A 72,089-nucleotide genomic window follows, 5' to 3' on the forward strand; every position below is an offset into this window, starting at 1 on the left:
TTTTAAAGTTGTTACTTTCACTAAGCGAAGAGTTATTTCCAAGTAGATCAGCATAAATTCAACTTCAGTTACGCTAAAATAGTATTATCAAATGTAAGCTAGAACAATTTTTTAAAATAAGGAACTAAAATGTTCCTGGTCAAAAGGTCAATGCCACCATAATATTATTTACGTTTAAATCTTTAAAAACTAGCTTATATCGATTTTAAATTACAGTTTAAAATTCTTTTAATTTGGTTTCAGATAATCCAATCACACCACCTCTTTTAACTAACGTCTAAAAACTGGAAACATCATTGTGTTAAGAATAATCTGAATTTGACAAAAATGCAGCACAATGACTAGATTGATACATAAATGATGACCGCGATTGTGGTTAATGTGATCTTCTAGTTTCCTACTCTATTTCAGGCGGGTTCGGATCTCTGAAATCCGGGTCATTAACGAGCCCGAAGAGGTCATCTGTGCAAGCCATTACAAAACAAAAATGGCTCCCAATCTTCGGAGCAATGGATGTGCCCTTCGTCAGAAAAAAATGACTGCTGAAGCCATTTTGTCTTTTGAGGTACTCCCGAAGCTTACTCCTAAGTGAGGCCAAGTCTTCTACTATAAAGACTGACTTCGACTTATTGCTACCCTTACAGTTCTCAATGTTCAGCAGAGTCCTCTTATACAAACAAAAGAACTATCGCCACAGAATGCACTTTGATAAATCTGATGGGCCTTGTGTCAATTGCACCGCTGGTAGGATTCCGTTATTTTATATGTTTTACTTAGAAGGAAAAGGAGTATCAAAACGTGAAATTATTTTGTTATGCCATTTACCAATTAACAAAACCAATACATATTTAATCTGCTTCTAGGTCTAAAATCAATTGATTTAAAAAAAAGGAATTATTTCGCATGATTCATGGTGCGACACATTAGGAGTCTAATGTTACAAATACGCATACAAATTTACTTTAATCGTTATAAAAGTAGACATTGCCAAATAGTCATGTTGATATCCATTTAGCTAATTTATTGTACAGCGTATGTTCAGGCTTTGAATGGTTACAAAGGGACAAGATAACAATAGGCATTATCATAATGCATTCAACGCATATTTGCTGTATTTAGATATAAAGGCACTTGCCTAAGCATAATAGGATCTGTAATTGATATATCCCCCAGGCATAGCAGTGACTAAATTTTTCAATTGTATTTAGCATTCTACTTCTATTTGAAAGATAATGATTTAAGACAAATTAATTAACAAAGTATGAGGTTATCTGTGGAGGAGCATTGGCTTTGTGTCCATTGAACCTGAAAAGGGGTAATTAGCATGTGCTAAACTAATTTAATACATTCAAATCTCCTACAGATTGCTTGATAAGGGTGGCTATTGACTGAATGAAGAGATCAGTGAATAGCCATTGTGAATATTAGTTTTGTTGACATCTAGTTGTCACTTTAGTATCCAAGTGTATAATAAACAATGACGTTTTGTTTACATGAAACGGGTAAATTGCCCATGGATGAAAGTTAATTTGAGTTTATTTTACTTTTGTGGACAGACAACACTTTTAGTTTGGAAAGGTAGGCTCAAAAGATTAGAAAAAAGTGACGACCGTTTGTGTAGGAACTCATGTTTCTCCAAAATAATATACACACCAAAATCATCATTATGTATGTGTTGATGCATTTCCAGTTTCCAGTACCAAAAATATTCCTGTATGTTTGTGTGTTTAATTAAAGTACCATCGACAAGAATGGTTTGATATAGTTCATGTTTTCAATCTATACACTGTCATTTTAAGATCGTGACAAAAGTTCGTATTCAAGTCAATATCTCAGCAGGTATTTCATGTATTGCATTGACAATTGTTTTTAAAAAGCTCTTAGCCATATAACCTACGATAATAGTCAAGTTAGCCTATGTTTTGCATATGATGTACATTGTGACCCTTTATGATTTGACTTTGAAATTCTTATTAAGGTTTTGCATATTAGCGTTTGTAAGTCAATACTTCAGCAACTACGTGATATATTGCATTGACCCTTTGTACAAGGGTTCCCAACCATCCAACTTACTTAACTTATCAAGTCCGATAACTATCTAGCATATAATGCAAATTTTTGCCCTTTATTCTACGACTTAGACATTCTGGTTAATTGAAAAACAAAATATTGTTACAGGTCTTATAAAAAAAAATCAAATTTAAAGCTTCATATTGAACAAACGTTCAGCATTTACGTTTTTAAAGTGCATATTTTAAATTATGGTCTTTCTTCAATATAAGTAAAATCAAACTATGTGCACAAGCACTAATTATATATATCCCACCAACTACTCAATGTGTTTAATAGAAAACAAGGCTCCACTTACCACACATACTCTAAATGAGAAAAGATGGTAACTTTTGCATAACATGTACACAAATTATAATGTATTGCATGCTACTTCCATTAAGTCTGTATTTCACTTATTACCAAATGTTTTGGATTGTAATTTTATACAAATATCCGCAGACATAATTCTAATCTAACTTTACAGTTATACATGCATGTTTCACAAAATAACAACAACAACAACAACAACTTTTAATGCATTCAGTCAATAATGCCTATAACATACAAACAGTTTACGAACAAACAGGTAAAATTTAGCGAAAAGCATAAAAATAAAATGTGAACATAAAGATAAATGATTGTTAGTCAGTAGTAGTGAATTATTTTGCAATTAAAGGTAAATCTAGAATGCTTATATAAAATATTTTGTTATTAACAATTTGATAGAACAAAAATTTAAACAAGTAATTCACCAAAGTCCGAGTGTTTGTGTCACAGAAGTTAAATGGAGTAGTATTTATCCAGTCGTGAAAATCTTTGCATTCTTTAACCACAAAAGCGGCGGAATAGTCGAGCGCGTTGTTTCCGTAACAGCTGTTGTTAGAAGATACAGTTTACTTAGTTTAAAAATATTATATTATAGCACACATTATTGCGCAAAAAACGATATAATACGATTCGAATGTTTGGAGCGTTTTGACGCAGCTTATAATACGATGCATACCATTTCTGAAGTCAACGGATTAAATATTCATTGTTAAGATATGTTTCAATTTGCTGCTCGTCGAGAACTAGTGTTTTATAAGTTACTATTTATAGATAAAATAGCCATATCATACTGTAGTAAGGGTATTTGTACATGCAATAAACACACGTATGAATTGACAATATTTACACTTGTTAAGAGTTTTTTCTCTATAAAAGTAGCAGGCAACCAGACTATTTCGTTTCTTAACCTAAGTGTGGTTTATGTAAAGACAAAAGGCGCACAGGGTGATCACACAATTCGATACATAAGCTTTTGAGGTTGTACTAATGTTTGAAGCACAGCTCACTTTAAAGGAAAAATTAAAACATGCCTGACGTGGTAATATTATCATCCGAATAGGAAAAATTGTTAAACATCTGCAACAATGTTCACGTGAAAGAAAATGGAATAGTAGATGATCAATTCAATGTAAGTGTTAACAAATTACTTATAATTTGCATTAATATGTAAAATTATGCAACCTTGCTTTTTTAAGTTTTAATTGAAAACTTGTCGATTGTGTTTGAACTTTTGAAATACTAAATTTTTAACTTTTTTCAATCTTGGGCCAAGCACGGGTAAAATTGAAAGGTTGACGCAGTCATTTCCTCACAAAGTATTTCGAAATAGTACTTGAAACGTTATGTACTTTCTGAAGGTAGCATAGCCTACAACTGGAAGTTGCGTGTTCTTAGTCTCGTTGTCCTACTTCATATATCCTGTCTCGTTGTCCTTCGAGTGTGTGTCTTGTTTTCCTTTCTTGATTGCGTGTACCAAGTTCCGTTATCCTACATGTTGGTAACAAGTCTCATTGTCCTTGTTACGTGTACCATTTATATGTGGGTCAAGTGTTTGTAGCAAGTCTCGTTATCATACGCGTGTAACGTCTCGTTGACCTTCTTGCGAGTATAAAGTCACGCTGTCGTGATAGCGGGTACCATGTCCTTACTTAATTTATTTATGTACGTCCTAAGTGTTCTAAGTGTGTGTATACCTTAATTTCACGTACCATGTTATGCTTATCCTTATGCTTTCACCATGTTTCGATGTCCATTGTGTGTTAACCATGTACATATACAACGTATCGTTCTCCTTAGTGCTTGTACCACGTATAGTTGTCTTAGAGACAAATGGCACATCTCGTTGTCCTAATTGCGTGTACCTCGTCTCATTGTCCTTAGGTCATGTACCACGTCTCGGCGTCTTTAAGGCATGTGCCACTTTTCCTTGTCCATAGTGCACGTACAACGTCTCGTTGTCCTTAGTGCATTTGCCGCGTCTCCTTGCTCTTGGAGCATGTACCACGTCCTTTTGTCCTTAGTGCGTGTACCAAGTATCCTTGTCCTTAGGGCATGTACCACGTCTCGTTGTCCTTAGTGCATTTGCTATGTCTCCTTGTCCATAGTGCATGTACAACGTCTCATTGTCCTTAGGGCGTGTACCACGTCCCATTCTCCGTAGGGCATATAACATGTAACGTCTTGTTCTCCTAAGTGCATTTTCCACGTCATCTTGTCCTTAGTGCATTTACGACGTTTCATTATCATTAGGGCATATGCAAAATCTCGTTGTCCTTCGTGCATGTAACACGTCTCACTGTCCTTAGTGCGTGTACCACGTCTCATTCTCCCTGGGGCATATGTCACGTCTCGTTGTCCTTGGGGCATGTACCACTTTTCGTTGTCCATAGTGCATGTACCACTTTTGTTCGTTCTTACTGCATTCGCCTCGTCTCACTGCCCTTAGTGCATATACCACGTATCATTGTCCTAAGAGCATATGCAACATCTCATTGTCCTTAGTCCGTGTCCCATGCCACGTTGTCCTTAGGGCATGTGTCACGTCTCATTGTTCTTAGGGCATATGTCACGTCTCATTGTCCTTAGTGCATGTGTCACGTCTCATTGTCCTTATGGTATGTGTCACATCTTATTGTCCTTTGTGCATGTGTCACGTCTCATTGTCCTTAGTGCATGTGTCACGTCTCATTGTTCTTAGTGCATAATCAACATCTTGTTGTCCTTAGTGCGTATACCACGTCTTATTGTCCTTAGTGTGTGTACCACGTATCGTTGTCATCAGTGCGGGTACCACGTCTCGTTGTCCTCAGTGTATGAACCACGTCTTGATGTCCTCAGTGCGTTTACCACGTCTCGTTGTCAAATTGGCCTATACGACGTCTCATTGTCTTTAGGGAATATGTCACGTTTCATTGTCCTTAGTAAGTGTACCACGTCTCGTTGTCGTATTTGCGTAAACCACGTATCAATGTCCGTAGGGCTTATGTCACGTATCGTTGTCCTAAGAGCGTGTACCACGTTTCCTTGGTCCTATTGTCGTAAACCAAGTCTCATTTTCCTTAGGGCATATGGCACTTCTCGTTGTCCTTATTGCTTGTACCACGTCTCGTTGTTCTCAGTGCGTCTCGTCTCGTTGTCTTTAGGGCATATGTCACCCCTCATTGGCTTTAGGGCATATGACACGTGCCATTTTCTTAGGACACATACTATGTTGCATTGTCCTTGGGTCATATGCCACGTCTTATTGTCCATAATGCATGTACAACGTCTCATTGTCCATAGTGCATGTACAACGTATCGTTGTCCTTAGTGCATGTTCCACGTTTCATTGTCCTTAGGGCATATGTCATGTCTTATTTTCCTTACTGCGTGTACCACGTCTCGGAAGCTTTAGTTCGTGCACCACGTCTCATTGTACTAAGGGCATTTAACACGTCTCATTTCTCTTAGGGCATTTGTCACGTCTCATTTTCCTTAAAGCATGTAGAAGATCTCAATGTCCTTTTCCTAAGGGCATATGCCACACGCCATTGTCCTTCGGGCATATGCCACGTCTGATTGTACTAAGGGCATTTGCCACGCCTTATTGTCCTTTGAGCATCTACTACGTCTCGTTGTCCTAAGGGCATATGTCACGTCTTATTGTCCTTAGGACATGTACCACGTATCGTTGTCTTTAGGGCATATGTCACCTCTCATTGTCCTTAGGACACATACCATGTTGCATTGTCCTTGGGTCATATGCCATGTCTTATTGTCCATAATGCATGTACAACGTCTCATTGTCCATAGTGCATTTGTCAGATCTCATTGTCCTTCGGGCATATTCCACGTCTCGTTGTCCTAAGTGCGTGTACCATGTCTCGTTTTCCTAAGTATCATTGTCTTAAGGGCGTGTACCACGTATCATTGTCCTATGTGCATTAACTAAGTATCATTGTCCTAAGGGCGTGTACCATGTCTCGTTGTCCTTAGTGCATGTACCACGTCTCTTTGTCCTTAGGGCATATGCCACCAATTATTGTCCTTAGGGCATTTACAACGTCTCTTTGTCCTTAGGGCATATGCCACCAATTATTGTCCTTAGTGCATGTACCACGTCTCTTTGTCCTTAGTGCATATGCCACCAATTATTGTCCTTAGGGCATGTACAATGTCTGTTTGTTCTTTTGGCAATTGTCATGTCTTATTGTCATTGGGGCATATGCCACGTCTAATTGTCCTTAGGGCAAATGTCACGTCTTGTTGTCCAAAGTTCGTGTACCACGTCTCGTTGACGTCAGTGCGTGTATCACATCTCCTAGCCTAAGTGCCTATACCACGTCTTATTGTCTTTTTAGCATGTACTACGTCTCGTTGTCCTAAGGGTATTTGTCACGTCTTATTAGCCTTGGGGCATGTACCATGTCTCGTTGTCCTGAGGACATATGTCACCTCTCATTGTCCTTAGGGCATATGGCACGTGCCATTGTCCTTAGAACGCATACCATGTTGCATTTTTCTTGGAGCATATGCCACGTCTTTTTGTCCATAATGCAAGTACCACATCTTATTGTCCATAGTGCATGTACAACGTATCGTTGTCCTTAGTGCATGTTCCACGTCTTGTTGTCCTTAGGGCATATGTCACATCGTATTGTCCTAAGTGCATATGTCACGTCTCATTGTCCTTGGGGCATACGCCACGACTCATTGTCCATAGTGCATGTACCATGTCTCCTTGTCTTAAGGGCATATGTCACGTCTCTTTGTCCTGAGTGCATATGTCACATCTCTTTGTCCTGAGTGCATATGTCACGTCGTATTGTCATTGGTGAATAAGCCACGTCTCATTGTCCAAAGCGCATGTACACCGTCTTATTGGGCACAGGCCCCGTCTTGTTGTCCACAGTGCGTGTACCATGTCTAGTTGACGTCAGTGCATGTATCACATCTCCTAGCCTAAGTGCGTGTACCTAGTCTTATTGTCCTTAGGGAATATGCCACGTCACGTTGTCCTTCCTGTGTGTACTACATCTCGTTGTCTTTAGTGCATGTACCACGTCTGATTGTCCTTAGTGCATAAACCACGTCTCATTGTCCTAAGTACATTAACCACGTATCATTGTCCTATGTGCATTATCTAAGTATCATTGTCCTAAGGGCGTATACCACGTCTCATTGCTCTAAGTGCATTAACTAAGTATCATTGTCCGAAGTGCGTGTACCACGTATCGTTGTCCTATGTGCGTGTACCACGTCTCGTTAGCCTTAGGGCGTATACCACGCCTCATTGTCGTTAGGCCGTGAACCACGTCTCATTGACTAGGGCGTGTACCACGTCTCAGTGTCCTTAGGGCGTATACCACGTCTCATTGTCGTTAGGCCGTGTACCACGTCTCGTTGTCGTCAGGGCGTAAACCACGTCTCGTTGTCGTTAGGCCGTATACCACGTCTCATTGTCCTTAGGGCGTGTACCACGTCTCAGTGTCCTTAGGGCGTAAACCACGTCTCATTGTCGTTAGGGCGTATATCACGTCTCATTGTCCTTAGGGCGTATACCCCGTCTCATTGTCCTTGTGGCGTATACCACGTCTCATTGTCCTTAGGGCGTGTACCACGTCTCATTGATCTTAGGGCGTATACCTCGTCTCATTGTCCTTAGGGCATGTACCACGTCTCAGTGTCCTTAGGGCATGTACCACGTCTCAGTGTCCTTAGGGCGTATACCAAGTCTCATTGTCCTTAGGGTTTCAACCACGTCTCATTGACCTTAGGGCGTATACCACGTCTCATTGTCCTAAGGGCGTATACCACGTCTCATTTTCCTTAGGGCATATGTCACGTCTCATTGTCCTTAGTGCATGTGCCACGTCTCGTTTTCCTTAGTGCCTGTACCACGTCACCTTGGCCTTAGAGCGTGAATCATTTCCTTGTCCTAAGTGCATATGCCAAGTATCGTTGTCCTTAGTGCATATACCACGTATCTTTGTACTTAGTACTTGAACCACGTCTCATTGTCCTTAATGCATACACCATTTATCGCCTGTTCCTTGGGCGTATACCACTTAACGTTGTACCTAGGGTGAGTACCACATCTTCTTTTCCTTAAAGAGCATCCCTATGGCGTATACCATGTCTCGTTGATTTTGGTGTTCATGATTTTGTCTTTTACTGGACTGTTGAAAAGATCAAGAGGCACATAGTTTCTGTGAGTCAGCTTCCCTATCCTGCCAACGTTTGAGCCAGTCCGGCCTCTATCAAGGCATAACAAAAAACAGGAAATGACGTCGATGTCAAAAACAAATAAACAGACGTCAGCAAGGTTAATATTTGACATGAAAAAGGGTCATAGTCTTTACTAGCAGTAAAATATATGATATCTAATATAAGGACAATATTTATTTTCAAAAGGACGGAGCATGATCACATTTCAAAAATAAATGTCTGAGCGTTTCTCGATCATTGCCACACACTACATGTGCCGTTTGAAAAACAACCTTAGTTTAGTTTATGTTCACAAAAACGATTTGGTGCAAATACTTGAAATAAAGGTGTTGCCCTTTCCGACAAGCCAGCGATTTGTTTTCACATAACTTAGTGTTTAAGATTTCATTTTGCTGTATATCCTAAACTTTAAAGCTCGCATATTTCGTTTATTAACCACATGTTTTGAGAAAGTTTAAATGTGATAGATTAGCCGCCATTAAACCGTTCGCTATTTTATCTAAGGTTGTTTTAATAATACATTTCTTGCTGCCGATTTACTAATAGACCATCTTTAAATCCAGTTGTTTTTATAAGCTTGTGTTTTTAAATATTTCTGCTTCGCTTATATCGTTTGTACGATTCGCATCCCATATATTGTTTAACCTTTGTGTGAAAGAGGGAAGAAAAATTGGTTCACGCCGCGTTGTAATTGAATGATTTCCAAAGGTGCAAATGTTTTTACGAGGTTATGTTGGTATATTTATTGAATACAAATTCATTAATGACATTCTTATAAACAATGACGTCACATAATTAGTCATGTAATTCCGGCTATTGGAGGGCAGCGACATACAAAGAAATGATAACTAAAATTATGATCCATCGACTAGATGAGGGACTTTAAATGGACTTATTTGAATGTCATTTCTGATTTTTGATGATTTACACTTTGGGATACGTCCGGGAGATCGATTCCTCTTGATCATGCGCGTTCATATTTAATGTATATGTACAAATGGTGCATACCTTATAGTTCTTATAGTTACATTTGTATTATCGCATGTATCTGTGTATGTTAAACGATTATCCGTGTTCATTTAAACAAGATAATCACAACAAAGCTTTGATGCGCTCATGGCTTTCAAACCTCTCCATTAAGGCCAAACAGGTTGATATCCATTCGGGCTATCCTTCCATTTGATTATCCCCCAAAGGTATAACCTAAAATGACTGACATTGACCGGATTTTACGCGTCACAGTTGAACAACAAGAGCGTTGTTAAATAACTCAGTAAAATGTACTTCTTTAACTCTGCAATGTTTGTAATATTATGATTTATCCGATAAATATTATGGGAAAAAAGCGAAATGGCATATGAAGCTTCTTTCAAGTGTGTCATTTATGGAAGATTAGATTCAGAAAATGAATTTCCGTGAATGAACATGAAACTTTGAAACAATTTAATATTATCAGTGTAGTGTGTCAAGACACCTTATCAAAATGTAAATGTATTCAATAACCAAGAGGTCAATAAACATTTATTGGTAATCTGGCTTGTTTTACAAATAGTTGATCTCGATTCTATGAGACTTTGGTAGTATATGGCCCGTATCACAAATGCATGAACTACTATTTGTAAATCATAACCTTGAAGACAATTGCAAACAACACCAATCATAATAACACTTGTAGGGTCTATACATCTCAAGGATTTAATTGTAACTTCATACAAAACTGCTTTATTTTTTACATTAGATATGACATACCAGTATGTCAGAGGTTAATCAATCAGCTACCGACCAACCCTTTCAATTAATATGAAAAAGAACAAATTAAAACAAGCATTTCTTTTAAAAAAAGATAAACAAATTATTAAAGACTAAAGCTTGCTTATAACAAATACTGTTTTATAGCTGAGTAAGGCTGATACAAGATGGCGTCGAAAATGGCGTTCGACAGCACAGAATCCCAAAACTGGCTGAGGCAATGGAAGGCCGTTTTCGTCACGAGGAGAGCTCTACTGCCATATGTCAAGTCAAAAGCTAGCCATGTGCATAATGATATTCTACAGAAAGCATCGAATGAGCAGACTTGTTCATTAGACCATGGTGATATATATGACCGGCAACCAATACCTTGTAAATTCCATGAAAAACTTCGAAATGAAATCAAGGTCATACACACAAGACAGAAACCTTCCTGGAAGAACGCTTCGACTGACACTTGGCGAGACTCTTCGTTTGCTGTCGCCAAGTTATTCATGCAACCAGCAGGGTATGATGATAAATCTTCATTTGATGAGATTGACTTCAACGGACTGGCAGTCTTTATATATAACTGTGGGAAAAACACGCTAAAAACAACTGTAAAACCACTATCTGACGAGGTAATGATATGATCTCTACATCACTTCCATTTCTATTAGACAATAGAATATGAACGGCTTTGATTAAAATTATTACGAAAGATAATTTCCCCATGAAACTAAACTTTATCATTCGCTTTATTTGATGTTATTAACTAATGCATCTTCGGAAAACGTATCACACAAATACACTATGCAGCAATAAGTACAAGCTTTCAACGAGGATTCACCTCGCATTGAAAACAAACGCATGCGAAAAAAAAAATATATGTTCAAACGAACTCATGGTAAGATGAGAGTAAGAATTCGGGATAATGTGTATTTATCAAACCAAATTTAACCCTCAGGCTCGGAAGTACGTCAACAAGATCCGGCATATGCCCGACTTATGTTCAAGTGCTCTGACAGACCAGGCCACCACTGAGTGTATAGACAGCATGATTGCGTTGCTAAACGATCCAGATTTCCACGGCGATCCAGAGATACCAGGAACAACAAGACAGCTGGATAAGGTAAAGGAAAATAAAATAAGGCGGTATAGGAAGTTAACGTAGAGATAAAAGGATGATATATGGACAAATAGCGTCCAATAGATGAACGATAGACACAAGGGTAAATTGACCAGAGATATAATTAAATATACGATGGTTAGAGACCCCAAAAAAGCGACATAGGGATAGCGACACGAAACTATGATAAACAAACGGGCAGGAAAGTGCCATAGATATGTTAGGAAGTGACAGTGTAATATATAATAGACAAATTTAGAATAAAGCGACAGAGAGAAAAAGACAACCAAACCGATTGAATAGTTTCAGAGATACTCTAATATAGACAAATAAGTAAATAAATACAGATATACGATATTGTGTGACAGACATAATTAAGATAAACAGATCGCAAAATCTATCGACAGAAAGAAATAAGTTAGACGGACGGACTGAAATGTTAAATTATATATACGGATGAAATAGCGACCGCGGTACATATTACGTTAGAGAGGTGGAGACAATAGCGACAGCAGAAGTAAGGTAGATAGCCGATGGAATAGCATCTAAAATACATATAAATATAGACAGACGGATATAAGAGAGATAGACGGAGACGGAATAGCGAATGAAATCCATATTAAGACGGACAGGCAAGTGACAGATAGGAATATAACAAACAGATTAAAGAAGAAAATATGGTAAAAGCAACGAAGGAAAAATATGTTCGGACGGTAGAAATCGCGATAAGTTTACTTTAATATAATAAATATTCGTTAATTATTAGACACTCAGGTACGCTAACTAGAATCGATTTTCTAAATCTTTAAAATATATAGACTTTTCAATACATCAGGGACATGTATACATCTATATATATATTTTTTTTGGGAATATACAAGGCAATGAACCAGCGTTTGTTTGAGTGCAGAAAAACGCGGATGTTTCTTAACAATCATATCTATTTTATCACATTTAATTAGCATATTTCAAACTTATTGAGTATAAATCAGCATTTCAGTATCTTACTGAGAATTAATACTTGTTACGAAAAATGCATATAAAAGGTTTTGAAAAAATGTTTGATCTTTAGCTTTGTCTGAAAACAAGTTAGAAAGAGAGACGTATGGACAGATAGACAGACTGACAAAAGATTGACCTACAAAGGCTGGCAAATAAAACTGGATATATCTTGTCCTAGACGCTTTCTTTTTGTTAATAATTGCCTTGCCTTATTAACATGTAACAATTAGGGTTCAATATTGGTGAGATTCATTCACATCCCGAGTTACTAATGATACTGTAACTCTACGATGTTTTAATAAAGTCTCATCGACATTTACAAATCATCTTGATTCATAACTTCTTAAACAATACTTCCATTGGCATTTCTGGAGATGTTTTTAAAGATAAATTAAAAACGTATTTTGTGTATGTTCGAACATAGATGGGACCCCTGGAAAAGTTTTTTTTTCAACTATTGTTTGCAACGACATGGACATTTGTTGATTTCGTTTGTTCGTCCTTTCGTTCGTTGGATCGATAGTTCATTCATTCGAGCGCTCGATCGATCGTTCGTTCTCATCGACTGTTCGTCTGATCGTTCGTTCGTTCATTCGTAAGTGCGTTCATTCATTCATTAATACAATATTTCATTAGTTCATTAATTCATTAATTAACTCATTCATTCATTCATTCATTCATTCGTTCGTTCGTTCGTTCGTTCGTCCGTCCGTCCGTCCGTCCGTTCGTTCGTTCGTTCGTTCGTTCGCTCGTTCGTTCGTTCAATTTTCTTAAAATTGAATTAAGATTTTTATTTTACTTAAAGTACTATGAACATTTGCGTTAAAAGTTTTTAACTTAAAACGAACAGAGCCAAATTTGGACGGATACTATGAAAAAAGGACATCAGAATGACTACCTAGGTAACAAAGAAACATGTGTTACAGTAGGGAGAAGAAAACCTGTGTCAGAGTAAACTGAAGAAAGAGGTGCTGCAGTAGGCTGAAGAAACATGTGTTACAGTAGGCCGAAATAACATGTGTAACAGTAGGCCAAAAAACATGTGTTACAGCAGACAGACGAAACATGTGTTACAGTAGGCAGAAGAAACATGTGTTACAGTAGGCCAAAAAAAGGTGTGTTACAATAGGCCGAAAAAGTGTTTTACAGTAGGCCGTAAAAAGGTGTGTTACAGTAGGCTGAAATAACGCGTGTCACAGTAAGCTGGAGAAACATGTGTTACAGTAGGCTGAAGAAACTTGTGTTACAGTAGGCTGAAATAACGCGTGTTACAGTAAGCTGGAGAAACATGTGTTACAGTAGGCTGAAGAAACATGTGTTACAGTAGGCTGAAGAAACATGTGTAACAGAAGGCTGTAGAAACATGTGTTACAGTAGGCAGAAAAAAAACATGTGTTACAGTAGGCTGAAGAAACATGTGTAACAGAAGGCCGAAGAAACATGTGTTACTGTAGGCTGAAATAACGCGTGTTACAGTAAGCTGGAGAAACATGTGTTACAGTAGGCTGAAGAAACATGTGTAACAGAAGGCTGTAGAAACATGTGTTACAGTAGGCAGAAAAAAACATGTGTTACAGTAGGCTGAAGAAACATGTGTTACAGTAGGCTGAAGAAACATGTGTTACAGTAGGCAAAAGAAACATGTGTTACAGTAGGCCGAAGAAACGTGTGTTACAGTAGGCCAAACGAACATGTGTTACAGTAGGCCGAACAAACATGTGTTACAGTAGGCCGAAGAAACATGTGTTACAGTAGGCTGAAGGAACGTGTGTTACCGTAGGCTGAACGAACATGTGTTACAGTAGGCTGAAGAAACATGTGTTACAGTAGGCTGAAGAAACATGTGTTACAGTTGGCCGAAGAAACGTGAGTTACAGTAGGCTGAAGAAACAAGTGTTACAGTAGGCAAAAGAAACATGTGTTACAGTAGGCCGAACAAATAAGTGTTACAGAAGGCTAAAGAATCATGTCTTACAGTAGGCTGAAGAAACATGTGTTACAGTAGTGCGAAGAAACGTGTGTTACTGTTTGCGGAAGAAACATGTGTTACTGCAGGCTGAAGAAACATGCGTTACAGTAGGGAGAAGAAACATGTGTTACAGTAGGCTGAAGAAACATGAGTCACAGTAGGTGGAAGAAACGTATGTTACGGCAGGCTGAAGAAACATGTGTTACAGTAGGGAGAAGAAAGATGAGTTACAGTAGGCTGAAGAAACATGAGTTACAGTAGGGAGAAGAAACATGAGCTACATTATGCTTAAGAAACATGTGTTTCAGTAGGCTAAAGAAACATGTGTTACAGTAGGCTGATGAAGCATGTATTACAGTATGCTGAAGAACCATCTGTACCAGGTGGCCGAAGAACCATATGTTATACTAGGCTAAAGAAACGAGTGTGACGGTAGGCTAAAGAAACATGAGTTTCAGTTTGCAGAAGAAACATGAGTTACAGTATGCTGAAGAAACATGTGTTACAGTAGGCAAAAGAAACGTGTGTTACTGTAGACTGAAGAAACATGTGTTACAGTGGGCTGAAAAAAACATGTGTTACAGTAGGCTGAAGAAACATGTGTTGCAGTAGGCTGAAGAAACATAAAGTACAGTAGGCTGAACAAACATGTGTTACAGTAGGTTGAAGAAACATGTGTTACAGTAGGTTGAAGAAACATATTTTACCGTAGGCTGAAGAAACATGTGTTACAGTAGGCTGAAGAAACATCTGTTACAGTAGGCTGAAGAAACATTTGTAACAGTAGGCTGAAGAACCATGAGTTACAGTAGGCAGAAGAAACAAGTGTTACAGTAGGAGAAAGAAACTTGTGTTACTGTAGGCTGAAGAAACATGTTGTACAGTAGGCTGAAGAAACATGTTTTACAGTAGGCCGAAGAAACATGTGTTACAGTAGGCTGAGAATACATGTGTTACAGTAGGCTGAAGAATCTTGTGTTACAGTTGGCCAAAGAACCATATATTACACTAGGCTGAAGAAACATGAGTAACAGTATGCTGAAGAACCATATGTTACACTAGGCTGAAGAAACATGAGTTACAGTATGCTGAAGAAACATGTGTTACAGTAGGCAAAAGAAACGTGTGTAACTGTAGGCTGAAGAAACATGTGTTACAGAAGGTTGAAGAAACATGTGTTACTGTAGGCTGAAGAAACATGTGTTACAGTAGGCTGAAGAAACATGTTTTACCTTAGGCCGATGAAACCTGTGTTACAGTAGGCCGAAGAAACATGTGTTACTGTAGGCTGAAGAACCATCTGTACCAGCTGGCCGAAGAACCATATGTTACACTAGGCTGATGAAACATGTGTGACGGTAGGCTGAAAAAACATGAGTTACAGTTGGCAGAAGAAACATGTGTTACAGTAGACTGAAGAAACATGTGTTACTGCTGGCTGAAGAAACATGAGTTACAGTAGGGAGAAGAAACATGTGTTACAGTAGGCTGAAGTAACATGAGTTACAGTAGGCTGAAGAAACATGTGTTACAGTAGGCAGATAGAAGATGAGTTACAGAAGGCAGAAGAAACATGTGTTATAGTAGGCTGACGAAACATGTGGTACAGTAGGCCGAAAATACATGTGTAACATTATGCTTAAGAAACATGAGTTGCAGTAGGCAGAAGAAACATGTGTTACAGTAGGCAGAAGAAACATGAGTTACAGAAGGCAGATAGAAGATGAGTTACAGAAGGCAGAAGAAACACATGTCTTACAGTAGGCTTAAGAAACATGTGATACAGTAGGCCGAAAAAACATGTGTTACAGTAGGCTGAAGAAACATGTTTTAGAGTAGGCTGAAGAAATATGAGGTACAGTAGGCTGAAGAAACATGTGTTACAGTTGGTTGAAGAAACATGTCTTACAGTAGGCTGAAGAAACATGTTTTAGAGTAGGCTGAAGAAATATGAGGTACAGTAGGCTGAAGAAACATGTGTTACAGTAGGTTGAAGAAACATGTGTTACAGTAGGTTGAAGAAACATGTGTTACTGTAGGCTGAAGAATCATGAGTTACAGTAGGCTGAAGAAACGTGTGTTACAGTAGGCCGAAGAAACATGTTTTACAGTTGGCTGAAGTAACATGAGTTACATTATGCTGAAGAAACATGTGTTACTGTAGGCTGAAGAAACATGAGTTACAGTAGGCTGAAGAAACGTGTGTTACAGTTGGCCGAAGAAACATGTGTTACAGTAGGCAGAAGAACCATGTGTCACAGTTGGCCGAAGAACCATATGTTACAATAGGGAGGAGAAACATGTGTTACAGTAGGCTGAAGAAACATGAGTTACCGTAGGCCGAAGAAACATGAGTTACAGTATGCTAAAAAACATGTGTTACAGTAGGCTGACGAAACTTGTGTTACTGTAGGCAAAAGAAACATGAGTTACAGTAGGCTGAAGAAACATGTGTAACAGTAAGCTGAAGAAACATGAGTAACAGTAGGCTGGAGAATTATGTGTTACAGTAGGCCGACGAAACATGTGTTACAGTAGGCTGAACAAACATGTGTTACTGAAGGGAGAAGAAACATGAGTTACAGTAGGGAGAAGAAACATGAGGTACAGTAGGCCGACGAAACGTGTGTTACAGTAGGCTAAAGAAACATGTGTTACAGTAGGCAGAAGAAACATGTGTTACAGTAGGCTGAAGAAACATGGGTTACAGTAGGGAGAAGAAACATAAGATACAGAAGGCTGAAGAAACATGTGTTACAGTAGGCTGCAGAAACATGTGTTACAGTAGGGAAAAGAAACTTAAGTTACAGTAGGCTGAAGAAACATGTTTTACAGTAGGAAGAAGAAACATGGGCTTCAATTGGACAAAGAAACATATTCTACAGTAGGCTGAAGAAACATGTGTTACAGTAGGCCGAAGAAACATGTTTTACAGTAGGCCGAAGAAACATGAGGTACAGTTGGACAAATAAACATGTTTTACAGCATTCGAAGAAGCATATGTTACATTAGGCTGAAGAAACATGTGTTACAGTAGGCTGAAGAAACATGTGTTACAGTATGCAGAAGAAACGTGTGTTAAAGTAGGCCAAGAAACATGTGTTACAGTAGGGAGAAGGAACATGAATTACAGTAGGCAATAGAAACTAATGTTACAGTAGGCCGAAGAAACATGTGTTACAGTAGGCAAAAGAAACATGTGTTACAGTAGGCCGAAGAAACATGTGTTACAGTAGTCCGAAAAAATGTGACTTACAGTGGGCCTAAGAAACATAAGTTACAGTAGGCTGGAGAAAAATGAGTTACAGTAGGCAGAAGAAACATGTGTTACAGTAGGCTGAAGAAACTTGTGTTACTGTAGGGAGAAAAAACATATGGTACAGTAGGCTAATGAACCATATTGTACAGTAAGCAGAAGAAACATGTGCTACAATTGGACAAAGAAACATGTTTTACAGTAGGCCGAAGAAACTTGTGGTACAGTAAAGAGAAGGAAAATGAGTTTCAGAAGGCTAAAGAAACATATGTTATAGTAGGCCGACGAAACACGTGTTACAGAACGCAGAAGAAACGTGTATTACAGTAGGCCTAAGAAACATGTGTTACAGAAGGGAGAAGGAACATAAGTTACAGTAGGCTAAAGAAACATATGTTACAGTAGGCCGAAGAATCATGTGTTACAGTAGGAGGAGAAACATGTGTTACAGTCGGCCGAAGAAACATGTGTAACAGTAGGATGAAGAAACATCTGTTACAGAAGGCCAAAGAAACATGTGTTACACTAGGCCAAAGAAACATGTGTTACACTAGGCTGAAGAATCATGTGTTAAAGTAGGCCGAAGAAACATGTGTAACAGTAGGCTGAAGAAACATTTGTTACAGTAGGCCGGGGAAACATGTATTACAGTAGGCAGAAGGAACATGTGTTACAGAATGCCGAAAAAACGTGTGTTACAGTAGGCAGCAGAAACATGTGTTACAGAAGGCCGAAGAAACATGTGTCACAATAGGTCGAAGAAACATGGGTTACAGTAGGCAGAAGAAAGATGGGTTACAGTAGGCAGAAGTAACAAGTGTTACAAAAGGCCGAAGAAACATGTGTTACAATAGGCAGAAGATCCATGTGTTACAATAAGCAGAAGAAACATGTGTTACAGTAGGCAGAAGAAACATGTGTTACAGAAGGCCGAAGAAACATGTGTTACAGAAGGCCGAAGAAACATGTGTTACAGTAGGCAGAAGAAACATGTGTTACAGAAGGCCGAAGAAACATGTGTTACAATAGGCAGAAGAAACATGGGTTACAGTAGGTAGAAGAAACGTGTGTTACTGTAGGCTGAAGAAACATGTGTTACAATAGGCAGAAGATTCATGTGTTACAATAGGCTGAAGAAACATGTGTTACAGTAGGCATAAGAAACGTGTGTTACAGAAGGCCGAAGAAACATGTGTTACAATAGGCAGAAGATACATGTGTTACAATAGGCAGAATAAACATGTGTTACAGTAGGCAGAAGAAACGTGTGTTACAGAAGGCCGAAGAAACATGTGTTACAATAGGCAGAAGAAACATGTGTTACAGTAGGCAGAAGAAACGTGTGTTACTGTAGGCTGAAGAAACATGTGTTACAGTAGGCAGAAGAAACATGTGTTACAGAAGGAGAAGAATAATGTGTTACAGTTGGCCGAAGAAACGTGTGTATATTAGGCCGAAATAACATGTGTTACAGAATGCATAAGATACGTCCTCGTTTTATATAACATCGATTCGTATTTTCAATCGTTTTTCACAAAATTTTACAGAGTTAATGTTACAAATGTGGCCCGTTATGCGATAATTATCTTTCATTCAATGTTAACTTAAAAAAATTAGGCTTTCGATATTCGTACTTTAAACGTGTCGATTTGCTTTAAATATGTACTGTGCATTGTGTGTGTAATTCAATGACTAGTTGTTCATTATTCCTTACATAACATTATTTAACTTTCAGTTTAAGACACAATTTGAAGAGCCCAGCTCGGAATTGTTGAAATATATTATCGAAAATACTGTGATTAGAGGCATCCAAGATATTACGGAACTTACTTCTGCTAAAGAAGGCGAATGGAGTGAAAAAGCTAATGCGATAAAGGGTGACTTTGAGAGGCTCGGTGATGTTTTAACGTCAAGTTTACAGGAACACGGAAAGAGCGCCAATGACGATATTAAGAACTCGTTTGAAAATGCTCGTGCAAAGTTGGATTCATGTATAGAAAATGCTAAGCAAATTCTCATTCAGGCAACCAAAGAGGAAAGAATCAAACTAGAAGACGCTGCTAAGTCCGGGAAACTTGAACTCGAACAAACACTTAATGATTCAGCGGTGGCGGGACGGGATGAACTACTTGAAACGACAAAGGACGGAAAATGGGAACTAATTAAAACCGTTAAAAGCGGAACAAGACAACTGGAGGAGGCAACTGCGGATGGAGGAAAAGAACTACTTGTAACGACAATGGACGGAAAACTTAAACTCATGAAAACCTCTGAGAACATAACAAGACAACTTGAAGATACAAGTGCAGATGGAAAAAACGAACTATTAGAAACGACAATAAGCGGGAAAGGGGAGCTGAAAGATGCGATTGAAAGCGGAAAAACCGAGCTGAAAGGCATTATCGAACGAAAAAAACTGACGAGCACGAATGACGGAGAAGAACAAAGACTGTACAAATTAACCACCAAAGCAAAGTCAGGTAAGACTCTTGAAACCAGCATCTTCTTATCATTGTATCAAGCTTATTATGGTCATTACACCATGTATGTCACTTGTACACGTTTGTGATGTTTGAAGGGTTATTTTTCTGCATGTTGTGTCTTTCTTTCAGTGTATTTCGGTATTTTAGGCCATTCCCTTATACCTCTTAACAGAAACGTATATACTTTCTTTTGCATGATGCATAGTCAGTAAAACATTTATTCTATACCTAATTTATACGTCCAATCGTAGACGCTCTTTTAAACCACATGACCGTAGAACATATTTCCGCATTGGGACGCACTAGCTAACAAAAATCCTATATTTATTCCGTATTGAACAGTTCACAGGTCCCATGTCAAACCTATGATAAAGACGAAACCCGCGAAAAGGTTCCGATTGAAGCTCCAAATCAAAAGTCGCTCTAGAAAGAGCGTTTTGATAAAGTCTTTGTTATTAGCGGTCCAATATTGTAGTTTGTAAACAAAAAATTAAAAGTTCTTTGGCTTGAATGATTGTAAAATATATCAGTTTATACATTGGATACCTGTACCATATTCTGTACAATACGGAAATTGTTTGGACGAAAAGGTAAAGGTATCTAACGAAAAGGTAATTTAACAATTTCTGTACAATACAGAGTATATTTGGGATTATATTTATTGGTAAAAAATAAAAAGGTCATTTAACATTGTTCATATTACCAATATGACTTTTCAAGCTGTGTACTCGTCCAAATATATATCCGTAGTGTACAGAACAATCTGAAATAACCTATAACTATTATTGAAAATATGCAAATATAACTTCAAATTGTTCAAATACAATTAATATTGTGTATATAAGGGACGTTTCTGATTGTCACTTTCATATATTGGCCGTACTTGAAACCATAAAAAAAATATAATCAGTAGCACATTTTCAATCAAGTTGGGCGATAGGCAACAAGTTATCAATGCACAGACAATTTTCAAACACGACCAAAATGCAATATATAAACTCTTATAACTACCATAAATTCACGCTCACCTACAAACGGTCTATCGCGCGTGACAGACTGGATATAATTAACTTGTGAAGTTAAATAATATAAGATAAAGCTTATAAATTTGCATTTGCAGGAGTTGCATCCCTTCTTTATAGATAGGATTTAAATGAGGGTAAAGTTCATTGAATAAATTATTTCTGTGGATACAATTATGTAACAAAGGAGATATTTCAACAACAATATAATGTGTAGCAAAAGATGCTCACCATACATGAGTGGGCAGTTGATACAAACATTTATGAAACAAGCTAAGGGAAAGTTATAGAGCCAGTCTTTGGTGAGCTTTAAAACTTTCCCGTTACTAGTTTCATTTCACATTATATTTTGATAAATTAAATGGCAACGAATTTAATATTATGTTAAGCGCTTGACACATAAGTCGCCATAATGAAAAGGTTATACATTTCGGTAAAAAGCTTGACGCTAAATTAGTAATGTAAAATGACGTCAATATCAAGTTTAACTACACTGGTATACCATTAGAAAATACGTTATGGTAGCATTACACTCGATACAAACCACTTCATATGATAAACGGTTCATCTGTTATGGGTGAAATAAGCGGATAGTTATGGAGTTATTAATAGCTTTTCATTAAGTAGAGGAATGGGCTTTTTTTTAAAATGAGAAAACAAATAATTGTTTTACCCTTAAGCATATGATTTTGATAACACCGTCGAATTCCCATCAAATACATAGAAGATATTATAGAAGTTTTCAAACATTCTGTATCACTTTTCATTCGGTGTGAAACCCAAAACATGTTTATAAACCGAACACGATATACTACTGGTCTTCAGAAAATTCTGTGTTTTGATATACTAGTAGTAGTAAATTCCAAAACATGTATATACCATGTCTGAATTAGTATTGTATATTGAGTCAGTACGATTTAAAACTAACGAAACAGAAACATTACGACGAATCGCAGGCTTGCCAACTGCAATTAATCAAATAAAAATAAAATGTATGTGACAAGGAATTTTAATTAGACTTACACTCTGAAAGTCAGCGACAGGGTAACAGTCCATTTTGATTGTACTTTTTGATTGTGAAAATAAGCACATAGTATATATCTAACACAAAGTCGTTTAAAACCAACGTCCATAACATCACGCCAGTTGTATATCATTAAAATTTGACGCGTGACATTTATCTTTTTAATGCCCTGAAAGCATTACCTAGTCATACTGCCCGTCGGTCCTGTGTCCATCTGTTACTATCATATCTTAGCTATAAATGAACTGAATTGTATTCGATTGAAAAAACAACAACAAATAAATGCACCGCAGCTTTGGAGTTTGTCATTTAAAGTCTAGCCTAAATGTCAAGGTCACAAGTTCAATCAGCAATTACACCAACTTGGCCAAATCGGAGCCATTGGTCACGTTCTTAAGACAGTTTGCTTTTATATTCAAAAGCTTTAAAATAGTTTGCTGTATGCAAGCACTGCCTATTTAAACGCGTCATGAAAACCTCGTCGCAACCATAATGTCTTAGCCCATTTAACATTATCAGCATGGCAGTTTAGTCAGATAAGCTTGAATAAGTCGTTCTGAACGTTGAATGATACTCATATCCAATACGAAACTGTAAGTGTAACTGAGCAGCTGATTTGAAATACACATGCACTAACATGCGTTTATGACTTATCTTTGTCCTGCTCTTATGCACATTATGAAAATCACAGCAATGCGTTGTGTCATAACCTTTTAAGCTTTTAATAAGAATGAATTTAAAACTTCTATGCATAGTTGTTAGCTGCATCGTTATATGTATGGTATATAAATTTCGTGCTCTAACTTAGAAAGGCCGAAGTCAGACGATTTTATAACAAACGTTAATATCACAGTAATAACTAATTAAATCAATACTCACATAATTATCCATTTGGAGAGTGTGGTGCTCATGACGTTTGTGCTGCTATCGCTTTTTTAAAACATATATTAAATTGTAATGAAATCATTTGTTCAACATGTCAGCAATAGTTTGCCCTAAACTAATGGCTGTAAGTCCGTCCGGCAAGGCCTTATCGGCGTCATTTGTTTCTAACCCTGTTTAAAGACATTTTAATTAATTAACACCTTGTTAATTATATCGTTTTCTGTGTAATGCAAATGGATCAGAATCAGAATCAGATCATAACACAATCTACATAATATTTAACATCCCATTCAAACAATGATATGCCAAAATATGTACTAAAGTTATTGTTTTAATATATACTCAATTATCAACTTTTTCCTCTGACAAGTAGGCATGTTGTCATAAATTTAAGGATTTGTTTTACTTTTAATTACTTACTAACATCATCCTATACCAACAACATTGTCGTTTGTTACTTCTTAAATCTATTTTCATTTAGAAACACCTTAAATATAATATAATCATTTTCCAGATTTACAGAAACAGTTGCTTATCCATTACCAAGCATCTCCTGCTGTCAGAATGAACGTCCGATTGGACATTGATGCAGCTGTAGCAGACATTTATGAAAAACCAAAACTTAAATTGAAGAACAAGAAAGACAAAGATGGAATCATAAAAGATGAAAATATATCAGATATGAATAAGATGTTTCTGGGCGAAAATGACACGATGGCCAAAACGGTATTCGTAGAGGGCGAACCGGGCACAGGTAAATCGTCTCTTTGTAAAAAGATTGTCCATGACTGGTGCAGCTTAAAACAATATGGAAAGAAAAAGACGAAACAAAACAACCTGTTGTGTCAGTTCGGATTTTTATTCTACATAAGGCTTCGCGAAGCTTATGATCAATGCAAAATCAAAGATATGATATTACAGTCTTTGATTGAACGGATTAATTCAGACGATAAAGAGTCAAAAGAATTGCTAGCACAGATTTTAAAATCAGAATGTTGCCTTATTCTACTTGATGGCTTAGACGAGTGGAAACATTGTAGCGAATGTAAGCGTGATGAACGAATTCCTCATGTAGAAACAAGTTGGATTAACTGTACAATATTGATAACAACACGACCATACAAACTAGCGGAGATGAAAGTGAACCGCTCAAAGCTCGAAAACCATGTGCAGTTGGAGGGCGTTCAGTCACCAGAAGAACTTGTTCGAAGATTAATTGAGGAGTTGAACAAACATCAAGTAGTTAAACGTCCAAATGACGTAAAACATCCAAGAACCTGCATTGAAGACCTCAAAACGAAAGGTCTGTGGCATTTCAGGGATATTCCAATCGTGCATGTTCAAATTGTTTGGCTCTGGTACAAGGATCAGCTAAAGGCAAACATGATTCTGTCTGAAGTTTACAAGAAAATAATGGAAGAAAGGTGGTGTGAAATGAACGACAAGAAAAACATAGAGTACAGCAATTCCCCAAAGGAATTTCTTGATTCTTTGAGTAAACTAGCTTTCAATAAGCTGTTTTCAGAAAATGAGGAGGATTCCATTGTTTTCGGCATTACAGATGGTCAGTTTGAGAAAAAGTACCAAATTGAGTCTCTTGAATCTGGCATCATGTCCTGCAGTAGAAACCTAGGTGAAAGATCAGCGTCTTATCAATTTTTGCACAAAACGCTTCAAGAGTACTTGTCAGCATTATATTTAGCGAATAGCAGCATCTCAGATTTGCAAAAACATTGTCAACACGTTCAGGAAGTGTATAGACATTACAGAAGAGAAGATGTGTTGAGCATGCGTCAGATGTTTCTGTTTCTATGCGGCATGAATCCATCTGCTTCTGAAATGCTTTCAAAGTCAATGAATGAACTATTTACTGAATACTTTGAAAGAGACGGCTATTCGATGCACAGAGCAAATGCTCTCCAGAGCATGATGGTGGACGGGTTTGAGGAAGCGATGAGAAGCGGACACACCGGAGCCGAGGTCTGCCTGCAGCATGTCGTCCTCGGTGGTGATATGGGCACTCTTGATCAATTACCAAACAACAAGCCAATGATGAAGCAATTCTTAGATACAAGAAAATCCACTTTTGTGTCATTATGTATAATGGAGGAAAGTGACCTTTCTTATGTGCTGCAGAACAAGAAAGATCCAAATGTACTTGATTTAGAGACTTGCAAGAATCTAAATTATGTTGTTTTAAAAGAGGTTCAATATGATGACATCAACTTGCTGAATTTGAACAAATTAGTAGAGTGCAGCGTACAATTCAGGCACAACAAACCAACAAATACACTGGTTTCTTCACTTCTGTCGTCAGATTTAACGTGTTTGAAAAAACTTGAATTGACTAACGTAGGATGGGAATGTAAAGGTGAAGAAATCATCTCAAAACTTTACCAAATTCAACACCTAGACGTCCGATGGAGCAACAGTCCGGCAAATGAGTGTCAACTCGACTTTGGGCACCTTCGAAATCTCAACAAACTCTACTTAATGGGACTTGCTTCCTCTGACGTTGTTAATCTACATATGCTCAGTCTTCGAACGTTAGGGGTCAGCTTTCAAACACAGACAAGAGCACGACGGTTGATGGCGGCATTTCCAACACAAAGCGACGACACAGTCAGTTCAAACCTGGTAAGTTCTACAACGGAGTTTTAAATAATTTCAAAACTCTACGATACATAAAACGTACACAAGTAGAATAAAAGTGTAATAACAAACCATTTTATTCAGTTATCTTATGTTAGAAAATACGAAATACAAGCAAATTATTCGGAATGTATACCAGACCAGGAACAATATTTTCAGTGACTAAGCTAGCATGGATATATCGGCCTGACAACAAGTAGATGTTGCCATAAAAATCCTTTAAATGTCAGTTCGCCTTTATTTTGCAACACGGGTCTTACATCGGTTCAACATCGGTTAACAATATCAACCCGACACCAAAATGAAGTTGTCTGTGGTTTTCATTGTATTGTTGGGCCCAAATACTTCCAATTTTACGCAGATTAAAAATACTAGCGATAATTTAATGCATGTTTTACATGAAATTTGTGGTCACGTAGCTATACAGTCCCTTTAATAAGTTATGTCAGTCTTAATTGAACTTGTGTATTGAAATGCGCGTTATTGGTTTATGGCCCCTCCATATGTGTCATTTCTGCGGGACAAATTATGTAACATTGGTAAATCGTTTATGACATACGATAGGACATTGAGAGGAATAGACTTATGATTAGCACATTTATTGTTTGTAACAATTTTAGGGATTTTGCTTTTTTGTTTAAAATTTGGCGATTATCCCGTTATTTACTTTTTCATATCAAATATGTTTTTGATAAAATGGAGCTTGATTTGGATATTTCAAATATTGAAATATTTTTTTGATTAAATGAGTGTGAAGAATTAATTTCGTCAACGTCAATATATCATCCTCCTCAGTTCCATCCCTCTAAGAACACTCGCAAAAGATTGTTTCCCCGGCCCCTACCCAAGTATAGTCCTGATAAAACTTAAATCATATTGACCATAAAACTATTTGAATTATAAAACATACCACTGTCAATTATGTACATGACTCAGAGGTGAGATTTATCATTATCAAACCTCTGATGAATGAGAATGTCCCAGAATACGCTGTAAAAGAACACATAAATGTAGGCAATACTATTCGGTTAGGCTTACCTATGTTTTAGTCTATACGGACCAGTGTTTATATCGCTATTTGTGAAAAGATATTTGTTCGAAACTGTTGTTTGGCAGAATTTGGTCAAAAATGACTTTGATACCTCAGTCATCAACCTGGACCTAACAATGAACCATGTTCCTATTAAGTTTAAGCTGTCTCCTTCAGCATCGACGTCAAATTATGGTCATGTGTATCATATTTTGAATCAAATAATATTTAATTGAGTCATTGTTCATCATTCCGATTTCCATCAGAAAAGCATTAATAACGCAATAGTATAGCTACCAGTATCAAATACACATGTTATATTGCATAATTAGTGATTCAATTGATGATCCTTTAGTGCATGCAACGATGAAAAATGACTTCCAGCATGGTCACAACACATTTATTGTCAAAAATAAGATTAAATTGTCCACTTTCCAAAATTCGAGCTACAGTGTTTATACCGGAAGCCGCCATTTTAATTGAATTTCTTGAAACCAATGCTTAACCATTCGGTACTCCTCGGCCACTTTCTCGAAACAAACTCGGATGTGTATGAACGGTTTACATACTCAAAAATCGGTAATTTTAAGTCCGCTCAAGACGTCATGTAGTAATTTAATTGAGCAGTTAATTTTAATGACTCAACACTTGGGAATCTCAATTATGTTTGCAATAATACACTTCATTGGCAATCAATTTAAACTTAGATCAATAAATACAAGACAAAACACTACATGTAATTAATGATATAATTCAAACATTTACGAACTACTTCTACTGACGTACCGGCATATATCCGAGGTTATTTTCGATAAAAATGCCCGAGGATATTCGAATGATGCTTAACCGATCCATACCAGTATACAGTATAAAACGCCACGCATCGGTTATTTCCCTGAGCTGACTCTCAGATCTTAACCTAGCAGACTGCCTTAACTCGGTCCGTAGACCTGAAGATTTAAACACAATTACATTCTCTCAGATTTTAAGTACTTTGCAGAATATAACACACACTCTTAACCAGAGACAGATTCAGACTCTGACTCTAAACTTCTTTACTACCTATTAAGCTCCGGATTTATTGATTTTTTTCTGAAAAGAGCACTAAAATGTCTGCGAATGTAACGTGATTTGGAAATGAAGTCGTTGGACTTGTGTCCAAGCTCAGTGCGAGCTGACGCTTGATTTGGAAGTGATATCAATATCAATCTGTTATTTAAATATTTTGAACAGTGAATTACCATTTTAACTTATGTCACTGAGTATGTTCTATAACCCAACGGAAAGTGTATATTAGATAAGTGTATATCTTATTATATAAAAAGCATGTATTTGTATTTTTGACATTTGATATAAAAATGGGTTTATCGTTTTAAAATAGGTTTGCTCTTTATATCCTCTTTCAGAGATACATATAAATAATATTATGTCAAAATAAAAAAACCTGTGCAAATAATTGTGTTTAAAAATAATAATCTTACCAATTATCGAATTGTAAACTGTAAAGGGGTGTCAATGATATGTATTAACAAAATATGAGTAAATAAATCATCATAGCGAAGATATTTAATGCCTTTGTATGGGATATTCAATTTTTATCGTTCTAGCAATCATACGATTCATTAATGCGTAAATGCCGTATAAATAGTGTGTGCAGATGACTCGTGTAACTTTGAAACAGCTTAACAATTGTATTCAACACGTATTGCTATTCTCAAGAAAGGTTTGTGCAGTTTCTTATATAATCAAGCATGGTGTTTTTTCCTACTCAAACCAACAAACTTAGTCATTTTGCACTGTTTGTTCCTTGAACATTTACATACTTTGTTAATATGGCATTTCAGGGTGGGACGCTTTCTATCCTTACGTATGTTACATTGGATAACATTATCATATCAGCAACATCGTTCAGACGTTTCGTTAGTATGATGATACAGTCGCGACATTCTGTGAAATGTAAGTTATCGGAGTGTAAAATAGAGCCTGAGGAGGACGTGACGCAGCTGCAGGTCGAGATGGAGAACCAGGCCACTCTTCAGAGGATGGATCCACGGCCCGTCTCAACTGTCTATGCAATATACATTACATTATCCTGTATAACCATGACCGATGCAGTGTTCAGACGTTTCGTTAGTATGATGATACAGTCGCGACATTCTGTGAAATGTAAGTTATCGGAGTGTAAAATAGAGCCTGAGGAGGACCTGACGCAGCTGCAGGTGGAGATGGAGAACCAGGCCACTCTTCAGAGGATGGATCCACAGCCCGTCTCAACCGACTATACAATAGACATTACATTATACCATACAACCATGTCAGCGGCAGTGTTCAGACGTTTCGTTAGTTTGGTGATACAGTCGCGACATTCTGTGAATTGGAACTTATCGGAGTGTAAAATAGAGCCTGAGGAGGACCTGACGCAGCTGCAGGTGGAGATGGAGAACCAGGCCACTCTTCAGAGGATGGATCCACGGCCCGTCTCAATTGACTATACAATAGACATTACATTATACCATACAACCATGTCAGCGGCAGTGTTCAGACATGTCGTTAGTATGGTGATACAGTCGCGACATTCTGTGAGATGTGAGGTATCGCTATGTAAAATAGAGCCTGAGGAGGACGTGACGCAGCTGCAGGTGGAGATGGAGAACAAGGCCGCTCTTCAGATGATGGATCCACGGCCCGTCTCAACCGACTATACAATAGACATTCACTTAGAGTGGATGACCATGTCAGCGGCATCGTTCAGACATTCCGTTAGTATGGTGCTACAGTCGCGACATTCTGTGAGATGTGAGGTATTGGTGTATGAAATAGAGCCTGAGGAGGACGTGACCCTGCGGCATGTGAAGAGGGAAAAATACATCATTTATCCGAGTTTAATGCCACGGCCCGTCTCAACTGACTATACAATAGACATTTTCTTCAGAAGTGTGACCATGTCAGCGGCATCGTTCGGGCATTTCGTTAGTATGGTGCTAAAGTCGCGACTTTCTGTGGAATTCAAGTTATTGGAGTGTAAAATAGGGCCTGAGGAGGACGTGACGCAGCTGCAGGTCGAGATGGAGAACCAAGCCACTCTTCAGAGGATGGATCCACGGCCCGTCTCAACTGACTATACAATATATTTTGACTTAGAATGCGTGGACATGTCAGCGGCAGCGTTCAGACGTTTCGTTAGTTTGGTGATACAGTCGGGACGTTCTGTGAATTGTCGGTTATTTCATTGTACAATAAAGCCTAAGAAGGACGTGAGAAACCTGATAGTGGAGATGGAGAACCAGGCTGCTCTCACCATGACGCATTTCGTGAAGCATCCATACAAAGATTGGGACATTACGTTCCTCATAAACGTAAAAGGTAGGTTCCATACACACAATCCCTTTGAATATATATTTAATGAACACATTTAAACTATAATTGCTTGAGATCACTTAATATGTCTGCTTACATTAAGAGTTTCTTTTTCAATACAGTTTATGACGATCTGCAAATAATTTCAATTAGCATTTATCAGGGTAGATAAACATTAAATTACATTCTAGTTCAAAATTGTAGTAATACATTTAAGATGTTTTTTTCTTACTAAACAACTGTATAACTGTGCCTTAACTTGATTTTTTCTATGATTTACTGATGATTTACATATTTTCAAGCTCTTTAAATACGAAATTCGACAAATGCTGCCACTGTAAATAAACGTATATTAAATATCTATGTTAGGCTTTCATTTGCAACACATGTTTTCTTTATAATAACTACAAGTTAAAGTGCATATATCATAGATAAATTACATGTAAGTTACGCTTACTTCGACCACTACCAGTAATACACGAGCGCGAAGTACGAAATATGTATAGTTTAAGATACGGGGGTCGTGTGTGCGGTAACTGTTTGCATGATCTGGTCTGAGCAACTGTACAATAAGTCACCTGTTTATATTGGCTTTCAGAATTAAAACAAAATCATGGTCGGGTTACTCAAATCGGCCATTTTTTTATGTTTTTCTTTAATTTCTGAACTGAATACCGTCTTGAAAGTTTGCTTGAACAATCTTTGGTACAACAGTCATGTCAAGGTAGAAAACATGAAAAAAGAATTACCTCGATTTCCAGGCCGTTGAATTGCTAGATCGACTTTTTTGTAAAATGCTGCTAATCGGTAAAGGATATTAAATTGTTCATTTAAAAAATATATTATTGTTTCCGAAGAAAACGCATCAAAAAAACTTTGAAATGGAAAATAATTTTAGGCCACTAGACCGCTAACTTTACGCTGCGATGGCTGCCAAGGCAGCTGAGCAGCTAGATCGACTTTTTGGAAAAATGCTGATAATCGCTACAGGATGTAAATTTGTGCATACAACCGTTAATAATAATAATAAAAAGCCTACCTACCCTACCTATTTTTGTAAAGGATGTAACCCTAACCAAACCATTGTCTTGGGGACTTAAGCAAATTGTAGTTGGCTGTTAGCGGCAAGCGTATGGCGTTATAGCATATACACGGTGATAATGCATAGCGATTTTTTCCGTCTTTGATACATAAACTAGAGTTAGACAACCAGGGACAGGGTTGAGGCTTAGAGAATATGCAAAATCACATATGTATTAGGTTAGAATACAGATAGATGATTCCTGTAGAAGAATAAAAGAAGATATAATAAGATTGCAACAAAAAGACAGGGTTATAAAATTCTCCACAGCCCGATGGGATTTTTGAAAATGCATTAAATAAAACTAAATAAAGAAGAGTATCAAAATACGCCCAAAATGTACTATTTCGGACTTGAAATTGTTAAGATTTTTTGGGGGGGAATACCCGACCCTCATCCCCTGAGAACACGTTCAACTTAATACATTTCGATTCTGAGGGATAGGCGCTAGTAAAAAGGTTTACGCGCATAACCCTGGATCCACCCTCTGCCATTCCATAGCTAATGCCTATAATGCTATAATGTTATTATACTTTTAATCGTCTTTGAAAAGTGAAATATTACAGTAGATGTGTTATGAATGCTCAGTATGTACACGTGAATGCAAATAGGCAGCATGATGATAATGATGATGATGATGATGATGATTATGGTGGTGGTGGTGGTGCTGGTGGTGGTGGTGATGATGATGATGATGATGATGATGATGATGATGATGATGATGTTTGAATTTAGATATCTTTGTTCCAGATAAGATGACGCGTTTTCAGAGAGTACGAAGGTTTTTTGGATTCATGAAAACAAAGTGAAATAAAGTTCTAAGGAACTTGTATACCAACATGTTCTTCAAACGTTCAGCATTGACGGCCCACTGCTTTTATCAGAGAAAATGACCGACAAATATGTGGTTCTTATAGCTTCGTAGAAGCGTATTGTCCGAAATAAAACCCGCTATCAAATAGAAGTTCTTAAACGGCGATTCATTTTGATGATTAATGACCAAATATGTTAATGAAACTGTTTACATTTTTTTCAATTCTTTCAGTGGCTTAAAAATGAGTCTAAAGTGTGTTGTTGTTGTATATAGAGTTTGATCTGTTTGTATATGCCTTGCAAATAATAGTGATTTCAGAGTGGATTATTACTGTGAATAGAGTTCTATTTCTTAGCATAATCATAATGATTCTAATGTGTGTTGTTGTTGTATATAGTGTTTGATCTGTTTGTATATGCCTTACAAGCTCTATTATGATTTCAGAGTGCATTGATATTGTAAATAGAGTTTTATTTATTAACACGCAAATGAATGTTTTGTACGATAGAAAAAGATTTTAAAGGACTCGTTCATATTTTATAGGGTAAGACATCAGACAGCAATAGTTCTTGTGAAATGTGAACAAAATGCTGGTAACAAAGATTAAATAATCAGAAAAGAGCTCTCTTGCTAATAATTATTTTCAGCTAGGATTCAGAAAAGAGCTCTCTTGCTAATAATTATTTTCAGCTATGATTCACAAAAGAGCTCTCTTGCTAATAACTATTTTCAGCTAGGAATCACAAAAGAGCTCTCTTGCTAATAACTATTTTCAGCTGGGATTCACAAAAGACCTCTCTTGCTAATAATTGTTTTCAGCTAGGATTCACAAAAGAGCTCTCTTGCTAATATTTATTTTCATCTGGATTCACAAATTTCTGCTCAAATGAGTATCTTTTAGTTGTAGGTTGTTTGCTTTTGTTCAACAAGTTAATAGCTGAATTTCAAGTCATTAGAAAATTAGTGCCATATTAAATATGTGGGTGAAACCGTTTAATGTACATTATGAAATAATTGTGTTATTTTGAATATATATTGTACGATATAGTGTGTTTTTATAGATTTTTATTTGTATAAATATGTCATGTGCATTATAGTGATGTTTATTATATGCCTATCTATTTCCTTTTTCATATCCAACAATGAAAATACAGCACGCCGTATTGAAAAATCCATATCACCATACTGTCGTTTTCTGATTCCGTATCATGCTAGTACGGTGTGTGTGTAGTCATTGAACTTCTTTCGCGTCGCTAAAACAGCAATACTGATACAACTTGTCAACTTTTAGATACACAACATAGCCTTATTTTACTTACGCCACCAATAGCACGTAAATAATCAGGAACATAGTATTCAAAGAAATATTTGGATAAGCTCGAAGCAGAAAACACTTCCGATCTATCTAGACAACTAGTTGTTTGCCAATTCGAAGATCATTAATTGTAGCATTATCATAAACATAAGTAGCTCACCAATACAAAAAGAAGACGAATTTGCGTGATCGATAGTTATAGCGATTGACCCACGAACTTACCTCAATTCTGCATATTATAATCAAAAATTCCTACGAACATTCACTTTTGTTAAAAAGGCCGCGTTACGTCTTCCGGAAATGACGATTTGTTTATACTCGTAAAATAAGTACTTTTTGTGCAGTGACATATAATAATTGTTTTTGTATTAGCAATTTTTTGTTCATTTTGCCGAGATATACAACATTTTCTTCTTATTTTGCTCAATAAAGTGAATTCTGGAATGTATGACTTGTTTCGCTGTAGTTGCTTTTCTTAAATTCAATACACAAGAGGACGTAACATATTCATACACGCAAGCCATTCTATAGTTGACCATTTGACGGATAGCGGTAAAATTAAATCAAATTAAAACCGAAAAATAAAAAAAGGATTAAATGGTAAGGTATATAATAAATTGAATATTACGATAGGACGCTTTTCTGATGATCTGTATCACGTCTCGTTCGATGTGTAGACACGTATCCGTCTCGATCAACGGACACATGTTAACACACCGAACTCGACGTGATGCAGGTCACCAGAAAAGCGTCCTATAGTTATCCCATATGTCTGGTAGTTCTGTGTTTTAAATGATTTTGTATTATTCATTAAATCTATAGTTCAGTGTAACTGTTAGTTTACTTACATTGTGCTGATTCTAGAGTTCATCGTCACTGCAAGTTAAGGTTTTGTTGTGTTTATGTTTGAAGCGTTTTCACAAGCAAAAGTGTAACCTTATTGTCAAATAATGCACAACTTTATTCAATGTGTTCCGGAAAAGTGTTAATAAGCGAGCCCTTAACGATGGTTTAAACTTATTTCCTGAATGAATTGAATACAAGTGTACGTTGTATGATGACAATTTTTCAAGTGTCCAAGTAATAAAATCACATGCTTAATACCGGTATAAATAACGGGAAAGACCGCACTAATTGTTTACTATACTAGACACTGATGACTATCTATTTTTGAAACTTTTGACTTACTACATTTAAAACTAAAGATTAACTGCCCTTACTGCTTTTGTTACTGATATATTAATACATTTGACATTAATGACTAACTTCATTTTACAATAATGACTTACTGCATTTGAAACTTATGATCTTCCACATTTTACACTAATGGCCAACTTCATTTCACACTAATGGTTTACTTCATTTTACACAAATACCTTGCTACATTTTACAGTAATTACCTACTATATTTTAAATACACTAATGACCAACTACATTTCACACTAATAGTTTACTTCATTTTACACAAACACCTTGCTACATTTTACAGTAATTACCTACTATATTATAATTACACTGATGACCAACTACATTTAACACATATGGCTTACAACATTTCTAACTAATGACTCATTACATTTTACACTACTTACCTACTACATCTACACAAATGACATACTACATTTCACACTAATTTCTCATTACATTTTATACTACATACCTACTACATTTTACACTAATGACATACTACATTTCCCACTAATGACATACTACACTTCAAACTAATGACTCACTACATTTTACACTACATGCCTACTACATTTCACACTAATGACATACTACATTTTACACTACTTACATACTTCATCTTACACTACTTACCTACTACATTTTACACTAATGACATACTATATTTCACACTAATGACTCACTACATTTTACACTACATGCCTACTACATTTCACACTAATGATACACTACATTTCACACTACTTACATACTTTATCTTACACTACTTACCTACTACATTTTACACTAATGGCATACTCTATTTCACACTAATGACACACTACATTTTACACTACATGCCTACTACATTTCACACTACTTACATACTACATCTTACACTACTTACCTACTACATTTTACACTATTGACATACTCTATTTCACACTAATGTCTTACTATTTTTGACGCTAATGGATAACTACAGTTTACACATGTACAATTCTTCATTTGACCTAGTTTTCATTCGTTTTGATACATATGAACATTTATCTGTATATTTCGAAATATTTCATTATTCCCTCGTCACGAAAATGATTCATATAGGAATATCCTTGTTTAATGTTAACGAGTCCTCTCATGATTAATGGGAAATTAAAGTCCCAATATATCAATACATGTATTTATGTGCAAGAATGTATTTGTATTTGTAAATATGTAATGGTTAGCAATGATTTGGTTTTTGATGACATTTTATATGTTTCTGTTATTTGGATTTGATATATGTATATATCCTGAAATGTTTGCACATAGCGTTTGCTGGTAATCATTCTCACGGTGTTTGTTTGAAATCATGTAGACCTATTGTGTTTTATAATTATACTTGTTTTGCTCTCTTATATATATAGCTAGGACATATGACAGTTCATGAACATATTTTCACTTTGCATTTTCCAAATAATTTGGAAGGCATTTGATTTGAATTAAAACAATCAAAATGCATTTGATTTGAATTTTAAAATATCAAAGTCACGTTGTCAGTTTCGATTTATAAAGATATATCGTTTAAACTTAATATTGCTATAATATTACATACAATGTTAAGGAAAATTTGATTAGAACATTTACGGTAAAATAGGACATTCTAGATAACTTTTTTATAAGAAAATATATTCAATATAAAACATTTGTCATGATTTAGAAACATGAATGCTTATAATTCATGAACGTATGTTAATGGTGTCTGCAATTTATTTACTTTTCCCATGTTAATAATTATATTGTTCATTTATTGAACTAAGTAGATGGTACATTAACGTAAGTTAACGGTGTCTGCAATTTATTTATAGCATGCCGTTAGTGTGTATCTGTCGATACACACATATGTTCAGCTGCATTCTGTGTTTAAATGGTTAACTACAAGGCTTGTCCCTGTATTTTCCATTGTATTATTATTGCTACATTCTGCGAAAACCTTGTCTCTTAGTGATACATTTGTTATGCATGCATTGGAATACTTTGTAAATGTCCTGCATTAATGAGTGTATTTACAAATGCAACATGGTATGGACATACCAGTTCAGCCCTTCAGGCATCTGCTGTGTGTAGGCTACTGTTTGCACATATCGTTTGTGAATGTGTTATGTCACCAAATAGCAATATACAGAAGAGCATGATAGATAGGGGCGAACCAAAATTGTATATCAATTATGTTAAAATTCACGGAATTCTTCGATTGAAACGTAGGCTTAATGTCGGAATGTACAAATGTACTCTATAGCTAAGCGTCGATTTGTGTTGTATAATTTACGATAGTTTGTAATAGTAGAGAGAATTATCGTATTTTTTGAAAGATTGCAGAAAAATCTTGATGTTTATGAAAATAGTAATTTTACTGAACGAGTGAGTGATCAGTTACAAAAAAATGTGGAATAGTATTTAGTGTGATTGTTTAACGAGTGTATATAATCATGAGTTATTGTGATGTTACAGAGAAGAATAGTTGACTTTGTAACAGATAAGAAAGTGTGATGGAAGGTTGTATCGTACTAGTGTTAATTTAAATTTTGCCCCACGGAATAGATATTGAAAGTCAAATTTTGTTTAATTAAAATAGTTGTGATAGAGGAAGGATCAATTGTTAATACTTATAGTTGAATTTGTTAAATTTAAACGTGATGGATGCGGATTAGGTTGTACAGTTTGCTTAAGTTGTCACGGTGTGGTGATTTTAGAAAGATTAATAGTAAATATTGTTAGCTATGAATGAGTGTGATCTAATGGATATTAATCGAATACGTGTGATTAAAGATATTAAGTTTGTTAGATATTTATGAATGTAATGATAGGGAGATTCATCATAAAATTGTGAAATATGAATGAGTGTGATGCAATGGAAAATAATCATGTGAGTGATTTGCAGCCGTTGTCGGTGTCTTTTTTTTTTTTAATAAATGCTTTGTAAAAACGAGTATTATAATCTAACCGCTTCCAAGTATTTCAACGAATTTGTTCCTAGGTACGTAGAAGAAGGGCGAAATATGTTGTCAGGTATTAAAATTGTTTAAATAGTGGTACAAGCTAATTGTGTATAACTATAAGGAGTCGAGGATGAGCTCTGATTACTTACCTACATCCTCCTGACAGTCATTTATCCCACTCAATACCTTTTCATGCCATGCGTCATTCAAGCCATGTCAGTTAACATGAAACTATCCAAACCTTTCGTCTTTACCTAGGTGACAAACGATGATCGAGTATTGGCGAAAATCGATCATTCACGGTTGAGGTTACCGATAATCGATTGCATAATCTCGAAATCGATTATCGCCATATGGCACTATCATTTGATAAAAGAAAAAAAGTTAAAACAGTTTAAATCACTTTGAATTAACCTAAGAATCTGCATTTTATCTTATGAATTGTCTGCTGTGAACAACTACTATCATATGAATTGTCTGCTGTTAACAACTTCTCAGTATAATTTATTCATGCCTATTTTAATATTAACCTAGGATTGGTTTCCATCCATAGGGTTTTTCTCATGGTCATTTTGTCGCCTGATTGAGCATGATTAAAACATATTAATTACGTTTTCCCATTTCTTCTTCGTATTATGAAGTGCAGCCTTGTAATTAATGTCTTCAAACTATTTTGATACCTAACCGTCATGGTGTTGACCACATATTTTTCGCCCTTCTAATACGTACTAGAGCCGTCATCTCATAGAAATATTTAGAATCCGGTTATGATAAAATATTAGTACATGTGCACTTGTTATAACCAAATAATGTACGAATGAAATAAAAAGAATGAATGTTTTCATTTGCTTGTTTTATATTTTAGTATTGCCTGACGTCTTACGTACTTTTTAAGATGTATATAAGATAAGGTTCAACCTGGAGCCCTGTCTTTTGATCGTAAATTTATAAAATATGGCCGAATATGGTCCTGTCTGTAACTAAACTTGAACTTACTATTTAAAAGGACTCGTTCACCCGTTTGATGCTGGCAACGTTATGACAATCTGTTACTTTACCCAATCCCAGTTACAACCAACAACAAATAACTTGGAGATTTTCATTTGTACGGGTTTTTTTAGTCCTAAACTGATTCATTTTTCCATATTATTACTACCGCTGTTCTGCAAAATAGAGCATTTTCTGTCAGGATGTATAAGAAGAGCTCTTATCTCGGCCGTTCTAATAACGTTTTAACAAAAGAGCTCTTAACGTTTTAACAAAAGAGCTCTTATCTCAGCCGTTCTAATAACGTTTTAACAAAAGAGCACTTATCTCAGCCTTTCTAATAACGTTTTAACAAAAGAGCTCTTATCTCAGTCGTTCGTATAACGTTTTAACAATAGATCACTTATCTCAGCCGTTCAAATAACTTTTAACAAAAGAGCTTTTATCTCAGTCGTTCTAATAACGTTTTAACAAAAGAGCTCTTATCTCAGTCGTTCTAATAACGTTTTAACAAAAGAGCTCTTATCTCAGCCGTTCTAATAACGTTTTAACAAAAGAGCTCTGATCTCAGCCGTTCTAATAACGTTTTAACAAAAGAGCACTTATCTCAGCCTTTCTTATAACGTTTTAACAAAAGAGCTCTTATCTCAGTCGTTCGTATAACGTTTTAACAATAGATCACTTATCTCAGCCGTTCAAATAACTTTTAACAAAAGAGCTCTTATCTCAGTCGTTCTAATAACGTTTTAACAATAGAGCTCTTATCTCAGCCGTTCTAATAACGTTTTAACAAAAGAGCTCTGATCTCAGCCGTTCTAATAACGTTTTAACAAAAGAGCACTTATCTCAGCCGTTCTAATAACGTTTTAACAAAAGAGCTCTTATCTCAGCCGTTCAAATAACGTTTTAACAAAAGAGCTCTTATCTCAGCCGTTCTAATAACGTTTTAACAAAAGAGCTCTTATCACAGCCGTTCTAATAACGTTTTAACAAAAGAGCTCTTATTTCAGTCGTTCTAATAACGTTTTAACAAAAGAGCTCTTATCTCAGCTGTTCCAATAACGTTTTAACAAAAGAGCTCTTATCTCAGCCGTTCTTATAACGTTTTAACAAAAGAGCTCTTATCCCAGCCGTTCTAATAACGTTTTAACAAAAGAGCTCTTATTTCAGTCGTTCTAATAACGTTTTAACAAAAGAGCTCTTATCTCAGCTGTTCCAATAACGTTTTAACAAAAGAGCTCTTATCTCAGCCGTTCTTATAACGTTTTAACAAAAGAGCTATTATCTCAGCCGTTCTGATAATTTAACTTCTGATAATGTTTTAACAGGGAAACAAATGCTTTGTTCGCAATTCACAATTATTTCCTTTCAATGCCTGACCCTATAAAACGTGAATGAGTCCCTTTAAGCTCAGTCCACGGATAAAAACTTGGAAATGCCTAAAACATGACTTAAATTGTGTTTAAATGCAAAAAGTGAATAAGATAAAAGTGACTGCAATCCTCAGTCAAATCCATATGTTAGAACTGTTGAAGACACAGAGTGAGGTTCAAGAGATCCGGATGCGATACACCAGCTCATTGCTAAGAGACCCCTTGGTTTCATTAATTTGCTCGGTTTATAGCACCTATACACGGAATGCAACTTAACTGAGTTGAAGCAGTACTGAGTACACCATTCCCCAATAATATTATTACTATAAATGCCAAGCGCTATACAAGAACGCTACTGCTACCATAAATTTATGTCTTTCGATTTTGACGCAGCCGGAGATCGAACACCCAACTTCCGCACCGGTAGTGAACGCTCTACCAATGACCTATCGGGGTGGTACTGAAATGAGACGCTCATAATAACTGTGCCACAGCGAGACGCACATGATTGCCATAATACAGCACATGTCCGTTGTGCTATAGCAAGACCCTCATGATCCTTAACCACAGTGAGTCGCCCATGTTCCCTCGCCACAGTGAGACGCTCATGTTCCCGTGCCACAGTGAGACGCTCATGTTCCCGTGCCACAGTGAGACGCTCATGTTCCCGTGCCACAGTGAGACGTTCATGTTCCCATGCAACACTTAGACGTTCATGTTCCCGTGCCACAGTGAGACGTTCATGTTCCCGTGCCACAGGGAGACGCTCATGTTCCCGTGCCACAGTAAGATACTCATGTTCCCGTGCCACAGTGAGGCGCTCATGTTCCCGCGCCACAGTGAGTCGCCCATGTTCCCGTGCCACAGTGAGACGTTCATGTTCCCGAGCCACAGTGAGACGTTCATGTTCCCGTGCCACAGTGAAACGTTCATGTTCCCGTGCCACAGTGAGACGTTCATGTTCCCGTGCCACAGTGAGACGCTCATGTTCCCGTGCCACAGTGAGACGTTCATGTTCCCGTGCCACAGTGAGACGTTCATGTTCCCGTGCCACAGTGAGGCGTTCATGTTCCCGTGCCACAGTGAGACGATCATATTCCCGTGCCACAGTGAGACGCTCATGTTCCCGTGCCACAGTGAGATGCTCATGTTCCCGTGCCTCAGTGAGACGTTCATGTTCCCGTGCAACACTGAGACGCTCATGTTCCCGTGCCTCAGTGAGACGCTCATGTTCCCATGCCACAGTGAGACGCTCATGTTCCCGTGCCACAGTGAGACGTTCATGTTCCCGTGCCACAGTGAGACGTTCATGTTCCCGTGCCACAGTGAGACGCTCATGTTCCCGTGCCACAGTGAGATGCTCATGTTCCCGTGCCACAGTGAGACGTTCATGTTCCCGTGCCACAGTGAGGCGCCCATGTTCCCGTACCACAGTGAGGCGCCCATGTTCCCGTACCACAGTGAGTCGCCCATGTTCCCGCGCCACAGTGAGGCGCTCATGTTCCTGTGCCACAGTGAGGCGCCCATGTTCCCGCGCCACAGTGAGACGTTCATGTTCCCGTGCCACAGTGAGACGTTCATGTTCCCGTGCCAAAGTGAGATGCTCATGTTCCCGTGCCACAGTGAGACGTTCATGTTCCCGTGCCACAGTGAGACGCTCATGTTCCCGTGTCACAGTGAGACGCTCATGTTCCCTTGCCAGAGTGAGACGCTCATGATCCCGTGCCACAGTGAGACGCTCATGTTCCCGTACCACAGTAAGACGCTCATGATTCCCGTGCCACAGTGAGACGCTCATGATCCCGTGCCACAGTGAGACGCTCATGACTACCTTGCCAAGTAAGACGCTCATGTTCCCGTGCCACAGTGAGACGCTCATGTTCCGGTGCCAAAGTGAGACGCTCATGTTCCCGTACCACAGTGAGACTCTCATGATTCCCTCGCCACAGTGAGACGCTCATGATCCCGTACCGCAGTAAGACGCTCATGTTCCGGTGCCACATTGAGACGCTCATGTTTCCGTGCCATAATGAGACGCTAATGATCCCGTACCACAGTGAGACGCTCATGATCTCATGCCACAGTGAGACGCTCATGATTCCGTACCACAGTGAGACGCTCATGATCCCGTACCACAGTGAGACGCTCATGGTCCCATGCCACAGTGAGACGCTCATGTTCCCGTGCCACAGTGAGACGCTCATGATCCCGTACCTCAGTGAGATGCTCATGATCCCGTGCCACAATAAGATGCTAATGATCCCGGACCACAGTGAGACGTTCATGATCCCGTTCCGCATTGAGATGCTCATGGTCCCGGGTCACAGTGAGATGCTCATGATTCCTTACCACATTGAGATGCTCATGATTCCTTACCACATTGAGATGCTCATGATCTTGTATCACAGTGAGACGCTCATGAATCCCTCGCCAGTTAACCTCTCAATGCTTTATTAAGACGTTCATGACTCCCGTGCAATATTAAGAAGCACATGGCACAGAGAAACGATCATGATTACAGCGTCAAAGTTCGACGCTCACGTCGCACGTGCCACAATGAGATTCTCATGATTCCCGTGCCAAAATGTGATTCTCATGATTCCCATTCCACAATGTTATTCTCATGATTCCCATGCCACAATGAGATTCTCATGATTCCCATGCCACAATGCGACGCTCATGATTCCCATGCCAGAGCGAGACGCTAATGATTCCCTTGCCATGGTGAGATTCTCATGGGTTCATTGCCTCAGTGAGATGCTCATGATTCCCTTGCCACAATGTTATTCACATGATTCCCATGCCACAATGAGATTCTCATGATTCCCATGCCACAATGCGACGCTCATGATTCCCATGCCACAGTGAGACGCTCATGATTCCCTTGCCACAGCGAGACGCTCATAATTCCTGTGCCATACTGAGACGCTCATGACTACCGTGGCATAGTGAGACGCTCATGATTCCTGTGCCATACTGAGACGCTCATGATTCCCGTGCCAAAGTGAGGCGCTCATGATTCCCTTACCACCGTGAGAAGCTCATGATTCCCTTGCCACAGCGCGACGCTCATGATTTCATTGCCATCGTGAGACGCTCGTGATTCCCGTGCAAAAGTGAGACGGTCATGATTCCATTGCCACCGTGAGACGCTCATGATTCCCGTGCCAAAGTGAGACGCTCATGATTCCATTGCCACAGCGAGACGCTCGTGATTCCCTTGCCACAATGAGACGCTCGTAATTCCATTGTAACTGTGAGTCGCTCATGAGTCCCTTGCCGCAGTGAGATGCTCATGATTCCCTTGCCATAGTAAGACGCTCAAGATTCCCTTGCAAAAGTAAGACGCTCAGGATTCCCTTGCCACAGTAAGATGCTCATGTTTCCCTTGCAAAAGTAAGACGCTCAAGATTCCCTTACCAAAGCAGGACGCTCATGATTCCATTGTAACAGTGAGACGTTCATGATTCCGGTGCCAGGGTGAGAAGCTCATAATTCCATTGAAACAGTGAGACGCTCATGATTCCGGTGCCAGAGTGAGTCGCACATGATTTCAATGTAACAGTGAGACGCTCATGATTCCGGTGCCAGAGTGAGACGCACATGATTCCAATGTAACAGTGAGATGCTCATGATTGTGGTGTCACCGTGAGAAGCTCATGATTCCCTTGCCACAGCGCGACACTCATGATTCCGTTGCCACCGTGAGACGCTCGTGATTCCCGTGCAAAAGTGAGACGGTCATGATTCCATTGCCACCGTGAGACGCTCATGATTCCCGTGCCAAAGTGAGACGCTCATGATTCCCTTGCCACCGTGAGACGCTCATGAGTCCTATGCCACAGCGCGACGCCCATGATTCCCTTGCCACAGCGAGACGCTCGTGATTCCCTTGCCACAATGAGACGCTTGTAATTCCATTGTAACTGTGAGTCGCTCATGAGTCCCTTGCCGCAGTGAGACGCTCATGATTCCCTTGCCACAGTAAGATGCTCAAGATTCCATTGCCACAGTAAGATGCTCATGATTCCCTTGCAAAAGTAATATGCTCAAGGTTCCCTTACCAAAGCAAGACGCTCATGATTCCATTGTAACAGTGAGACGCTCATGATTCCCTTGCCATAGTAAGACGCTCAAGATTCCCTTGCCACAGTAAGATGCTCATGATTCCCTTGCAAAAGTAATACGCTCAAGATTCCCTTACCAAAGCAGGACGCTCATGATTCCATTGTAACAGTGAGACGCTCATGATTCCGGTACCAGGGTCAGAAGCTCATAATTCCATTGTAACAGTGAGACGCTCATGATTCCGGTGCCAGAGTGAGTCGCACATGATTCCAATATAACAGTGAGACGCTCATGATTCCGGTGCCAGAGTGAGTCGCACATGATTCCAGTGTAACAGTGAGACGCTCATGAGTCCGTTGCCGGAGTGAGACGCTCATGATTGTCTTGCCGCAGTAAGACGCTCAAGATTCCCTTGCCAGAGCGAGACTCTCATGATTCCATTGTAACAGTGAGACGCTCGTGATTCCAATGCCACAGCGAGACGCTCATGATTCCCTTTCCACAGTAGGACGCTCATGGTTCCAATGCCACAGTGCGACGCTCATGACTACCTTGCCACAGTGCGACGCTCATGACTACCTTGCCACATTGCGACGCTCATGACTACCTTGCCACAGTTCGACACTCATGACTACCTTGCCACAGTGCGACGCTCATGCCTACCGTGCCACAATTTTGTTTAGTATTTTTTTCTTGATCTCATTCCTTGTACCTTTAAATAGGGTGATAACGTTTACTTTTAGACTCCTGCGATTGTCCCTGTTGTATCCATGTCGCAGGGGTAGCATTGTTTGTAAGCCTTATGTTACACCTTGATTAAATAAAGATACTTGTCAAAAAATATTTACTCCAATTATACTCTGTCTTTCATTTCATGCATTTTATATCATTTTTTTTATCCCTTTTTGCTTAAAAAATGTTATTCTGAAAGGTAGCAGGACTGGTGTTTTTGAGTCAGTATTATTTCATTTTAAACGTATGTATTCCATTTATCTTAACTGTAACTGAAAACAAATATCAGTGTGTGGAAATAAACAACAAAACAAAACAGCAGAAACATTTAACCAAAAAATTAAAGCGCTATATTTATCTCAACTGAAACAGGTTAACTCGTTCTGTCTAATATGCTAGCTATTTCCAGTCACCCAGAATGTGACATTCCGTAACAACATAATATGGTGAGCTAAAATACTAGACTATTTCCAGTCACCCAGAATGTGACATTCCGTAACAACATGATATGGTGAGCTAAAATACTAGACTATTTCCAGTCACCCAGAATGTGACATTCCGTAACAACATGATATGGTGAGCTAAAATACTAAACTATACAAGTCAATCAGAAAATGACATTTTGTTATAACATTTGATGGTGAGCTAAAATACTAGGCTTTTTCCAGTTACGCAGAACGTCACATTCCGTAACAACATGATATAATTATGGTGAGCTAAAATACTAGACTATACAAGTCAATCAGAACGTGACATTCTGTTATAACATTATATGGTGAGCTATGATACTAGGGTTTTCCAGTCACTTAGAACTTGACATTCAGTAACAACATATGACATCTGGTGAGCTAAAATACTAGGCTATTTCCTATCACTCAGAAAGTGACATTTCGTAACAATTTTATATGGGTAAGCTGAAACATAAGCTATTTCCAGGCACTCAGAATGTGACATATTATAACAACATTATAATTATGATGAACTCAAATTCAAGGCTATTTCCAGTCACTCATAACTTGACATTATGTAACAACCTAAGATGGTGAGCTTTAATACTAGGCTTTTCCCTTTCATTCAGAATGTGACATTCTGTAACAAAATAACTATGGTAAGCTAGAATACTAGGCTATTTCCAGTCACTCATAACTTGACATTATGTAAACACATAATATGGTGAGCTTAAATACTAGGCTATTTCCAGTCACTCATAACTTGACATTATGTAAAAACATAATATGGTGAGCTTAAATACTAGGCTATTTCCAGTCACTCATAACTTGACATTATGTAAAAACATAATATGGTGAGCTTAAATACTAGGTTATTTCCAGGCTAGAATACCAGGCTATTTCCATTCTCTCAGAACTTGACATTCTGTTACAACATAATATGGTGAGCTTAAATATATACTTGGTTATTTCCAGTCACTCATAACTTGACATTATGTAAAAACATAATATGGTGAGCTTAAATACTAGGTTATTTCCAGGCTAGAATACCAGGCTATTTCCATTCTCTCAGAACTTGACATTCTGTTACAACATAATATGGTGAGCTTAAATATATACTTGGTTATTTCCAGTCACTTAGAACGTGACATTCTGTAACAAAATAATAATACATTATATGGTGAGCTAAAATGCTTCACTATTTCCAGGCACTCAAAATGTTACATTCTATAACAAAGTTATATGGTGAGCTAAAATACCAGGCTATTTCCAAGCACTAAGAACGTGAAATTATGTAACAAAAAATTGTGGTGTGCTTCAATACTTGGAAATTCCAGCACAAATAAACTGTGTTTTTGAAGTTTTAAAGAGATAATTTGTTTCAAATAAAAACAAAAGGCTGACATTAATAGATAGATAGGTTATATATTTCCGTGACACATCTTCGTAATTGCACACTGAGTATTACTTTGTACTTTTTTCCCAGCAAATTGGCTTTCAAAAAAGAACTTATTAAAGAGACATATATATACATGTATATAGTTAAAATATATCTAGAGATATTCATGGTTTTTTACTGTCATGTTGTTTTCCAGCTTATACTTGAAGATACCAATTGTAAAGGTTATTTGGGACAGTTACCTTTCCTTCAGGTAACTGCAAGACTGGTATAATCGTCTAAGAAAGTGGCTTTTTACCTTTGACTACAGCAAGCTAGCATGCTCCTGGCCTAAAGCCTCGGTTTCGTATCAGCTCTTCGATGTTCCTGATTCCCTGCTATCCACCTTGGACTAATCTACTAGATGCATGGGTACCAGTATCGAACGATACCACATCACTTTTCCAGGGAGATTCCTGTGTCAGGGTACAAAATGACTAGTCCCCCCTGTGTCACCACGTACCGCCATTTGCCGATTTTTATTTGGCTATTTTTGTATGATTTTATGTTAAAGTCTGTATTACTTCATCAATCAAAGAGTGTCAGTACTGAGCATAGATGCAGAGACGAGGGTATTGTGACTGTTATTTAAATACTGTTTTTCCCCTAAAACAATCACGGGGCACAACTGGTGTAAGTGCTTTTGCCAAAAAGGATTTGGGTTAATATATCTTTGGGTTCATTCCGGACTTGGGAGTTATGTCCCTTTGTCCGAAGACGATGTCCGGCACACCGGTTAACATGATGTAAGTATTGGAAACGCAGCTATTGAGCAGCTACGTTTATAATATATTGGCCATAATTTGCAAAGCGTGTACTTATTTAATCATTTGCAATTGATTTATCACCTGATGACTTTTGTCCAACAACTGTCTTCAAGAAGTTTTGACTTGGTTTTAACAGTTGGTGTTCGGATATGGACAAAATTCGGACATTACGTACGGAAGAAAAGCTGCTCTGTCTGCTGTATAATTTTGTGTTTTTACTTTTCATGTAAATGAAAACACTACCGTTGTGTAAGTTTGAATGTTATTTTCAGAGTATTGTGTAGCAGTGTTTTAATGGGTCAAATCAAGTGTATAATGTGTAATATGTGTATTATCAATGTTAATGACTAGCCTTTAGAAGTTAACTGTTTAGTTCTAATGTTTTAATACCAATGAAAGCCTATTAGTATTATACTTAGTAAACATTTTAAAATTGAACAACTTGACTCTTCAAAGACTTAACATACTTTATTTGTTTTTATATAGGTCTTGACATTGAGGTCCTCGGTGAAAGGGTATGTATATAAACCACAGGGTAGACAATTTGAGGTACATTAATCATTGAGGGTTCTGGTCATTCCGTAACATTACCATTTCCTAACCGCTGAATCTTGGTTATTTCGTAACCATTTTGTTAGTTAATTTGTAACCGTCAAGAAATCAATTTGTCATATGGTAACCATCAGTTAATGATGTGATAAATGGTATACCTAACACCTTGTTAAGTATATTGTTCGATACTGAATGTATGGCACAGCAACCTAGACAGCATTTGGGAGGCATTACTCAAATTCTCACTTACAACAAGCCAAAAATTAGCGTTACTCAATAGTAATTAGATAAATATCATAGTAAAATTGAAATGAATTGTTAAACTACTAAAATTTGTTTATTTATTTTCTTACATTATGCTTACTAATAAACAATAATTTGTGAATGATCCCAATGTATTTATTAATAAAATTAAGTTTACAAATGATCAAGGGTCATTTTTAACCTATTTCATTGACTTTATTTGTTTGAATTGTTTAAAACGAAATACATTTTCTTCTGTTCTATTCATAATTGAGCCACATTCCATTCTGCTGCTGAAAGTGCATACTTTCAAAACAAATCCGACAAAAAACGACAGAAACACCCTAAAGTTATTAGTTATGATAATAATTTCCAGTAACATAATTCAAAATTAAACATATCAGCACATTCTAAATACAATTAGCATTTAATATAAAGAAGCGCTTACTCTCATTCGACAAACACACTACATTTTACAATACTTCTACACAATTTAAAAAAAATTGACATCATTGATCAAAGCGTGGGTACTTTGCACTATAAAATATGTCAAATACACACATTAAAATAAAAATCCAAAGTTAAACTGTCAATTATATTTAAAAATATTGGCTTAAGGTTACATCACAATTTGTCTAAATGGTAAAGCATGTATGAATTAAAAAAATAAATAACATTTAATACTCGGCCTACTATAATATTTCCTTCGCAACATAAAAACTAGCTAGTTTGAAATTTCTTTATTTGTCATAGTTTCAGAGTTAAGTAGCGAATCGCACTAAAATACTACTAACAATTTAATAAAGCAAGATAAACTACTAGATTTAAATTCAATTTTTTTATATTTCATACTTACAGTATACTTATTTTTGTAAACTCAAATAATTTCCTCATAATGAGCCATCTATCAATGATGTTAAATAAGTGGTGTATAACTATAATTGCGAGTGACTTTTATTCAAGCTCGCAAAATTCTGCGAGTGGCTTTTTCTAGACCACAAAATGTTAAAAGGAAAGTAGAATAAACATGAACTTAACTCCGCTACGTAGTCGAGTGTAAACAGCCTAATAGTGGCATTTTTACACTACCAGTATAAAGAAGACAGTACGGAGTCACGCTCTAGTATGTTTTCAAAAATAGAACAAATACGGAAAAGGCCGAGTTTTATCTTGAATCTTTCCGGGATGCTCCGATGCGTGCATTATACAAAGTGAATACGAATGACGTAATCACCTAGCTCAATCATTGGCTAAATTTAGCGCTTTCGCGCACTATATACCCCATCATCCATTGAATATATTTTCGCCCAACTGTCAAAATGAATTGACTTCGTCGATCGATATATTTCATGGTCCAAAGTACATTTACTGTTGCTTTTTTATTTCAAATTTATAATGTTATTGATTTTAATACTTAATGATATCTGTAGCGTGCTTGTCGAATGGGTATTAAACTACCCGATGGCGAGGGTAAATATACAAAGTGAACAATGTCAAATTATTGGACAGCTTTGTTATCAAAAAGCTGCCAGCATTAGATGAGTCTTTCCGTACCCCCCAAATAGAATAAGCCATCAACAAGTTCTAGTAGTCGAATCACTTAAGATTGATACTTTTTAATATTCATAATATGTCTTAGGTGTAAATTTATACTTTAATTAGACAATATTATAAGGGAATAAAGCAAATAATAAAATTGCAAGTTAATTTTTCATTTTGCGAGTTGCCTCAAAATGCACTCGCAAAATTTTGCGAGTGCTCCTCAAAGTTAAATTCGAACCCTGTTAGGTAATAATTTTTCAAATACTGGAAATAGGAATAATGGTGAAAACATTCTGAATGAACAAGCTTTAAAGGAATACTCTTTATTTTCAATTTACAAATATGTTTTATTCAGAAATTTCCTTTGCTGCTTATTGAGAGGCGACAAGGACTGAGGCGGGGTTGACGTTTGTGTGCCATCCATGTCTTCAGCCACCCATCACGAATAAACATCCCGACATACCAACATTAGAACGGACGGTAAGTGAATTATTAGCGTATGAACGATGAGAATGAACAGCAATAAGATAATTGCCCAATTTATGAACTATTTTACCAAAGGTCGACTTGACCCCAAGTAAATCTACATTTTTAGCTCGACCTATTCGAAGAAAAAGGAGAGCTATACTACTCACCCAAGCGTCACCCTTGGTTAAGGTTTTGCGTGCAAGCACACATAGTTTAATATCTCAGCAACTACTTGAGGTATTGCATTGACACTTTATACAATGGTACTCAACCATCCAACCTACTTAATTAACCAAGTTAGATAACTCTAGTTTGCATTTAATGCCAATAATAGGCCTTTATTATTTGACTTAGAAATTCTGGTTTAGGTTTTGCGTGCAAGCACACATAGGTTAATATCTCAGCAACTACTTGAGGTATTGCATTGAGACTTGATACAATGGTACTCAACCTACTATATTTACCAAGTAAGATAACTCTAGTTTGCATTTAATGCATAAAATAGGCGTTATTATTTGACTTAGAAATTCTGGTTAAGGTTTTGCATGCAAGCACACATAGGTTAATATTTCAACAACTGCTTGAGGTATTGCTTTGAGACTCGATACAATGGTACTCAACCATCCAACCTACTTAATTAACCAAGTTAGATAACTCTAGTTTGCATTTAATGCAAATTATTGCCCTTTATTATTTGACTTAGAAATTCTGATTAAGGTTTTGCGTGCAAGCACAAATTGGTTAATATCTCAGCATCTGCTTGAGGTATTGCATTTAGACTCGATGCAATGGTACTCAACCATCCAACCTACTAATTTAGTCAAGTTAGATAACTCTAGTTTGCATTTAATGCAAAATAATTGCCCTTTATTATTTTACTTAGAAATTCTGGTTAAGGTTTTGCATGTAACCACATTCAAGTCAATATCTCAGCAAATATGTCATGTATTGCATTGAAACTTTACATATGTATTCCCAACTATATAACTTACTTAGAAATTCTGGTAAAGGTTTTGCATGTAAGCACACATAGGTTAATATCTCAGCAACTACTGGATGTATTGCATTGAGACTTTATAAAATAGTACTCAACCATCCATTCTACTTAAATAACCAAGTAAGATAACTCTAGTTTGCATTAAATTCAAATAATGGCCCCTTTTTTATTCGACATAGAAATTCTGGTTAAGGTTTTGCATGTAACCACTTTTAAGTCAATCCTTACACTGAAAAGCGGCGGAATAGTCGAGCGCGCTGTCTCTGTGACAGCTCTTGTATTGACCGCTCCAAGGCGGTACCTAACAATTCTTGATAAACATACCTAGTTTTTTATATATAGTATGTATGCACTGTGCTGTTTGTGGAGTTTTGTGCTGTCCTTCTACGAATCTTGTTTGTGATTTTATGTTCTATGTCTTTGGCATTTACTCAGTGCCATTAAACCGGGTTATGTTTAAACGTTTTGCTACTGAGCTTGTTTCTGCAGCTTTTTGCATAAATATTGCGTATGCATTTGTTTAACAGAGCAAACGAACAAACAAATAAAATTGCATTGTAGATGCCAGTGGAAGAAAACCAAACCACGATGTCCTCTCTACAGCCCAATGTTTTACCAGACGACTCAGCGTATATACAACAGACACATTGAGCGAAAATGACACCACCGCACTGCAGATGAGCGTAGTTGATTTGAATACAACCAGAGATCAGGTAAGATATCAAGTAGCCAAAAAATCTAATCTGATGATTTCATCAATGAATATATCCAGAATTGAATTATAACTTATGAAGCTGTTTTTTGATTGCATCGAGTATATAGTTACAGCTTTCAGACATCAGCGACAACGTCCTAACAGAGTTGAATTCTACAGCAAGCCACATCTGCCGAGCCATCGGTAAGCTGGCAGAGACGGCAACAACTGAATCAACCGTACACTTACAGCCTATATGGACGCACAGTGGATGATGAATCCCGTCTCTGCAGTTGAGGAATGATCCGTTTTCAGACAGAACATCGGTACTAACAAAGATGTTCATAACAACAACATTTTGTAGGCTCTTCAATTACTGTACACAAGTTTTTTCAAGTTTGTCTAATCAAATTGTCTAAAAGTTTGAAAGCAACAAAAGGCGAAAACATTTTTTTTAAATGTTTTCTTAACATGATAAAAGTGGCGCACTCAGTGGTGAGTCGCTGCAAGCATGTCGCTGTTGATATACTACAGAATTAGGGCACGACTAAGTTTATTATACCCCCACAAACGAAGTTTGAGGGGGTATATAGGAGTGAGCTTGTCGGTCGGTCGGTCGGTCGGTCGGTCGGTCTGTCGGTTTTCATGGTTTCCGGACGATAACTCATGAAAGGCTAGACAGATTTGAAAATTTTTTGGTACACAGGTGTAACATCAGAAGATACAGGTCAAGTTGGATATTGGGGCTGGTGGGGCCAAGGTCAAGGTCACTGTTACTAAAAATAGAAAAACGGTTTCCGGACGATAACTCATGAAAGGCTTGACAGATTTGAAAATTTTTGGGTACACAGGTGTAACATCAGAAGATACAGGTCAAGTTCGATATTGGGGCCGGTGGGGCCGAGGTCAAGGTCACTGTTACTAAAAATAGAAAAACGGTTTCTGGACGATAACTCATGAAAGGCTAAACGGATTTGAACAATTTTTGGTACACAGGTGTAACATCAGAAGATACAGATCAAGTACGATATTGGGGCTGGTGGGGTCAAGGTTACTGTTACTAAAAATAGAAAAATGGTTTCCTGACGATAACTCATGAAAGGCTTGACAGATTTGAACATTTTTTGGTACGCAGGTGTACATTTCAGAAGATACAGGTCAAGTTCGATATTGGGGCTGGTGGTGCCAAGGTCAAGGTCACTGTTACTAAAAATAGAAAAATGGTTTCTGCTTAATAACTTTAATTGGGCATGAGATATTGTGATGAAACTTGCTGTATAGGCAGCCTCTGTGAAGACAATGCTTGTGATTGAAAATGGGGCCAGTGGAGTAAAGGTTTTTGTGCACTGTTACGAAAATAGAAAAACAGTTTCCGGACAAACAATACATGCATGATAAAAGAAGATGCAGTGTGCAGTAACCTTGGAGTTATGGCCTCTTTTCAAAGGAATGGTTTGCCATTCCTATGTCCAGGCGGCATTTGGGGGTATTCGTCACTCCTGTGACAGCTCTAGTTGATTTGGAACTTTTTTACCTTTTCAGATTTACAATGGCAAATGTAGTAATAATATAATTATAATGGCTCTTCGTAACAAAATTGTGATAATTGCTTACATGAGAAAAAGACGACAAATTTGACACATCTTTGATGATATTAAAAAAGCTAAATCAATTAACACATACATACGCCCTCAAGGATGTCCCCTGGTTTTTGGGATGTGGTATGACAAACACTGTTTATGTATTACAATACCTTATTTTTAGCCACTATTCGAAGAATAAGGAGGGCTTTATTACTCACCTGGTGTCGTCATCCGGTTAAAGTTTTAGGGCAAGCTGGGATTTTCTCTTATAATTCCAATTCCCTTCATTCAATTCACTGAATACTTACACACATTTGATCACAACCATCACACAATGAGGTTAGATAACTCCATATTATCCTTTATACAAATTATGGCCCCTGATTGACTAAGGAACCTAGGTTAAACTTTTAAGGCAGGTTAAAGTTTTTGGGCAAGTTGCGAGTTTTATTAATAACTTCTATACCTTTCATTCAATTCACTTAATACTTTACACAGTTGTTCAGGACCATCACAAAATGAGGTTTCATAACTCCATACTATCCTTGATACAAGTTATGGCCCCTGATTGACTTAGGGACTTAGGTTAAAGTTTTAGAGCAGGTTAAAGTTTTAGGGCAAGATGGGATTTTAATAAAAAAGACTTCTATACCTTTCAATACAAATTATAGCCCTTGATTGACTTCTTTTATTTTATTTCTTTCAATATTTCTTTTGAAAGGAACATTTTTATTTTCTTAACCAAGTTTTCACAAAGGGAAAACTAGTTATTTAGAGTGACTTGCATCATTGTTCGGGCAGGCTGGTGGGAGGACAGCATCAAAGTAACCTTATGTATCAAATATTTTAAGCTAGGTTCGACATATAGTGACCAAACTTGGTATATAGGAAGAAACTACGGAGACCTTTCATGGAATTAAGTTTGAGGCTCCTATGATTAAGGTCAAAGTCAAAGTTACTATTATTAGAAAAATGGTTGGTATTGAATAACTTAAGTTAGGGTCGACATATTACAACCAAACTTGGTATATATGAAGAGTTTATAGAGACCTTTTATGAGGTTATGTTTAGATCCCCGAGAGTTATGGCCAAGGTCATGGTCACTGTTGCTAAAAAAAAATGGTTAGTACTGAATAACTAAAGTAAGGGTTGACAAAGTGTGACCAAACTTGGTATAAAGAGTTTATGGAGACCTTTCATTGGATTGCCTTTTGGTCCACTAGGGTCAAGGTCACTGTTACTAAAAATAGATAACATTTGGTACTGAATTACTTTAGTTATGGTTGACATACTGTGACCAAACTTGATATGAAGGAAGAGTTTATGGAGGTCTTCCATGGGATTGTGTTTGGGGCCCCTAGGATCAAGGTCACTGTTATAAAAAAATAGGAGAAAGCAGTTGAAACTGAATCTTTTCTGTCAATCATTAAAAACCTGGTTTTGTCACAATCATAGTTCTTGTTTACTTTTTAATTTGATATTTTTATTGCTTTTGACACACACATATTACATCATTGTATTCATTTCTAAGACAAAGCGGCTTAGTGGAGCAAACTGTCTTACAACCGCTGTAGTTTAACACACTTTTGCATCAAAATTGGAAAAAGGAACAATTTTTGGACCGATTATTTAGGCATTTTCTTTTACTGAAATCGGTCCTGACCAGCAAATTGTCTGTATTTGGAAGCCATGTGTCAAATCATATTACTTAATTAAGCATTTGAAGGCGTTAAAGCCATTCCAAGTAGCAACATTATTTTATATATAAGGACAAAAGTAAACAAATGCATTACTGTTCTCCTTTTCATGTCCCCGGAAACAGATGTCAAGAGGATGGATGCAACAAGAGCATTTAATGGCTCAGCCGCATTCCTAGAGTTATCAGTGCCATATATTGTACCTTGGTCCCCATCACCACCCAGACGGCAATGAGGCATCCTATTTCTGAAGGAAGAAGTATCACGCCTTGAACATTCAAGCAGTTTTTAACAATAAGTTTAGGTATGAAGTTAAGCATAGAAGACTAATTTTGAATGGCTTACTTTGCTGATGACATCTAGAAAGTATAATGTCAAATATAATTAATTCTTTCAATTCTTTTTGCTTTGTTATGTGCATTAACGCAAGGGAATGTAGATGCTCAGAAAATTAAAGAAGTCACTATATTAAGACATACTGTAAATGCTAATGATATTGATAATTAAAATTTCTATGCAGATTCCTTGAAGTTGTGGCGCAATGGTATGGAGCCACAAACGATGCCGCCATATTCTTACTAGTATGAGATGTCTGGTTTAAAGGTATAGTAAATTGATAATATGGAAATATTATTTTGTATTCAAAGGGCTTGTCCATGTAATTTCCATTGTATCATAAGAGGATAATCAATATTCAAGTTCCATTTCTGTGCTATCATTTGGTTCCTTTTAAAACAAATTTATATAGAGAAGCATTTTTTGCAAACACAATTGTTGATTTAAGGTTTCTTAAAAATGAAACAATTCTTAAACTTGATGAAGCTTTTATAAAATGATAAATGGTGAACATTTTGCCTAACATTGAAATGTCACTTGAGCGTTGGCGTTTGCACCAGCGTGTCATTATTTCTAATGCCCTCTAAAGGGAGAGCATATAGTTGCCCCTTTGTCTGTCCGTCAGTTATACTCTTGTCCAGAAAATAATTTCAAAAACTACTGATGGGATTGAAATTAAACTTGATGTATAGAAATATGGCAATAAGAGAAAGTGCAGAGCTGAAGAGCTACAATCCTATTATGCATATATTAGTTTAGTTATCTACATGTAATAACTTCAAAACCACTCTTGGGATTAAAATGAAACTTGGTATAAAGAAACATGGCAATGAGAAAAAATGCAGTGCACCAGCACCATAATGCTATCATCTATGTTTAGAGATCACATAATGAAAATCTCCACCTGAAACTCTTCAATTTGAATGCTTTAGCCTATGTTGTTAAGCACAGGACTACAAATCTTTTGGATGTTTTAAGGTAGCAGTTCAAATCCATCAAGAAGCATATTTTTTGTCAGAAGTTAACATTTTTTTACAAAAGTTTATAGGGTATTTCCATTTTTGAGGGTTTCAAGGTAGCTGTTTGAATCCATCCAGAGGCATAACATTTTTTTTTTTCAGTAGCTAACATGTTTTTAAAAAGTTTATATTATATTTCCATTAAACAGTAATAAAATACATTTTTATAATCCTGTCATGCAAATTTATCAAGTTATCTCTCCTTACCCATTTTTTCATAATTGGTTCTTGACTACTTATGGGATTGAAATAAAACTTGGTATATAAATAGATGGCTATAAAAGAAGTGCAGTGCACAAGCGCTATAATCCTATCATGTATATTAAGGTAGCACACCCCTAATGAAAACCTCCAGTTAAAACTCTTCAATTTAAATGCTTAACTCTTATGTTAAGCGCAGGACTACAAATCTTTTGAGGGTTTCAAGGAAGTGGTTTGAATCCATCCAGAAGCAATTTTTCTTTCTTTTCTTCAGAAACTGACATTTTTTACAGAAGTTAATATTGTATTTTCATTTAAGAGTAATTAAAGACATTTCAACTCATAAAAATTAGACTCTTTGAAGATTTCATTACTTACAGGACTTGCTGAAATAGGTGGTTGGGAATTTCAAGGTTTTTTTCATGAATAATACTAGAACTTGTTCCGTTTGCTTGAAAGCTTTGATGTTTTAATGCAGTCAAAACAGTAGGTTAAATTTGTAATACCATTTGGCTAATTTAGTACAGTTTGATTATATTTGTTGATTAGGTGATCAATAGTGTATTATTTTCGATAGCAAATATATTTTGTTTTACCATGAATCCAAATTATTATTAGAATGTTGAAAAATAAATGAAATAAAGGATTTTTCTTGTCTCTGATGTTGTTTTTTAAAAAGAAATATTAAAATTGGAAAAGGGTAATTCATCTTTAAATAAAATAGTTATTTTATGGTAAAGTTCTGTTTAATTTTGTTTAAAAATCCAGTAAATGATACACATTAAGAAATTATTAAGATGATTATAGTTCAAATCAAAATGATGCCCATAATGGTCTTTCTACCTTAATTAAGTTGTCTCCCCTTAACCATATTTTCGTGATTGATGCTTTTAGGCCATACTTTGGAAATTACTACAAGGAATGAAGTTTCAAACATAGATAGACTGCAACGAGAGAAAGTGCAGTGCAATAGAATCATAGTTCTGTCCAGCATATCTTTAAGTTTCCTCAATAACCTGATAATTTTCAAAGATGGGTATTTGTCCCGGCCATATCTTGGAAAATGCTAAATTGATTGAAATGAAACTTGAAATGTAGATATATGGCAAATAGAGAAAGTGCATTACCAAAAGAGCCATAATCCTGCCCTGCATTTGATTCAATTCCCCCCTCCCCCTTTTCTCCCCCCCCCCCTTTATTTGATAGGTTTTGAAAACCTGAGTTTGTCGAGGCCATATCCTTGATATTTTTTGTAGTTTTCAATTTAAAAAAAAAAATCTAAATTTTCTTCTTAAACCTGACCATATCTTTCCATTTTATGAATCCATCCAACTGTGTATAAAAATGCTACAGCAATTTACCTTCTACCAGCACATTGAATTACAATATCTGCATTTTCATAGAAAAATTGGCGTATGGGGAGCTTCATCGCATCCAGCGATATTCTTGTTAATATTATTATTAAAAAATGATTCAAACAAATGTTCTCCGCTCTGTATTGAGAATGCAATTTGTTTTAAAAAGAACTTTCTTTTCAAGGCTCATCTGGAGGCAAATGAAGCTGGGGTGTTGCTGCGATACTCAGGTTCTGCTCTTATAAATAACTTACTGACATCCATCCTCAGACTGCTTAGATTGCATACTATGATGTCGATGCCATGGGTGGTTTGGTAATGGATTTGGCTTTTGGCCTGCTTATGTCACGCTTGAGGTAGGTTTAAACATTTTCTTCTATTTCAAAGGCTTTCATAAACTTTAAGTAAATATGTGAAATCATAAGTATGCCATCTTCAATATTTTAAAGGTACTCAGTCATGTTTTTGTAAAATGCATTTTTTTGTATGATGAAATAAAGTATGGCAAAAATTATTTAATAGGAGTGTTAAAATTAAGATACCAAAAGTTGGAACCCTTCAGCAAATGTTCATATTTGCTCAAATATTGTTAACAACGCTATTAATCAATAAATTAAAGCTTTGTTGTGGTGTGTTTGGTTGACTGACATTATCACGTGATGTTATCAATGTATTGTGAAGAGGTCAAAATATCTATAACTTTAAAACAGTCACTATGGCCTTGTGGTTTAGGCATCAATTTTCTTATTTTTTCTTGACTTTAAAGGCGTGGGGGTTGCACCCCACTAAAACCAAATTTTTTATATCATAGAGTAATATTATGATAAAATAAGTGCTTTCAGATACATAACCGGGAAAACTTATTTTTGATCCAGTGAGTAACTTTAATGTAATATTGCAGAATGTTTAAACATAATATACTTAGAACATTGCAAATAGTATACATCTGATTGGTTGGTATACAAGGTCTTGGTCAACAGTGTAATATTACCTTGTCCACACAAAAACTACCAGGACCATGCGACAGGTATAATGCCCTTAACCAGTAGATGACCCCTATTTGTATTTAGGTCAGTGGGTCAAGGTCAGTGGGTCAAGGTCACTGTCAACAGTCTTTGAAACTTTGTCTGTACAAAGAGCGAATGTTGATGCCAAATGTCAGTCGATCGAATATCAAGCTGTATTGCTATAAACCCTCCTTGAATTTCAGATATCTGCACAGAAGCGGAGGCTGGCTGATGTTTTCACCAGGTTAATTGCAGTAGATTGTCATCACCTGCATGAAACTACACAATGTGTGCATTGACAATAGTCTAGATTTCAAGGGCTGAAAATGACAATAACACTCAACCACTGGTGCAAGTTGGCCACGCGCACCATCATACTTGTCTACGTTAACCTTATTGATAAATTACTTAAAGTGACACTCCTATTCAAAATTAATACATACACATGTATAACAAACAACCATTATGACTGCTAAACATTTAACTACTTACTTAATCATGCATTTGTGGAAAATATTAATTACTAATAACAATATTGAAACCGTGTATTTGATAGCAGAAAGCACAAAAATATTAAATAATTGGTGAATGCTTGAAGATTTACTATGTTATACTATAGTTTCATTTGGTAGAAATATCGTGTTTTCTTTGAAATTAAACTCGGTATCCTTCATAAGAGCCATTGTTTTCGACATTTATTCATCCTTTTTGGAACATCAACAAAAATCTTATTAATTTTGGTAAAATGTATTTGGGAGTAACAGTGCATCTTTTAACATACCAACATTGATTGAGGTAAAATCATTGTTAAGGTGTTGTTGTCGGGCGTAACTAGAAGTATGTTTAAGATATTCAAATAAAACTCGTTAAACTGTTGCCAGAGACAATGTGCACATGATTGTTGAATAATGCTCCTTTAATGAATCAACTAACTCTCTGTTGCATTTGCTAAGAGGTGGAATCATGTCCCTTTAAGGAATGAATTGACAAATGGTTCCATTCGCTCTAAGGCGGAAGGTGGAATGTGCCACTTTAATGAATGAGCTGACAATCGGTTGCATACGCTCTGAAGCAGAATCACGCCCCTTTAATGACAGAACCGACTCTGGGTTGCATTTACTCTGAAGTGGAATCACGCCCCTTTAATAAATAAACTGACTGGGTTGCATTCGCTCTGAAGCAGAATCACGCCCCTTTAAGAAATGAGCTGACAATCTGTTGCATACGCTCTGAAGCGGAAGTATGCCCCTTTTATGAATGAACCGACTCTGGGTTGCATTCACTCTGAAGTGGAATCACGCCCCTTTAATAAATAAACTGACTGGGTTGCATTCGCTCTGAAGCAGAATCACGCCCCTTTAAGAAATGAGCTGACAATCTGTTGCATACGCTCTGAAGCGGAAGTATGCCCCTTTAATGAATGAACTGACTCTGGGTTGCATTTACTCTAAAGTGGAATCACGCCCCTTTAATAAATGAACTGACCCTGGGTTGCATTCGCTCTGAAGCGGAAGTATGCCCCTTTATTGAATTAACCGACTCTGGGTTGCATTTACTCTAAAGTGGAATCACGCCCCTTTAATAAATGAACTGACCCTGGGTTGCATACGCTCTGAAGCGGAAGTATGCCCCTTTAATGAATGAACTGACTCTGGGTTGCATTTGCTCTGAAGAGGAATCATGCCCCTTTAATAAATGAACTGACACTGGGTTGCATTCGCTCTGAAGCGGAAGTATGCCCCTTTATTGAATTAACCGACTCTGGGTTGCATTTACTCTAAAGTGGAATCACGCCCCTTTAATAAATGAACTGACCCTGGGTTGCATACGCTCTGAAGCGGAAGTATGCCCCTTTAATGAATGAACTGACTCTGGGTTGCATTTGCTCTGAAGAGGAATCATGCCCCTTTAATGAATGAGCTGACTCTCGGCTGGATTCGCTCTGAGGCGGAATTATGCCCCTTTAATGAATAAACTGGCTCTGGGTTGCATTTACTCTAAAGTGGAATCATGCCCCTTCAAAAATGAGCTGACTCTGGGTTGCATTCGCTCTGAAGCGGAAGTATGCCCCTTTAAGGAATAAACTGACTCTGGGTTGCATTAGCTCTGCCCCTTGAATGAATGAACTGACTTTCGGTTATATTCACTCTGAGACGGAATTTTACCTTTTAATGAATGAACTCACTCTTGGTTGCATTTACTCTGAGGCGGAATGTGCCCCTTTAATGAATGAGCTGACTCTAGGTTGCGTTCGCTCTGAGGCAAATTTTGCCATTTTATTGAATGAGCTGGTTCTGGGTTGCATTCGCTCTGAAGCGGAATTATGCAATTAACATCAACGTCAGTTTAAAAAAGGAAATTACCATGTATGTCATATTAAATGAGCAGGACTCTGTCTTTTTCAGACTTCTGCATGCTGCAAAAGACCCATTCTAGTACCTTTTTAAATTTCCTCTCATTTCAAGTCAAAAATATGAAATAACATTCAGTATCTACTGTAACATAGCTGCACACTCACCTTCCTTTGTAAGTCAATAAAATAGTAAACTGTATACATGCATTGGCTTCAATATATTAATACACAAAATTCCGCAATTTTTGTTATACTTTTTATGCCCCCTTTTGAAAAAAGTGGGGTATATTGTTTTGCACATGTCGGTCGGTCGGTCGGTCGGTCGGTCGGTCTGTCTGTCTGTCGGTCGGTCGGAATACCAAATGGTTTCCGATCAATAACTTGAGAACGCTTTGACCGAGGGACCTCATACTTGGTATGTGTATTGGTCATCACCAGCAGATGAACCCTATTGATTTTGAGGTCAGTGGGTCAAAGGTCAAGGTCAGTGTGACCTTTACATGAAAAACGGTTTCCGATCAATAACTTGAGAACGCTTTGACCCAGGAACCTCATACTTGGTAGGTGTATTGGTCATGACCAGCAGATGAACCCTATTGATTTTGAGGTCAGTGGGTCAAAGGTCAAGGTCAGTGTGACCTTAACATGAAAAACGGTTTCCGATCAATAACTTGAGAACGCTTTGACCCAGGGACCTCATACTAGGTAGGCTTATTGGTCATGACCAGCAGATGAACCCTATTGATTTTGAGGTCAGTGGGTCAAAGGTCAAGGTCAGTGTGACTGTAAGCTGAAAAAAGGTTTTCTGATTGTCCATATTTTATTTAAGTGTCCAAATCCTACTAACAATTTGGCTCCCAAGGGGGCATAAATGTTTCACTAACATCTCTTGTATAGTTTTATTTTTATTTAAAAAAAAAACATTTCTAAAACTTTATTCCCCAGCCCAGTCCAACCTCATGTAGTGGGTCTTACCAAAATTGTTGAAATAACGACCCTGGAGTCGAAGCTGACCAGGTCCCTGGACTGGTTTTCATAAAATATCTTATGACCAGTAATATACTTAACTTTGAAATGATTTATGTGTGGAAATGACTGAAGAAGTTTTATACCACTAAGGGATCCAAATTATATCTTGTCTAAAATAACCAGGCCAACACCTTAATATTTGTATATAGCTTCATGTTTTGCTTAGTTACACTAACTTCAACCATATCAACCAATGTCTTTCTTAGCAACCAGTGACTTTCTAAGCAGTTTTTGACTTCCCTCTCAACCACTCACTTTAAAAGCATCCAATGATTTCTTTAGAAACCAAATACTTTCTAAGCAACCACTTTCTTCTTTAGCATTTAGTGACCTCCTTAGTAACCAATTGCATCCTTAGCAACCAATCACTTCCTTATCAATCATTTACTTACTAAGCAATGAATAATATTCTTAGCAACCACATTCTTACTAAGCAACCAATGGCCTCTTAGCAAGTTAAAACTTCTTAAGCAACCACTTACTTCTTACGCATCTGATGACTTCCCTGGCAATCATTGATTAACTTGAAAACTACTGACTTTCTGAACAACCACTTACTTCCATTGCAGCTACATTCACCAAACATTACTGAATGCACAACTGATAATCTTCGCAACTATCAATATTTACAGCAACATGACTTCCTTAGCAACCAGTGAATTCCTTAGCAACCAGAAAACGATCGAGCATCCACTTACATCCTTCGTATACAATTGTTATACCATACCATTGATGAACTTATCGACAACCACTTACTTCCTAGGCAAGCAAGAACAATTCATACTTTATGTAAGTCTAAGATTAAAGTTTATATAACTTTTAATAGAACACAGTTGTTTAACGTTAAAATCTCATTGTCCACAACACTTTCTAAATCAATCATTATTCGCCCACATTTCAACGTTGAAGAATGGCCTTCAGCGTTGTTGTGTCCGCTGGGTCATTTATAAATTATGAATATCAACCCAGTTGGCTCAATGCCTTACTCAGTCCAAATTTACATTTTATTGCAACTTTTTAATTTCGATGTTGCCATCTTAACATAAGGGTTTTCAAGGTTTTCAGTTTCAAGACAATATTCTTGTCGCCTTTAGTCAACAAACCATTGATATAACCAAGGCATTGCCTCATTCAGCACTTTCAGTGCTTTGATTTGTTTTGTCGTGGCTTGCCCAGATGCCTCTTCAAGCTCGTAAATGACCTGGATCTCAGAAATCTGAACCTGACTTTAAACGAGTAGGAAACTTGATCACAATAACCGTAATCGCCGTAATAATCTATTTATCAATCTAATCTTGGTCATTATCATTGAGCTGCTGTTTTGTTAAATTCAGATTATTCTGAACACAGTGATGTTTCCAGTTGTTCATACCTTAGTTAAAACATATGGTGTGATTGGATTATCTGAAACCAAATTAGAAGAATATATAACTGTAAATTAAAATGGATATATAAAAGTTTTTAAAGATCTAAACGTAAATATGATGGCATTGGCCTTTAAACAGGATCACTTTAGTTCCTCATTTCAGAAAATTGTTCTGGCTTACATTTTATAATACTAGATAAGCGTAAAAAGTTGTATTCTTTACACTGTATGTACCTCCTGAGGGTTCTCCAGACATTTATGATGATCTATTTTCGTTTAGTTAAAGTAAACAGTTTAAAACCTTGTTTTATAAGGAATGTAAAGATAAGCGTTCTGAGTATATACAAGAACAACTTTTCATAAACGACGTTATTCAAATTCAGCTTTTAAGAACTTAAGACAAATGAGTAAACAGTGAACTAAGTAAAAATAATCATGATGAAGATGGCTTTTGTGTAAGAAAAGTACCAGTGTATGATAAAGAGCTAGATAAGCCAATCCCAGATAGAGACATCCTTCATGCTATTTCTAATCCAACTATGTACAAATCATGTTTAATGTTTGATACTTAATCAATATTGAATTCATTAAACATTCTAAACATAAAATGTTAAAAGTATTTTGTTAATTGTTTAGTCTTTTATTGAACACTAATACGATACCTGAAGAATGGTGAAAGGCATAATAATTCCCATATTAAAGAAGATATTGCGACATGAGAGGTCTAACAATATTTAATTGTTTCGGTAAATTATTAAAAAATATAAAAAGGCTTAATGATTTTGGAAAATGCTGAATTATTAAGTTGAGTAAGGTTGGTTAAAATGGTAAATATAATACTATTTAATCAGTAATAATGTTTATTCTTTAATTATCATCATCACTGACCGAAATGGTCACTTAAAGTAACGGCTGATCATCCCTGACCAATAAGGAGGAGGTTATACGTGACTTTAGTAAAATTAATCATCAATGACCGAAATGGTCACCTATGTCTTCAAGGAGGTAAACATAAGCTACATATAGTTCACACATTAGTGCGCAAAAAAACGACATAATACGATTCGAATGTTTGAAGCGTTTTGATACAGCTTATAATACGAAGCATACCATTTCTGAAGCCAATGGATTAAGAGTTCCTTGTTAAAATATGTTCCAATTTGCTGCTCGTCGAGAACTAATGATTTATAAGTTACTACTTATAGATAAGATAGCCGTATCATACTGTAGCAAGGCTATTTGTACATGCAATAAACATACGTATGACTATTTACACTTGATGAGAGTTTGTTTGTTTTTCTATAAAAGTAGCAGGCAACGAAACTTTTTTATTTCTTATCAACCGAAGTGTGATTTATGTAAAGACAGAAGGCGCGCAGATTGATCTCACAAATCAATACATACGCTTTTGGGGAAGTACGGATGTTTGAAACAAAGCTCACTTTAAAAGAAGAATTTAAACATGCCTGACGTGGTTATATTATGTCCCCAATAGGAAAATCTTAAAAGATCTGCACCGATGTTCACGAGAAAGAAAATGGAATAGTAGATGATCAATTCAATGTAAGTGTTAACAAATTACTTATCATATTCGCATTAATATGTAAAAAGCACGCAACCCTGCTTCTTAAAGTTTTGATTGAAAAGTTGTCGATTGTGTTTGGACTTTTGAAATACTAAATCTTTAACTATATTTTGTTTTCAAACGTGGGACAAGCACGGGTAGAATTGCCAGCTTTATGCAGGTTTTTTTTTCTCACACATAGTACTTCCAAATAATACTTAAAACTTTATGTATTTGGATTTAAATTGTCAAAAGGTAGCATAATCTACAACTGAACGTTGCTTGTTCTAAGTCTCGTTGTCCTACTTCATGTATCCTGGCTTGTTGTGCTTCGAGTGTGTGTTTTGTTTTCCTTTACTGATTGTGTGTACCAAGATCCGTTGTCCTATGAGCGGGTACCATGCCTCGTTGTCCCTATTACGTGTACCAATTATATGTGGCCCTAGTGCTTGTAGCATGTCTCGTTGTCCTAGGCGTGTTTCACGTCTCGTTGACCTTCTTGCGAGTACTAAGTCTCGCTGTCGTGAGAGCGGGTACCATGTATCGTTGCCCCTATTACGTGTATTAATTATATGTGAACCAAGTGCATGTTGCATGTCTCGTTATCCTAGGCGTGTTTCACGTCTCGTTGACCTTCTTGCGGGTACTAAGTCTCGCTGTCGTGGGTGCGGGTAAGATTTCCTTACTTAATTTATTTTGTACCGTGTATCATTGTCCTTCATGCATCTGCCATGTTTCGTTGTCCTAAGTGTTGTAAGTGTGTGTATGCCTTAATTGCACGTACCATGTTATGCTTGTCCCTAGGACGTTTACCATGTTTCGATGTCCATTGTGTGTTAACCATGTATCGTATTCCTGGCATATATACATCCTATCGTTCTACTTAGTGCTTGTACCACGTAAAATTGTCATAGCGACAAATACCACATCCCGTCTTAATTGCGAGTACCTCGTCTCATTTTCCTATGGTATGCAATACGTCTCGTTGTCCTTAGTGCATGTACCACTTTTCGTTGTCCTTAGTGCATGAACCACGTCCCGTTGTCCTTTTTGCATTTGTCACGTCTCCTTGTACTTAGTGCATGCATCACGCCTCGTTGTCCTTAGAGCATATGTAACATCTCATTGTCCTTAGTGCATGCACCACGTCCCGTTGTCCTTAGAGCATATGCAACAAATCATTGTCATTAGTGCATGTACCACGTCTCATTGTCCTAAGTGCGTGTACCACGTCTCGTTGTCCGTTATGCGTGCACCATGTCTCGTTGTCCTTAGTGCATGAACCACGTCCCGTTATCCTTAGGGCATTTATCCCGTCTCCTTGTCCTAAGTGCATGTACCAAGTCTCGTTGTCCTTAGAGCGTATGCAACATAACATTGTCCTTAGTGCATATACCATGTCTCAATGTCCTTAGGGAATCTGCCACGTCTCCTTGTACTTAGTGCATGTGCCACGTCTCTTATATTTAGGGCATATGTAGCATCTCATTGTCCTTAGTGCATGCACCACGTCCCGTTGTCCTTAGAGCATATGCAACATATCATTGTCATTAGTGCATGTACCACGTCTCATTGTCCTTAGTGCGTGTACCACGTCTCGTTGTCCGTTATGCGTGCACCATGTCTTGTTGTCCTTAGTGCATGAACCACGTCCCGTTATCCTTAGTGCATTTGTCACGTATCCTTGTTCTTAGTGCATGTACCAAGTCTCGTTGTCCTTAGAGCGTATGCAACATAACATTGTCCTTAGTCCATATACCATGTCTCAATGTCCTTAGGGAATCTGCCACGTCTCCTTGTACTTAGTGCATGTGCCACGTCTCATTGTCTTCAGATCATATGCAACATCTCATTGTCCTTTGTGCATATACCACGTCTCATTGTCCTTAGTGCGTGTACCACGTCTCGTTGTCCTTAATGCGTGCACCACGTCTCATTCTCCCTAGGGCATATGTCTCGTCTCTTTGTCCTAATTGCATGTACCGCGTCTCATTGTCATTAGGGCATATGCCACGTCTCGTTGTCCTTAGTGCATGTACCACATTTCATTGTCCTTAGTGCGTGTTCCACGTCTCGTTGTTCTTATTGTGTGCACGATGTCTCATTCTCCATAGGGCATATTTTACGTCTCGTTGTCCTTAGGGCATGTACCACGTCTCCTTGTCCTAAGTTCATGTACTACGTCATTTGGGCATGTCACGTCTCGTTGTTCTTAGTGCATGTACCACTTTTCGTTGTCCTTAGTGCATATCCCACGTCTCCTTGTCATAAGTTCATGTACTACGTCTCATTGTCCTTAGTGCGTGTACCACGTCTCAATGTCCGTAGTGCATGTACCACGTCTAATTGTCATTAGGGCATATGTCACGTCTCGTTGTCCTTAGGGCATGTTCCACGTATCATGGTTCTTAGTGCGTGTGCCATATCTCCTTGACCTTAGTGTATGTACCACGTCTAATTGTCTTTAGGGCATATGCAGCATCTCATTGTCCTTAGTCAGTGTACCACGTCTCATCCTCCTTAGGGCATATGTCACGTCTCGTTGTCTGTAGTGCGTGCATATGTCATATGTCACGTCACGTTGTCATTAGGGCATGTAACACGTCTCAATGTCATAAGGGCATATGCCACGTTTCGTTGTCCTTAGGGCATGTACCACGTCTCGTTGTCCTTAGTGCGTGTACCATGTCTCATTGTCCTAAGGGCATCAAAAATGTTTCGGTGTCCTTAGGGAATCTGCCAAGTCCCCTGTACTTAGTGCATGTGCCACGTCTCATTGTCTTTAGATCATATGCAACATCTCATTGTCCTTAGTGCATATACCACGTCTCATTGTCCTTAGTGCGTGTACCACGTCTCGTTGTCCTTAATGCGTGCACCACGTCTCATTCTCCCTAGGGCATATGTCACGTCTCGTTGTCCTAAGTGCATGTACCGCGTCTCATTGTCATTAGGGCATATGCCACGTCTCGTTGTCCTTAGTGCATGTACCACATTTCATTGTCCTAAGTGCGTGTTCCACGTCTCGTTGTTCTTAGTGTGTGCACGATGTCTCAATCTCCATAGGGCATATATCACGTCTCGTTGTCCTTAGGGCATGTACCACGTCTCCTTGTCATTAGGGCATATGTCACTTTTCGTTGTTCTTAGTGCATGTACCACTTTTCGTTGTCCTTAGTGCATATCCCACGTCTCCTTGTCCTAAGTTCATGTACCACGTCTCATTGTCCTAAGTGCATGTTCTACGTCTCTTTGTCCTTAGTGCATGTACCACGTCTAATTGTCCTTAGGACATATGTTACGTCTCGTTGTCCTTAGGGCATGTACCACGTATCATGGTCCTTAGTGCGTGTGCCATATCTCCTTGACCTTAGTGTATGTACCACGTCTCATTGTCCTTAGTCCGTGTACCACGTCTCATCCTCCTTGGGGCATATGTCACGTCTCGTTGACTCTAGTGCGTTTACCACGTCTCATTCTCCTAAGGTCATATGTCGCGTCGCGTTGTCATTAGGGCATGTAACACGTCTCAGTGTCATTAGGGCATATGTCACGTTTCGTTGTCCTTAGGGCATGTACCACGTCTCGTTGTCCTTAGTGCGTGTACCATGTTTCATTGTCCTAAGGGCATCAAAAATGTTTCGGTGTTCTTAGGTCTTGTACCACGTCTCGTTGTCCTTAGTGCGGCTACCACGTCTAATTTTCCATAGTGCATGTTCCACGTCTCGTTGTCATTACGGCATGTACCACGTCTTGTTGTCCTTGGGGCATGTACCACGTCTCGTTGTTCTAAGTGCGTGTATCACGTATCGTTGTCCTTTGTGCATGCACCACGTTTCGTTGTCCATAGGGCGTGTATCACGTCTCGTTGTCCTTAGTGCGTGTTTCACGTCTCAATGTCCTTTTGGCAAAAACACACGTTTCGTTGTCCTTAGTGCGTGTACCACGTTTCATTGTCCTTAGGGTATATGTCATGTATCGTTGTCCTTAGTGAATGTACCACGTCTCGCTGTCCTTAGTGCGTATACCACGTCTCGTTGTCCTTAGTTCCTGTACCACGTATCATTGTCTAAACGGCATAGTACACGTTTCATTGTTCTTAGTGCGTGTACCAAGTGTAATTGTCCTTAGGGCATATATCACCTCTCGTTGTCCTTAGAACATGAACCACGTCTCGTTGTCTGTAGTGCGTGTACCACGTCTCGTTGTCCTTAGGGCAAGTAACACGTCTCGTTGTCTTTAGTGTCCTTAGGGCACATGTCATGTCTTATTGTCCATGGGACATACATCACGTCTCATTGTCCTTAGGGCATGTGCCACGTCTCGTTGTCCTTAGGGCATATGTCACGTCTTATTGTCCTTAGCAATCGGTTGATCCCTTGTTATTATCAGAGACATATGTATGTTATTGGCGCCCCATGAGGGTCTGTTATGGTATGTAAATGGGAGGACGGTTCATTATTAATATTCGTATACTTAATTGTACATCGTTTTTGTTAAAACCTAATGATGAAATGTTTTGAAAACATGGCAAGATCATTGTGTCTGTTATTATGTATAAATCCACCTTGTTGAAATAACCGCTTGGGCGTAACGTATATATACGGTTTGACAGTACCACTGTAGCTTAGCTGTGCTACTAACGTAATTACCTCTTAAGGATACGCAGGTGTTTATTTTGTTAATTCAAATTATAAATCGTTATATATATATATATATATATATATATATATATATATATATATATATATATATATATATATATATATATATATATATATATATATATACATACATCAACAATAATTGAACATCTGTTCAAAACAAATTCTTATTATATACAAAATTACTACTGAAAGTAGATATTCGCATATATGAAAAACAGTGTTTTCTTTAAATGTATCAGATTTATACTTCTCACACTGACAAGTTCAATAACCATAAGGCTGTGTACGGTTTTTGTCAGTAATTACACGTTTGTCAAAAACAATTCTGTAGTCTTTCACTTTACGTTTGGAGATTACATGTCCAAGTGTCGGATTCCTAACAATCTTGTTTTCATATACAACTGCGATATGGTCAACTTTGCTTTTTCCAGTCACCATATTCTCAACTGTGTTAAAATTATAGCAAAGAGAATTTTTAAAGTTGAGTGTAATGCCCCGCACCTTCAATATTGATGTTTGTCCTTTTTGTTTGGTTGAAGTAGGGTATATGCATAATTTATGGGACCTTCTGTGACAAATGCTGTGATAGCATTGTTTGGTACTTGATCCTTAAAATCGCCTACAAAGTCCCCTAGTTGCAGTTCCCTTTGCCCATGAATGCTGTTGAAGACGATGGAATCGGTGTCACAGAATAAGTTATGTTGTCATTTGCTTAAGTGAAACATGGACTAATTTAAAATCAAATATCGAGTTTAAAAACTATATTAAACCAATTCGCTCTTTAAGACGATTTCAAAACCGCAGAGCGAAACGGTCTAGTGGAGGTATTATTATTTATATAAAAGATAGTATTAGAAAAGGTGTATCTGTAGTTCGAAATGATATTGATTGTATAGTATAGGTAAAATTCGTTAACACATTTTTTAAACCTTTAATCACCGATCTGTTTGTGCTCAACTTATATAAACCCTGAATCAAGCCCTGTGCATGACATTTATGATACTGATATATTTATGCAATAAGAGCAAGATATCACACATTTTCCCACTTTGGTAGGGTTTTAATTACTGGCGATACAATTGTAGAGTAGGTCAGAAAAGGGATTTCATAGAGCTTGATCATAGTATTGACCACGATGACGTAGTTCAGATAGATTTTCCCACGCCTAGGCAATCACGTGATTTTAAATCGAATCGTTTTGGAGTCTGCATGCATGACCTTTGTAAGGCTACAAAAACACGTATTGTAAATGGCCGTCTATTCGATGGCCCCGGGAATTTCACGTGCGTGACACATAACGGACAAAGTTAAGTGGATTATTTACTTACGTCATTAGATAATTTTCATTTATTGGCTGATTTCGAAGTAGGTGATTTCAACGTTTTCAATAATCACTCACCTGGAAATGGAAGTGGAATTTTCTTTTAAAATTAATACGAAGTTTAAGGGGATGACCGAAAACAGATGTACCTACTATAAATGGGATCCTAATCTCCAGGCTAATTATGTTGAAGACTTATCAACAGATTTACTTTGCCTCGAGAGCGATCTTACTGCAGAAATCAATGATGCATGTAACATCGATACGTTAACTTCTATATTTACAAACTGCCTTTGCAATAAAGGTAATAAATATTTTAAAAAAAGTCGAACAATCCCAATCGTACTTTTTTAGCGAAGTTGAAACAAACAAATAAAGATTGGTATGATGACGATTGCAAACAAAAGCTTATAGTTTATAAGGAATGTTTGGCAATTTATAATTCAATAATGAATAGTGAGGGAATGGAACGGGTTTTAAGAGCAAAGAAAGATTATAAATACCAATGTAGAAAGTCTAAGATGTTATTTCATTCACAGCGTAGTAAACATATGCATGAATTGCACAGAAAATCACCGAGGGAATTTTGGAAGATTTTTAAATTAAAAGCCATAAGTCAGACCGGCGATAGTATCTCAAATGAGGATTTTAAGGTATATTTCGAAGGGCTTATGTCTGGTTTGCAGAACGATAACGAGGATTTTAGTTCTGATTTTTTTTCTGATTTTGATAGAAATAATGATAGCAATTCAACTACCTTTGACTGTTTGGATTGATCTATTAGTGAAGAAGAAATATTGAAG

The 72,089-nt window shown here is 37.3% G+C and overlaps 2 protein-coding genes and 1 long non-coding RNA gene across 5 annotated transcripts; all 3 read left to right on the forward strand.

Annotated features, from left to right (window-relative positions):
* The first annotated feature begins 3,376 nt into the window (after positions 1 to 3,376).
* Positions 3,377 to 29,593, forward strand: LOC128224840 (uncharacterized). Its single transcript, XM_052934954.1, has 7 exons — positions 3,377 to 3,508; positions 10,483 to 10,955; positions 11,282 to 11,446; positions 19,406 to 20,150; positions 23,599 to 25,721; positions 28,611 to 29,500; positions 29,587 to 29,593. The coding sequence occupies exons 2-7, from the start codon at positions 10,503 to 10,505 to the stop codon at positions 29,591 to 29,593; spliced, it is 4,383 nt and encodes a 1,460-aa protein (XP_052790914.1). The 5' UTR covers positions 3,377 to 3,508; positions 10,483 to 10,502.
* Positions 29,594 to 29,622: 29 nt separating this feature from the next.
* LOC128219125 (uncharacterized) lies at positions 29,623 to 34,089 on the forward strand. The gene is made up of 2 exons (XM_052926979.1): positions 29,623 to 30,129; positions 31,955 to 34,089. Exons 1-2 carry the CDS (start codon positions 29,652 to 29,654, stop codon positions 32,011 to 32,013), a joined length of 537 nt encoding a protein of 178 aa, XP_052782939.1. The 5' UTR covers positions 29,623 to 29,651; the 3' UTR covers positions 32,014 to 34,089.
* Positions 34,090 to 47,219: 13,130 nt separating this feature from the next.
* LOC128219431 (uncharacterized) lies at positions 47,220 to 61,490 on the forward strand. 3 transcript variants are annotated; one of them, XR_008258561.1, is made up of 9 exons: positions 47,220 to 47,271; positions 47,779 to 47,807; positions 49,985 to 50,109; positions 51,656 to 51,807; positions 51,917 to 52,114; positions 55,194 to 55,372; positions 55,589 to 55,671; positions 58,164 to 58,335; positions 59,190 to 61,490. It is a non-coding gene; the product is annotated as an uncharacterized LOC128219431 (long non-coding RNA). The 3 variants fall into 3 exon arrangements; XR_008258562.1 differs by having other exon boundaries at positions 51,923 to 52,114; XR_008258567.1 differs by having other exon boundaries at positions 51,930 to 52,114.
* Positions 61,491 to 72,089: the final 10,599 nt, after the last annotated feature.

This window comes from Mya arenaria, chromosome 1, assembly GCF_026914265.1.
Source record: "Mya arenaria isolate MELC-2E11 chromosome 1, ASM2691426v1".
Taxonomy (NCBI): Eukaryota; Metazoa; Mollusca; class Bivalvia; order Myida; family Myidae; genus Mya; species Mya arenaria.

Excerpts from the sequence above, each read along its gene's own strand:
- LOC128224840 (XM_052934954.1), top strand. The coding sequence starts at position 10,503 with ATGGCGTCGAAAATGGCGTTCGACAGCACAGAATCCCAAAACTGGCTG. Across the intron at positions 10,956-11,281 it reads TAAAACCACTATCTGACGAG|GCTCGGAAGTACGTCAACAA; the intron begins GTAATGATATGA and ends TTTAACCCTCAG. Across the intron at positions 20,151-23,598 it reads AACCACCAAAGCAAAGTCAG|ATTTACAGAAACAGTTGCTT; the intron begins GTAAGACTCTTG and ends ATCATTTTCCAG.
- LOC128219125 (XM_052926979.1), top strand. The coding sequence starts at position 29,652 with ATGCCACGGCCCGTCTCAACTGACTATACAATAGACATTTTCTTCAGA. Across the intron at positions 30,130-31,954 it reads GTTCCTCATAAACGTAAAAG|ATAAGATGACGCGTTTTCAG; the intron begins GTAGGTTCCATA and ends TCTTTGTTCCAG.